The 72,089-nt window shown below is 36.8% G+C and overlaps 5 protein-coding genes across 5 annotated transcripts; 4 read left to right on the top strand and 1 right to left on the bottom strand.

The window, feature by feature from the left end:
* The first annotated feature begins 35,091 nt into the window (after window positions 1-35,091).
* LOC147487517 (membrane magnesium transporter-like protein) lies at window positions 35,092-42,072 on the top strand. The gene is made up of 3 exons (XM_086571701.1): window positions 35,092-35,311; window positions 35,404-35,557; window positions 41,614-42,072. The coding sequence occupies exons 1-3, from the start codon at window positions 35,239-35,241 to the stop codon at window positions 41,705-41,707; spliced, it is 321 nt and encodes a 106-aa protein (XP_086427827.1). The 5' UTR covers window positions 35,092-35,238; the 3' UTR covers window positions 41,708-42,072.
* A 9,321-nt stretch (window positions 42,073-51,393) lies between these two features.
* On the top strand, window positions 51,394-52,002 carry LOC147487516 (uncharacterized). Its single transcript, XM_086574056.1, has one exon. The coding sequence runs from the start codon at window positions 51,394-51,396 to the stop codon at window positions 52,000-52,002; it is 609 nt and encodes a 202-aa protein (XP_086430182.1).
* A 9,750-nt stretch (window positions 52,003-61,752) lies between these two features.
* LOC147487515 (protein SMALL AUXIN UP-REGULATED RNA 12-like) lies at window positions 61,753-62,142 on the top strand. The gene has a single exon (XM_086574054.1). It carries the CDS (start codon window positions 61,753-61,755, stop codon window positions 62,140-62,142), a length of 390 nt encoding a protein of 129 aa, XP_086430180.1.
* Window positions 62,143-63,414: 1,272 nt separating this feature from the next.
* LOC147487514 (F-box protein At3g07870-like) lies at window positions 63,415-64,656 on the bottom strand. Its single transcript, XM_086574053.1, has 4 exons — window positions 64,641-64,656; window positions 64,275-64,557; window positions 64,074-64,151; window positions 63,415-64,021 (listed from the first exon to the last, which is right to left on the bottom strand). The coding sequence occupies exons 1-4, from the start codon at window positions 64,654-64,656 to the stop codon at window positions 63,856-63,858; spliced, it is 543 nt and encodes a 180-aa protein (XP_086430179.1). The 3' UTR covers window positions 63,415-63,855.
* A 1,661-nt stretch (window positions 64,657-66,317) lies between these two features.
* LOC147487513 (uncharacterized) lies at window positions 66,318-67,430 on the top strand. Its single transcript, XM_086574052.1, has one exon. The coding sequence runs from the start codon at window positions 66,318-66,320 to the stop codon at window positions 67,428-67,430; it is 1,113 nt and encodes a 370-aa protein (XP_086430178.1).
* Window positions 67,431-72,089: the final 4,659 nt, after the last annotated feature.

The following is a 72,089-nucleotide window of genomic DNA, read 5'->3' as shown; positions in this document are numbered from 1 at the left end:
AGTACGAAAATATAATTATTTCATGATTATTAAACACATAATTAACCAAAATGCTATGTCTGTATGGGGTTTAGTATTACAGTTTTGGGTACTTATCAAGACACATGTAGATTGTAAATATTGAACCTTCGTTTATCAGCTGAAGCCCAGGCCAATCTGGTGTTTAACATCTCAAGCACCAGTTCTCCCTGATAGCACGTTGTATGCAGGCGTAGGAACTTTTTCCTGCACCAGGCGTGGTGGTGTGAATTCTCTTCCAGATATCATGTTATATATCAATCGAAAGAGAAGCAAAAACTTCAGCATCAGAGGGTACACGTCTCCATTGAGCTTTGCTCGGTGGAGAAGAATTGCCCTTAGACATATTGAAAGGTTTGTAGAAAGGAGGAGAAAAGAAGTTTTTGAAATTTTTAGCAATTGGAAATTTTGCAGAGTTTTTAGAAAAGAGGGGGAAATTTTTGATTTTTGATTTTAAAAAAAATTAAAATAAGTCTTTTAACGTCATTCTCGAGACAATAATAGAGAGGTGCATGATATAATTAAACAAATAATGGTTTCACTTTAGGTTACTGATAAGTGCTCAAAAAGTGCAATTTAACCCTCGATTATGCCTCTTGTTTAGCCATCTTAGTGGACTAATAGTGTTTGTAAGTTATGTTTTATGATTCTATAGGTGAAAGAGGGAGTTTTGTGGAATATTAGAGAAAAAGGGGTAAAACGGAGCAATTCGAAGCATTAAGGATCACATGGGAATCCCGTGGACAATCATGGAGAAGGCCAAGAAATTGAAGCTATTAAAGATGCAACTTTGACCTATTTTACAGCCTATTTGGATGCCTAAGGCCAAAGGATTTGTTACTTAGACAAAAGTCCGCAAAAGAGGATAAAATGATAGAGCAAAAGAGACAAAATAGACTTCGATCTGGGGACGATGGATGGCGTCGACGCATTCTTTCGCGTCTGAGATGCATGGATCATGCGTCCAGACACATGAAATGACACTGTAGCCAATTCCTTCTTAGTTTTGGAGACGAAGTTGGACTCTGAAAGAAGTTTATTTGTATTAGGAAACAAATGGCGGTTTGGAATGCTTCTAGAACTCATTGTAACCCTATAAATAGAGGACCTAAGTGCCTCATGTAATTTGCCAATTGACTTATATTCTTGTCTCTAGAACTTGAGGCAGAGAGAGATTAATAATAAAAGATTCGGTTTTAACTAGCCTAGTCTTAATAAATTAGTCTTTTCTAGTCTTGTGTTCTTCGACTCTTCTTCTTCTTGTTCTTCGTGTTCTTCCTTCTTTATGGAAGGCTAATCTTCTCCTTCAAGGGAGGAGATGAAGCCGATGCTTAAGGTTTAATGATTCTTCTGGTTCATGGTGTTCTTCAATCAGGTTAGTTCTTTATGCTTTTAGTTATTAGTTCCATTGCCCACACCAGGGGATGGAAGTATAGAATAGGGTTTATGTTTTGCAATATTAATACCATGCTAATGTCCTTTACTTTTCTTCTAGTAGTATAGTTCTTTAGAGATAGGGAAGTATTCTTTGTGTTGCCTTAGAAGGGGTAGCTCAGGGAGTGGCTGCCTAGGGGAAGTATTCTTTGTGTTTGCCTTAAGTGGTGATTCATTGAATGACCGCCCTATTAGGAAGTACTCTTTGATGTTGCTCTCGGTAATACATTGAATGGCTGCCCAAGCTTACATAAAAGGAAAGAAGATATTAATAGCATAAACATAGGAACAACCTTAAGTAGAGTTAATTGTTAACGATGTTTCATCCAAGAGGGCATCGACGCTTGCTCGATTGCCTAATTGTAGTCTACTTGTAAGAACAACCATGAAGCAGAAGGTCATAGATTAAAAGTATTGGTGGATTCTAATATCTTGAATTCCCTCTCTTATAAATTCTCAATATTTTAGTTTAGCATTAGAATCTAAAATCTCTACAATCATAGTTTTTAATCCCTCAAACCCCCTTTCTAGTCATGTCCTTCATATAAACATACACTTAAAAGTGGAACGATACCCTCCTCATCCTTTACTCATTGAGGGATAATTAGGTTTTAATACGCTTCTATTTTGTTCAACGACCGTCATCTATCTACATCATCCATATACCATCTACACACACAAAAAGAGGCAAGGTCAGTTACACCATTTGGTTAATTCTAGAAGTCGACTCCTCGTTAAGGGAGGGGGGGGGGGTGTTTAGGCCCTTGGAATGGTACCTCAAAATTTTTTTTTTTTTTTTTTTAAGTGAAAATTTTATTGATAATGATAACGAGTTTTACAAATGATTAGGACAAGCGTGCAACAAGCTGCACTGCAAGTCCTTTCTGAATGGCAAATCCTATCCTCCTAAATACAAACTCGTTAGAACCAGCTGTCATTACATTATTGTCCATAACTTTCTGCAACCTCTTAAGGAGCTCAACCGACTGTTATGCCAAGAAACCAAAAGTGTCGAAAATGAACAGAATGAAATAATGCTGGTTAGCCTTCCAAGCATCCTCGTGTTTCTCAATCTTTCCTGCCGCTGCTTTATTAGCTGCTCCTCCCACTTCAAAGACTCCATTCCCAAGCCCTACTAACTGAGAGGCTCCAGTTACATCAACACATGCATGTTTCCCTTCAGACCAACTGTAAATCAATACATCTGCAGGCCGAAGTGTCGATCTCCCCTCATTCGGATAAGTGAGAAACTTGACAGGAGCCTCCTTCTTCACTTGTACCCCAGCCCTCCAAAATGCATCACATAAAATGTCTCTGACATAATCATGTCGGTATTTGACACCTGGAAATGTCGACAATGTGCTGCATGGTCCCCGAAAGCATCAAATCTACACTTTTTGCAAACATAGCATAAACCACCGTCATAGTACAAAGGAATCATAAGACGGTACCGGAGAATAGAATGATACTCCACCAACGACATACACTGTCCAAGTCCCTCCATTGGAATAACAAGTAGAAAATCCTTTGCATGTTCCGATTGTAAGCATCCCATGACTGCCTTTTAACGAGCAGATAAATCAAACTCCCTCTCGAGACTACCAACAATCTTACCATTTTTTTTTTTTTTTAGATAACAAATTTTACAAATAATTAGGACAAGCCTGTAACAAGCTGCGCCATAAGTCCTTTCTGAATAGTAAATCATATCCTTCTAAAAACAAACTCGTTAGAACCAGCTGTCATAACGTTGTTATCCATAAATTTATGAAGTCTCTTGAGAAGCTCAACAGACTGTTGTTCCAAAAAACCAAAAGTGTCGAAACTAAACGGAATGAAACAATACTGGTTAGCCCTGCAAGCTTCCTCATGCTTCTCTATCTTCCCTGTCGCTGCTCTCTTAGCTGCTTCTTCCACCTCAAAGTCACCATTCCCCAACCCTACCAACGGAGAGACTCCAGTTACATCAACACATGCATGTTTTCTCTCAGACCAACTATAAATCAAGACATCCATAGGTCGAAGAGTCGATCTTCCCTCATTCGGATCAGTGAGAAAGTTAACATGAGCTTCTTTCTTCACTTGTACCCCAGCCCTCCAAAATGCATCACATAAAATGTCTCTAGCATGATCATGTCGGTATTTGAAACCTGGAAAATGTCGACAATGCGATGCATGGTCCCCGAAAGCATCCAATCTATTTTTTTTTTGTTGTTCGGTTTTTCTTAAAAGATATCTCTAACATGATAGAGGGTTTTATGCAAGAAGATAAAATCATACGTTAATCCAGTATCATTTTGGTTATTCTGGGACGTAAGATTTTAATTTTCATATCCTCAAGTTTTTGAAAACTATGTATATATATATAAAGGATTCTTACAAAAGCAGTGATGAAAACATATCATAACAGATTGTCTTAGGCAACTTTCATGTCTGTCCGAGTGAACCCAATCCAGACAAACAGAGCTTCAGTTATACGAGTTGGGGGATTTATTGTGCAAGACATGGAATGTCCTGACCTGTGTGAATAGCGCGGTGATATATGCAGCCCTTAATAAGCAAAACTGATCTCAAACTGCCCCTAGATTGCAAGTTTCTAAGGGTTGGTCCATGTAGAATCCATTGCCCGTTTTGAAACAAAAACACATGACTAGTGTTGTATCGAAAATCCTCTATTATAAAAACCGAAAAAACCATAAATTTTTATAAAAACAGCAAGGAAAGGGTTTTTCTTTTTGGGTTTTTGTTCCTAAATTACTATAATATAAAAGAAAAAGTAATACTAAGAATCATCACTATGACGAAAAGTGATCCTCCCAATAGAATGAAAAAATGTTTGAAATTAAGTGACTCTAATTGAGAACCTGCGTGGGGTTTGGCTTGCCCTAGATTGTGCACTTCCTTGTTTTGTAAGAAAGCGGATCTAGTGAAGAGGACTAGCTCTATTGCTAGATAATCTAGTCTTTCCTCTTCTAATATCTAGTTAGCCCTATTTTGTAGCTATTCCAACCAGAGAGAAAAACGAAGCTTGAAATAATTAAAAATCGCCCTCAGAAGGAAAACGTTTTCAAAAATAAAAGGCCACAGTTGCAAACCATCCCATGGTTTGGCATGCCTATGGAAAACGAGACATGCAAAACAACCATGAGGGACAACCTTAAGACAACCTACACTCAATCTCCATCACCCTCTACTTTGTTTCACATCTCTTCTTTATAGAGGAAAGACTACTCAGCGTCAAAGGTGAGATTGAAAGAAAAATGCTTATGTAAAAACAGAAAATAGGGAAATTAAAATAAAGATAGGAATTGTATATGACAGGAATAGAAAAGCTATTCTAAAAAGAAGTGTAAAATAAAGAAATAGAAAATTATATACTTGCTCCATAGAGGTACACTACTCCAAACTACGAGTAAAAGTGTTAACAATGAATATGCAAGTATACGTGGACTCAAGGCTTCAGCACTAACAACCACACACTCCAAGTGGAGTGGACCGGTTACCTTTTCTGATGTACTCTAAAGAAACATGTGTAAAAGAATGAAAGGATTGGAAATACATCACGGAACAAAGAATTTAGGTGCTTGTAGCTTCCAAGGCTGAGTTCGCTTGTTTAGAATAGATTTGGAACTGCTTATCCTGGGATACTTGCTGAGTTCACCTTTTTGGGCTTTCTCTTGAGTTAGGTGGCTTAGAGATTGTTGTATGGACACCAAGATTTGAGATTGTTGGTGTATCAAGGATAGCATCATCTCGGATGTTTTGTCTAGTGGGACATTAGTAGGTTGGGCAATTGGTACTAAGTCTATTTGGTTGTTGATTTGTGGATTTTGGTAGTTCTGGTTAAAGTTAGATGGAACCATTGCTCTATTATGATTGTTGTAGGTACCTTGTCCTTGTCTGAACTAATTGAATGTATTTTGTGGTTTGACATGATTTGTGAACACTAGAGGTGGATGGTTTTGTGGATTAGTGTTCCATTGAAAATTTGGGTGTTGCCTCCATGGTGCATTTGGTATATTGAAGGCACATACTTCTTCTGGTTGAAGTAATGTTATGTTGTTGAGCAAGGTATAGTGGGTAGATACGTGATTTAGATTGAAACAGAAAGTGCATGGTGCTATATCGATGTTCATGACTGTTTGGGTAGTATGGTCTTTTTGTTTAGAGCATCTTTATGAGAGAAACCAAAAAAATACCAAAATTTTGAACCAAACCAAACACCAACCCAAAAAAATACCAACCATCTTTAGGAGAAACATCAAATTTTTTATATCAAATGACGCGGTTTTGGATAAACCGCCTCATATAGCCCACGTGGTTTTCCCAAAACCGCGCCACTAAAGCCTATCTGATAGGCCCAATGCCATGCGATTTTGGGAAAACCGCGCGATGTGTCGCACATTAACTTTCTTATTTATTTTCTTTCCAAATCTCTCATGCGGTTTTGGCAAAACCGCGCCATAAAAGCCCACTTAGAAGCCCAAGCCTATGCGGTGTTAGAAAAACCGCGTGAGAGATTTGATATAGCACCAAAGCTGGAACCAAATTTTGGCCGATTTGGTGTTTTCATTAACATGTGACTCTCCTGAAGATGAAAAAACACCAAATTATTGGAAATTTGTTGTTTGATGCTAGGAAAGTATCTCTCCTAAAGATGCTCTTAGTTGCAAGGGCATCTATCTTTTTAGTGAGGGTTTCGATTAGGGTTTTCATCTCTAGATCGGATTTTACCTCAAATATACCATTGGCTTTGGAAGTACTGGGCTGGGATGTTCTGGAATTATTTGTGTCGCCCCAATGAGTATTCTTTTCAGCTTGGTCTTCTAGAAAGGTTAGAGCTTCTGTAGCACCTTTATCTAAAAAGTTTCCATTACTCATGATATCCAATATGACTTTGTGTTCTTAGAGAAGACCTTTGAAGAAGCATTTGACAAGAGTGGATTTTTCGAGTTTATGGTGAGGACATGAATGGATCAAATCAGAGAATCTATCCCATGTTTCAGAGAATGTCTCACTCGGACTCTATCTGAAGAACTGTATCTTGCTTACTATTTCATCTGTTTTCTTTGGTGGAAAGTACTTCGTCATGAAGGAGAACACTACTGTTTCCTATGTATCGAACAAATCGAGCTTCTGCGATAGAATCCATGCGTGGCTCTTGCCAGCTAGAGTGAAGGGAAACACTCTCATGTATCCACCGTAGATGCTCATATGGTAACTTGTGTTTGAGACCGTGAAAAACGGATAAGAGATTGAACATGTTAGGTGGAATGCAGAAATTGCTATTGAGCTGTGTGAGTCGTATACAAGATGGAGGTCCATTTTGTAACAGTGTGTAGAAACTAGAGAGAGGCTCTTCAGCTTGAACTACTTTATCTGCAATCCTAATAGTTTGGGGATGAAAAATAGGAGAATGTCGAGATCGACGTGCTCTCCTACGTGGGTAAATTTTAAACACGCTAAGCTTTGTATAGCCTGAGCGTAGTCTCATGCATGATTGTGATACTATTTTAGAATCTACTTATATGCGCACACAAATGTGTTGGATGCTCAAACAACAAAATTCGTTTGTAGCTTTGAAGTTTTTGAAAAGTTTGCATGTAATGTCTATAAATTAGATACTATGCCCTGTTTGAATGTAATAGTGGGCACGAAACTGGGTTTTGGGAACTACACGCGTCGAGGGAGAAGATCACTACTTCACCAGATGGTGTGCCACCAAGAATCTCACCCACGATATTTCTTAGGGGGGGGGAGTGAGGAAGGTGGTTAGTCCACTGGAATCTGGTAGTTTACTACTCTCTTTGTTCATGCTAGATGTTTGTCCTGATGGTCGTGACTAAATTGGCTCTGCTTGGTTGATTTTATCTTTTTAGTTTAGTCTATGTAACAAACATTTCACGCAACAGCCGTTCTAAAGTGGGTCTTAATCCTACTTTTTGTTCTTTTATGGCTCGGGTTTAGCCTTAGCGTTAAATGTAAAGACGAGACTGAAATGTAAATCACACAATCATCCAAGCATGCTTAGTAACACACAAGTATCCTCTTACACTTTGTAGCGAGGAGGTTTAGAAATTACCGCCCAAGGTGTGCGTACACGACTCTTAGGGTGAAGGCAACGCGGTGGGGTTGACGAAGTGTTTGGTGTCTTGTGTGTCAACCCACCATTCGAGCGTTGCCTTACGGTTACAAATTTAATCTAACTAAGACCCACAAGTCAGGTAGAAATGTTGGCAAAGCCAATAAATTACAATTGATTGCCTTCGTGGGCTTAAACTATAAAAGCGGTAAACACGAAAATTAACTACGTTTAACTTAATTAACTAATCACTTAATTAAACAAAATACGTAAAATTTTGGAAAGTGTTCATCAAAGATTGGAACTTCAACCCCCAAGTTGGGTTGTGATGTGCGCGCGTGGTACTGCTCTTTCGTGCCACTCACATCCAACCGGTCCAAGTTGGTTGAATCTCCAACTCTTGGTAAGTAACTTAAACCAAAAGACTAAACTTCCAAAGCTTAAACTATTTTGTATTTAACCTAATTAATTTTTTTGTGTTTTGTTTGACTTACTTATATGATATTATCTTAATCTAAACATGCATAAACAACAATTAATGAAAACTAAGCCTTATACATGCTACTAAACTAATTTAAATTTTTAATCTTGCTGATGTATTACTAATTCATTTTAATTAATAATTTTAAAAAAAATTTAAATTGCATTTTTAATTGAATATTTGGTTTTTGAAAACTCAAAAACTTGTAAATCTATCTACTTTTTATCTACTAACAGCTAAATTAAACAGACTATGGTAAATTAAAGTGGGCTTACACATGAAGATTCTAAGCCAACAGAATCTTCATCTGATGAAAACGAGGCACAGCGCGGATCAAAGGAGGCGCGATCGCGTGTCATTCGTGTCCAATGGGAAATGGTTCGAGGGTGCGTGTTACACGCAAATGCATGTCTGACATATGCGGGTGCATTTCATTCGCGGGCGTGTGTGTGACAGGTGCAGCGCAGGTTCTTTTTCTCTGTTTGCACTATGTTTTCTACAGCAAGTTCCGATGGATCGTCTCGTGCTACTGGGCTCCGTTTGTGTAGAAAAGTACTGGAAACACACAGAAATGAAACATCAGTAGCGAAAATTAGAAAAAAAGTAAAAAAATTGAAATGAAGATTGAGAAGAAGGGTTCAATGGTTGATGCTTTTCTCCATCTTCCTCTTCCTATAAGAATCCATGATGGGGGCACCATTTGAAGAAGAAGATTTGATAGTGGTGAAAAGGGTTTTGTTGTTCATTTTAGACTCTTTGTTTGGAGGATGGTTTTTGATAGATAAAACACTAACTTTTGTAACTCTTCTCTCCTATTTGGCTATTTGGAATTACTCTCAATCTTAAACTTGTATTGAAATGATTTAGAAACTTGTATTGAATTGATTAAAAACTTGGTTTACACTAAAGCTTGAAGAACATGAAAACGGAAAATAAGGAAATAACAATTTAATTTAAAAATATTTAACCTACTCCTAATGACCAAAGATTATATCTAGAGTAATGGTTTCTCTCTACAACTTTGGTTTATATAGGACGCCTTTTACAATTATACCCTTCTTTCTATAAACAAACTTATAGGCCCTTGACCTAAGGCCACATAAGAGAAGTCTTGATTTTGGCTTTAGGTCCCTGGGTCTGTAGCTTCCAGTCTTAAGTCCTTGACTTTGACAGTTGACTTGACTTTTGACTTTAGAGAGGAACAACAGAACAGCAGAATATCAGAGCGGAACAACATACCCTTAGAGAGGAGCAGCAGTCCTTCCAGCAGGAGCAGCAACATTTTCAGCACAGTGTCACTAAAACACTGCAGAGCATCAAAGACGCGCTCCTGCGTAGTGATATTCATGCCAGGCCTCGACATCAGCAAGGAGAAAGATCTTCTAGACGTCAAGATGAGTCACGCACGGATTCTAACTAGGATTCCTAGTGTCCGTATAGTTGGATCTATTTATTTTTATGTTTCTTTTTCACATGTATGACGTAGTATAAGTTTAATTTTATGCTTAATATTATCTGCTTGTTTTATTTTGTTTTCTTGTAGAATTTGGTTTGTGAGTAGAAGGTAAAACTGATACATCATGCCAAAATTTTCCATTTTTCTTTCATGCATGTTTTCAAAAATACAAAAACCCAAAAAGATTTTATAGTAGAGTAAATATCATTAGTATAATAAACCATGTATTTCTCGTTCTATATCAAACAACCCACTCCCCAAACTTATTTAGGGGTGGCCTATTTTCATCATGAAGAACGGAATACATGTGTATCGCTATTTTTGCTCATGTTTTCTATGGTAATCTCTTTCCTTATCTCTTCATACTTTGAAGACAAACATAGTTCTATCATAGAGTTGGTATAGTAACATTTTTGCAAAAACTATGTATTTTCTATATAGTATATATAATAGTATATTTCTTCCTTTCTAAAATTTTGTGAAAAAGACCAAAAATATTTTTCCGTTTAGCATTAAAAAGTCTTGTTTTCTTTTTCTATGATGAATAAAAAGTTTAGAAGTCTCATTATAGCAACAGAGTAAGGACTTGTTCTTCATACTTAGACTAATATACATACAATAGTTTCTACATCTTTTCATGAATGGCATGCATCAGCATTTGTTTGTATATAGCAGTGAGTTTCCAAAGCCAAGGTTAGAATAATTAAGTTCCATATCCTGTGAGAATCTAGCCAAAAGCCTCATCTGAATGATTATTGAGTGATGACACAAAGGATGTCCGGATAGAAAGACCACACGTCCACTTGCTTGATCACCACGCCATATCCTATGAGGGAATTTAGGCCCTTTCTGGATCGATATAGCCAAATAAATGTTAAAAACACAAAAATATAGTTTTCCTCTAGTTACCCCTCTTGAGCTTTCACCCTTTCTAAAAGCCTTTTTATTCTTCACCAAAAATTCCTAACCCATCACAATACACAATAAAAAGCTTACCTAGCTGATGAGTTGAGAACTAGATGGATATCAGAAAAACATAAGAGAAGACTTTATACAAAAATAGAACAGTTATTTGCTTCCAAAAGAAAAGGAAAATAAAGAAAAGAAAGACCCATAAAAAACCAAAACTCTAAAAATCCACAAAGGAGTAAAAAATCGAATCTCCCAAAAGTTCAAAATAAAAAAGAGGACGATATCAAAAACAAAAAGAAACAAAAGCAAAGTTAGAACTCGCAAAATTCAAAATCATATGGAGTCACAAAGCCAAAGGGCTAAAAGAATGTATCACAATTCGGAAGCAAAAGAACAAAACGAGGTTTTTATCAAGTTACAAGTATCTTAAAGACCCAGTTTCTCGACTTATCAGATTTTGTTTTTTCCTTCATTTTTTTTTTAAACCATCACCCTAGCCCCGTAACTCCTAATAAAAAACATTTAGCTCGATTAGGAATAGGATGGTGTGATAGTAAGTGGCAAGCGTAATCAATCGACCCCGATTTCTTTGGACCTCATTTAACTATGCGAGGAATATAAGTGCCTGCTGCACTTGGGAGAACAAATCTTGAGTGAATCTATCAGAGAGTTGTGATTGCAACACACCCCTGTGAGAACCCACCTTAAGGAAACTCTCCAAAAGCCTCGGAAACAACTCTGCTTTTGCATTTTATTAATCATGTTTTGTACAATTATCTTTAGATGCTTAAATTACTATACATATATTATTCTGAGTTCAAAGGAGTTTGTCCTTATTCACCGCTAATGAGATGTATGAACTTTTGAGAATAAATAAGGAAACATGACCCTTTGTACTAAATAGAAGAAGCTTGTGAGTACCTTCACTGGAAAACTCTCATGAGTGTTAAAGCTCGTCCACTAGGGAATTCCTAGTAGTTTATGGCCTTGTTGCATATGGTCAATACAATCGCACTCTGTGAAACAAGATTAGTATAACGTACAATAAATCACTCATTTGTGATCTTAGTTTTTTCTCTCATCCTTGCTTGAGGACAAGCAAGATGCTATTTGGGGGTGGTGATCAACTCCAAAATATGCATTTTATTACCCGTATATTGATGCATTACAGTCCCTTTTACGTTTAACGAAAAGACAACTCATAACTTTTATTGGCTTTTTCAGGTTAAGGAGCATTTTAGACCACTTATCATAAAAGCTGCGTATTAGCACCAAAAGGAGCCTTAATCACGCTTATTATGAAGACTAGTAGCTGCTATGGAAAAGTGCTAAAAAAGTCAAAGTCAAACAGTCAAAGTCAATGGTCAAAGTCCATAGTCAAAGTCCTCAATTCATAAGACCAAAGATGGAGGCCCTTATTTCAAATTATGAAGATTTATCCCTAAACCTATGTCAAGAAGGCACCAAAAAGCAAAAGCAAAAGTGAAAGGGGTGAAGTGTCTAGTTTATAATGGATGAGGGAAAATCTGTAAAAAGTAAAAGTAGGGGTATATAATAAAAAAGCAAAGGAAAGAGAACTCATCCATTGTCTTAGGATCCAAACCATTTGGTTTGTTTATTTTTCTTGTATTGTTTGTCAATTCATGTTTTTAATTTCTTGTTGTTTTTTTTATTTCAATCAACTTATTATTTCATTTTCTATATTTCAATCAAATTGTTACTTGTTCTTTGTTTTAATCTTCAATCTTGTTTCTTGCTTTCATTTTAATATTTTAATCAATCTTCCTTTCATGTTTTCAAGTTATTTCAATCAACAATCAAAGCTTTCAAGTTCATTAGCTTAAAAGCATTCTAAAATTCAAGAGTCTACCTTTCTTCTTCTTATCTCCCTCACTCAAACTTTAAACAATTTAGGGTGAACCTCAACTCATAATATAAACTCTTTTGAAGTATACTCACTACAATATTAAAGCTTCAGGAACCATCCCTATAGTTTATGAGGGCATTAGCAGTTGCGAGGAAAGGACGCCCTAAGATGATAGGAATGGAGTCACATGCAATTTCGGTATCCAGAATGACAAAATCAACGGGATAGTAAAAGTCTTGAACTTTTACGAGGACGTTTTCCACAATTCCCTTTGGATACTTAATGGAACGATCGGCTAACTGCAGAGTCATGGTGGTAGGTTTAAGCTCATGAAGACCTAGTTGTTTGAATAGGTAATATGGAAGTAAGTTCACACTAGCGCCTAGGTCTAGCAATGCAGTAGCAGTATATTTGTCACCCAATGTGCATGGAACGGTTGGTCTACCAGGGTCCTTGTATTTGACAAGTCTATTGGATTCAGTGATGGAAGGGAACTGTTCGGTGAGGAACACTTGTTGAGGAACATTTGTTCTCCATTTTGTGGTGCACATATCTTTCAAAAACTTTGCATGTTTTGGCAATTGTTTGAGGGCATTGAGAAAAGGTAAGTTGATTGTCAAATTCTTAAATGTTTTTCGAATTTCATCAAAAAATTTGTCGGGTTTATTTTTTGCCAAACGAGTAGGAAACGGTGCCTTAAGCTGGAATTTGGCATAGGGATCCGCTTGCTCGTTTATCAATTTTTGAGTTGGTGACGTGGTTGGAATTGGTGCTTCTAGCATAGGTTCATTATCATAAACAAATTCATTGGAAGTTTCAGTTACCTTTGGTTGATCATCTGGCATACATATTTGATTATATACAGTTTTGCCAGATCTAAGAGTAGTGATTGCATTCACCTCACCCTGGTTTGGAGTCTTTGTACTAGGTGTATTGGTGAGTTCAAAGGTAGTGTTAGCTGGCTTAGGGTTTGGAATTGCTTGTCCAGGAAATACTCCTTTCTGACTCTTTTCCTACGCTAATTGTTGAAGCGGTTGTTGGATAGATATCAATATTTGAGATTGTTGGTTCATGTAAGCCAAGAAAGTCTCACTCGTCTTATCATTAGCGAGTTGCACAAGTGGTGCAGCAGGAACTAGTTCATGATTATTGTTGAGAAATTGAGGATTATAGCTGTAACTATGATTTGCTGGAACAAGGCTGCGATTGTTTTGATAGTTAGAATTGGAATTACTTAGAAACTGGTTTTGACTTTGTTGATACTGCTGATTATTTCCTTGACGGTATGGAATATAGTTGGGGGATGGTCGAATAAGTGGATTGGCGAAACTTGGAGGAGCCATCTGTTGGGTGTTTAGGCGCCAAGCAAAATTCGGATTCTGTCTCCAAGGTGCATTAGGAATATTGAACGCACAAACCTCTTCTGATGGTTGGGAAGAGGAGGCATATAACAAGGGACAATAAGCATCAGGATGGTCAGGACTTAAACAAAGAATACATGGGGGGTGTTGACGTTCATTACCTATTTTAGGAGTTGATCGTTCACTTGAATTGTGAGGGCATCTACTTTTTTAGTCAAGGATTCTATCAGATTTTTTAATTTGGGATTGGGTTTTACATCAAAAATATATGTAGCTTTTGTAATAGTGTTCTTGGATGATCTAGAAGAATCAGTGTTACCCCAATGTGTACCTCTCGTTGCTTGCTTTCCAAGAAAATTGTACGCCTCAGTAGCTCCTTTGTCCATGAAGAAGCCACCGTTCATTATATCAAGTGTTTCTTTTTGATGATCGAAAAGTCAATTAAAGAGTGAATGAACAAGGACAGCGGTATCGAGCTGATGATGGGGACATTCTAAAAGAAGATCAGTAAATCGACTCCATGCTTCCGTAAAGGATTCATGAGGATTTTGGCTAAAGAATTGGATTTTCTGAAGCATTTCAGTAGTTTTCTTCTGAGTGTAAAATTGTAACATGAAAGCTTGCACAAGTTTATTCCATGTTTCTATGAATTGTGGTTGTTGCCTTGCTAGCCAAACTGAAGCTTTATCAGCTAAAGTGAAAGGAAACAACCTTAGCAAGACTTGTTCAGTAAAGACGGATGGATGGTGAAATATGGTGGAGACTTGTTGAGTCCAATGAAGGTGATTGTATAGTTTCTCATGGTCTAAACCATGATAAACAGGTAATAATCCAAAAATGTTAGGCGGGATTCGAAAATCATCGGAAATATCCTCGAGTTTGATGCAGGAAGAAAGTCCTTCCTGTAAGGCAATATAAAAGTCCGAAAGTGGCTTCTCAGCTAGTGGAGTTTTGTCATCCATAACTAGGGGTGTAAAAAAAACCGTTGACCCATCACCCAGTAGGTAAGCCGTTTTTGACCCGCCACCCAAACCCAGACCGACCCAAAAGTTGACCCACCCTGCCCCGCCCCCGTTTATGTGCGGTCTGGGTATGGGTGTAGGTATTGTCTTCCAACCTGACCCGTCCAACCGCCTGACCCGCACCGTTCCAAAAGTCGTTTACTCCACCCTGTTGACCCGCCCCAATGGTCAAATAGGACTGACAAACTATAAACCAAAACTGGCAAGTGCCCAAGTCTTCTACTATATAATTAATGAAGTGGTATTATTCATTCATTTTGTCCAATAACGGTGGAAATGTTTTAAGCCTTAGTTTTCGTTAATTATTTTGGGTGCGGGGATGGCAGTGAGTTTTCACCAATAGTGAGCTTCTTCATTTACACGCATTAATTTTTCTCATTTCATTTGGTTGAGTCACTTGACTAGAATCGTATTTACATTGAAGATCGGAGCCTTGGTATTATTCGAAGTAGGATTTGGTTCATCCGAGTGGATTTAAACTGACTTGGAATATATGCAACAAGTAAATGGGATCACATATTAATTTGTTTTGATTTAGAAGATGATGGTGCAGTTGTATATTAATCTGTTTTGATGTAGATGGGCGTTTTTTCTGTGTTTTTCTCTTATTTTTTAAGAAAGATGGGTGGAGAAGATATTGTTTACCCATTTTAAAAAACCGACCCATTATCCGCCCCAAGACCTGCCCCAACAGATTGGGTGACGGTATGAACCTTGACACTTTGACCCGCCCGCCCCGCCGGACCTTCAACCCCCAGACCTGCCCCGCCATGCCCCATTATTGTTTGACCCGCGGTTGACCTGACCGCCCCGTTTTACACCCCTAGCCATAACGAATGAAGTTAATGGCGACAAGGGATCTTAATGATTTTTATTAACAGATGAAGAACTTTGTTGAGGTGAAAACTTACGCAATTGCCTATCGTATTTTCTCCTATGATAAGTATGTTCAAATTCTTTATTATTACCAGACCTTAATCTCATGCAAGCATAAAATTAGATCTTATACACAAAAGGAACTTATTACTTGAATTTTATTATTTTCTTAAGCATTATAAGTGAACAATGTAGGCCTAAGATGATGCTAACGTAGCAGTGAAGCTAGGAATACGTGTGCATAAACCAACAGCCAGGTCACATGAAAGATATGAAGGAGGTTTTCCGTGCAAGCACGGTCCTAATTAAGTAACCTCAATCTTTCAAGTTTCCTAGACACCGTTGGAATATGTTTAAGATTTATGTGAATTTTTTTTAGTTATTTAAAATTTATGCATAGGATAAAGCCGCATGCAAAATATTAATATTATTATTATTATTATTAAAATTTATGCACGGTCCTAATTAATTAACCAATTATTTTTTATTTTTTTAAGTTAATTAAAATTAGTAAATAGGCATATAAAGTCTAATCATGCAAAGATAATATACTCAAATGTAGCTAGAGACCGTAGCATGTGAAGATATTCTACTTAGACGTATATAAATACTAATAGGCAAAGATGTATCATCTATAAATATTTATATATGAACATGTAAATACACATTAGTAATACGTATATGGAGGCTAATAGGCAAATATATATTACGTATACATATATCTATGCTAACAGGCAAATTGAAACTACTCATACGTATATACTGATAGGTAAAGACGTAACATATACGTAAAAACTAAACAGGCAACGTATTATATATAAACTAATATATTACTCGTATTTTTCATAATAATTTGATTTCATGAATACTCAGTGAGATTGTGAATGTCATATAGAGAGCAGCTTCACCCTGAAGGGTTTATAAACAACTTACCCAACTCAGATTTTAACCTTCGTTGGAATATTCTCCTCTTTCATGACAAAATCAACTTATTAAATAAGACAGTTTTCTAAAATGATGAATTTGGAAGGGAAAACAGTGGATTTTGACCTCGCAAACGGCTACCACAAAGCATAGCTTGGTGGTGACAGCGTGCACGCCGTCGAGATCTTTCTGAATTGAGGTCACACTCATGATTCAAACAACCGTAGCCAAAATTATGGCTAAAATACCAAAACACACCCCAATTACTATGTACAACTCAAAAGTTATATATGTTAACATGCAAATATATTCCATCCATACTGATATATATTCTACTATGGAAAGATATTCTATTAATGCGGATATATCGACTATCATGCAAAGATTCGCTACGAGATATATAAATTAAACGGTAAAGATATTCCACTGATATATATATATATATATATAGGGTAGTATAGGTTCCGTTTACAACACTTTTTATACAACGTTTTATACAATACCCTTTGAAAATTTGAATTAAGCCTTGATTTCTTGTAGATATGATCTTCACACCATGGAGATCATCTCCACAAAAAATTAGCTTATTTGAAAACTCCCAACCATGAGAAAAATTGCCCTCAACCTACGAATTTTCATCAACGGTCTAGAAATATCGATTTTGTACCCCTTTTTGGAAAAACTTAGAAATGTTCATATGACTTGATTTTTTGTGGAGGCCATATCCATGGTGAGAGTACATCTTATCCACAAAAAATTAGCGCTTAAAACATCTTGAAGGGTCCGATGGGGGGTATTGTATAAAACATTGTATAAAAAGTGTTGTAAACGGAAATATATATATGTTAACATGCTAAGATATACCACTTATGTATATAAAGATGGTATTAAGCAATGTTAAACCACTCATAAGATAATATATATGCTAAACATGGAATAATATTCTAACATGCTAATATATCTATATGTTTAAACAAAGCATATATTGCATAGATACAAACATAACATGCATATATACGATACATATCATAGCATAGCCTTAAAAAAAAAACAAACAAACAAACAAAACAAAAAACAAAAAACAAAAAACGTAGATTCTGTGAGCTACCCGCAACTCCGCCTAAGAAAGGAAATGAACGTTCATTTCACTCGACGTGAACGTTATAAAGTCCTGATGGTCCTGGAAGAAGCCAATACAGATGTCCTGAACACAACCCAATATTGGAATGACAAAGAACAGGTCGGTTGTTCTTTCACTGAAATTCGCACTTATAAAGCTTTGATTTTTTTATTATTATTATTATTTTTTTAGAGAGCTTATATAGTTTTGTAGCTACTGTTGCAGGTCCGAGTCAAAGGTAGTATGTGAAACAAAATAACAGTACGTGGTCAGTAGCAAAACGTGAAGAAAATAAAAACGAAAACAAACAAAACAAGAAAAATGAAAAAACAATGGAGGGGTAGGAGAGGGGGGATTCCCCTTGGAGCTATTCCAGCTTGTAACGTATGGTCCTTGCATCTTTAGGATGGCAATGATGCCATTTGATGTTAGCACTTTGATGGTTTTAAATGTATTAAACAATAACAACCATTTACGTACCAATTTTCAAGATTTCCTTACTCAGATTTTTTCGTTTATATGGTTAGAGTAAGGGTTTCGTTCCAACCTAAATACTAGGCTGTTGTTACAACTAAAATATTTTCAAGGGAACTAGTGAGAAGGATTTTTGTTTTGAACTTTGTTTTTCTTCCTATGATAACTTAACATGCAGGACAAGGTAAAAAAAACGGACTTTAGCTGTTTAAACAAGAAAACTAGAGAGAGTGTGAGAAAGGAAGAGAATTAATCCTACTCATACAAAGTCTAACAGCAAGTCTTTTAGAAACAGATCACTACCATCTCAAATCCCTAGCAAGATGTACTCATCTCTGAGTACATCTTACTAACATAAGGAGTTGAACTAATATTTCATCTATGAAATATCCTTTCAACTCCTGGTTTCATTCTACATCAACCAGTCAAATTTAAGGATCTGAACTGAACTTGGCCGGACTCTACCATTTTGGGGTAGGATGTCAAATGATTCCTAAGTTCCTAGGTAGTTATTCTGGACTCCAAAAATACGTAGCCTGATCCTCACATGAGCATCATTAACCCTCCCCTTGGGAGGGTTTTAGCTCATGTTCATGGGATTGAAATGATTGTTCAAATTGAAACTATAGTAAGTTAAGAAAACAATAGAAGAAGAGAAATTAAAGACCTGATTTTACTTGAAGAACAAAAGATTTTATTTAGAGGAAAAAGAGCTACTCCATTAACACTATTACAAGAAAACTTAAAGTTTTTTTTAAAAAAAATGAAAACACATGCATGAATGATAATCAATGCTCCATCTCCCAATTCAATACATATGAGAGCATTCTCTCATTCATCCCACGTGAAACCACCTCCCACATTTACTCCTATCTTATCTTCTAATCCAAACAAATTGACACCTTGCACAATTTGACACTATTAGCACCTAAATCTAGTCAGCTTAATTAATTTCATGCAAGGTGTCAATTTGTGCCAATAATTTGCACATTTTGTCTTGACTTGCTTGATGACTCATCCAATCAAGTGGGCCGTAGAGTGGGTCCACGTGATGCGTACAATGGTGGGCTGGGATTCTGACATTTTTACAACTTCCCCCCTTTGCGTAGAGTTTGTTGCACTGATCGTCTGAGCAACTCACTCGTCGAAATCGGAGTCCCGGTTCAAGAGATATGAGCTTTTGAAGTTTGATGCTTCTGTGCACCTAATCCCTTTCTGACTTGGAATCGTCCTATGGGAGTTCCTGGGTTTTAGGGGGATTTTGTTGAGCTTTGCATGAGCTAAATCGAAAAGCTTTACGTAGGCCTATTATTCCGTGCTTAAATACTGGTTTTATCCTCATTTTTACGTTGGTTGCGCAAACCTACAAAAGCACAAAAATATGATTATTTCATGATTATTAAATACATAATTAACCAAAATGTTATCTCTCTACGGAGTTTAATACAGTTTTAGGTGCTTATCACTACACCGTCAGTCTTAATCTCTCTCTTGTACACTATGCTTGAACATTACAAAAGCTCAATAAGTTTTCAAAATGTAAATTAGAATAGGATGCCTGAAAAAACTCTTGGTAGCAACCTGCTACTCCGTTGGCATTCAAAATGTACGCAGTACGCTAGCAATCCTATAAAATGGTTGTCAGATGAAGTGCTACCAACAATAGCAAGAATTGGTTCCATCTTATTAGATGGCACTTGATAAGGGTGCCCATGTATACGCCTTGCTATGCGGAAGCTTCTTAAGTATTAAGCAAGTAAAGAGATCGCACTTTTGCAATCTTATCAAGACCAAGTCTTGAACTTCTAAGCTGTTTTGTGGTGTCTGCATTGTCTTGCTTCTCAAGTGATGTGGGATTGCCAAACCCCATATCAGTAAATCACCTCAATTTCCTTCCTTGTCTCCGAACGCCATTTTTATGTCCAAGCTCTTCATGAGGCACCTTGATGGCAAAACATGAGTTGCAACCATTTCAACATTCTATCCACCTCTGTCATTAGACTTTTTAACCTCATCTTCAGACTTTATTTCAATAGCTGTAGACCCCTCACTTTCTGATAACGTAGCTCGAGAAAATTGGACACCCTTTAATTTTACTTGCTTGAGAGCCATCACCACTGGAGCGCCTTTGCTCGAGAAAACGGTTTTGGTAACAAAATTTTTGTTTTGGTAAAGAGTTCTGACTTAAGTTGATCTAAAGAAAGCCCAAAAAGAAGAATCAAAACGGCCACCATGGTCATGAAATTTCATACCGCCTTATTTATGCGAACATAGTTTCGGTTTCTGAATTTGTTTTTTGAGGTACATATTAGTTATTTTTCTTTTTTTTAGGTTCAAATGTACACATTAGCCATTGTAGTTGGTATGCTAAAACTATGTGAACTCACTCACTGGATCAAGATAATTATTAAACAAAAAAAAAAATGTATATAGATATTTGCAAGAAATGATCACTTGCTCACATATTGTCTACTGAATCAATCTTACGTTAAAAATAAAATAAAGAAGAAATAATATTTTTTTTTAAAAAAAAAAGCTAAAAGAAAACTGAAGAGCTGTAATTGATGATCATGGGCCATCAATTGCAAGTTTGCAACCCACTTAACAATGAATACCAGTTCCCACACCTAACTAAGCCAATGTTGGCTGTTGTTATAATGACCCAAAATATGATCCTCTTTTTGTCCACCAGCCAGTTTGCCAGTGCGTACAAAAACTTCATAGACATTTAAGATTTGAGGTCATGTGTACTATGGAATAACATGTTGCTATCTATAGACAAACTCAATAACTAATTTCTGTTACATTTAACTAATAATCAACTGAATAACTGATTGCTGGTCCATTTACTACTGTACTTGACTGTTATGCCCACTATCACAATGATCATCTCAATGGCACATAAGCTCTAAATTAGGACTTGGTGGCTGGTTAAGGCTTCAACAAAATTAGAACTTGGCAAAGGCTTCAACATATATTGGAAGCAATAAGGGTAGTATAGTAGTGGGCTCTGTTGGAGTTATCCCTCACATGAGGAGAGAAAGAAGTTATGTTTGCGTTAAGAGGTCTGAACGCACGCGCACTCAGATTGGGCAAAACCCAAGGCGATCCCGCGCCCTTGGTACTTGAGGGGGCGCGTGCTTGACATTTGCCGAGAGCGCACCCACGCCCATGTCTAATTTCGCAATTTCTATTTTTCTACAGTAACTGCGAGATTGCGGTTTACTATATAAAACAGAAACAAGGTTTTGGAAAATCTAAATAACACAATTGAAACCCAATTTTTTAGAGCAATCAAGATTGAGAGAAAACCTTTACAGAGATAAAAGCCTGTAAAGAGAGAGGAGTGGTCTAGTAAGGTGGAGAGACTTGAGATGAGTAATTGTAATCTTCTTTCCCACGTTATAAAAGGATTAGCTCTTATAGAAGTAGGCATCATTGGCCGAACCATGGTACATCTTTGTGTTGTGGTATGCTTTATATTTTCTTTGCATTTATTATCTATTATTAATAGTTGTTTAGAAAGTTGGGCATGCTAGGTTGATTGTAGAGCATATTTAGAATTTGTCTGGAGTAGTTATTGGTCCTAGTACAAGTTATCTGTGTAGTGGGGATCGATTGGTATCGTTATTAACCCCAACAAGTGGTATCGGAGTCAGGTTAGATTAACCTAGGTTGTTATCCGAATTTTACTCGGAAGGTGTTTGACAAAATTCCTGAGAAAAGATTTGAGTTTAAATAACTTGTAGAGATGGACCATTCTATAAATACTCGCATGACTAGTTTGAATAGAGCTAACTACACCATTTGGAAAACCAAGATGGAAGACTTGCTCTATTACAAGGACTTGGCACAGCCCATTGAGAATGGGGGAGAGAAACCGGAAGCGATTCCTTTGGCTGAGTGGAGCAAGCTTGACAGAAAAGCAATAGGGTACATTCGATAGTGGTCTAACGACAGTGTCTTCCACCATGTATTCCAAGAGATTACTGCTTTTGGCTTGTGGAAGAAACTCGAAGACCTTTATGAGAGGAAGTCGGCCGAAAATAAAGTGCTGCTCATTAAGAAGTTTGCCAACACGAAGTACAAAGAAGGTTCTTCAATGTCTGAGCATCTTAATGAAGTACAGAATACCATCAATCAGTTGCACTTGATGAAGATTGATATGGGTGACGAAGTTGAGGTTTTGTTACTATTAAACTCTCTACCCGACAGTTGGGAGACTTTAGCAGTTTCTCTTAACAGAGTCGCTAAGGATGGAGTTATTTCCATGGAGCTAGCTACCGGGGCATTGTTGAATGAGGAGACAAGAAGGGGTTCACGAAGCAGCTCCTCTCACTCAGAGATACTTGTCATAGAGAAGCGGGGGATATATAAAAGCAGAAAACCATCTCATTCTAGAGGTGATGACAGAAGCAAATCTATGGGTGAAGCTAGAACTCTTAAGGCAGAGAGACAATGTTACTATTGTGCCACCAAGGGTCACTTCAGGTATGAGTGTAGAACACTGAAGAGGGATGAGAAGAATAATTGTGTACATGAAGACATGGTGAAGAGGAACGGAAACACAGGCAGAGATACTACCGCACTAGTCGACGATGATCTAGTGGGAATTTTGTCAGAATGTGGTGTGTGCTATCTTAGTACCTCATGCCAGGATACAAAGTGGGTGATAGATACAGTAGCATCATATCACGTCACTCCGCATAGGGGATTCTTCACTAGTTACCTACAGCTATGGTGAATTTGGTGAGATAAAGATGGGTAACAGTGGAGTCTCAAAGATTGTAGGCATTGGTAATGTTCATGTAGAAACCAATGTCGGCTACACCTTGACACTCAAGGATGTAAGACATGTCCTTGACATTCGGTTAAGCCTAGAAGTTAGATGATGATGGCTATCTAAACTCGTTTGGTAACGAGGTACAAAAACTGAGCAGAGATTCCATTGTAGCAACCAAAAGGAAGAAAACTTGCTCTCTTTACAAGACACAGGCTAGGTTGTGTAAAGCCGAAGTAAATGTGGCAGAATAAGAAGCTTCCTTCGAACTATGGCAAAAGAGACTGTCATATGGGAGAAAAAGGCATGGAAGTTCTTGCCAAGCAAAAGGCCTTGCCAGACATCAAAGGTACGCATTTAAATAGATGTACTCACTGCTTGGTAGGAAAGCAACACAAGGTGTCTTTCCAAAGATTCTCGTCTCACAGAAAGGACAATGTCTTTGAGCTAGTTCACACTGACTTATGTGGTCATATGAAAGTAAAGTCCCATGGGGGAGCTTTGTACTTCTTAACTTTCATTGATGATGCGTCAAGAAAGATATGGGCATATAGTCTGAAGACCAAGTATGAAGTACTTGGTGTGTTCAAGATTTTCCATAGCATGGTGGAAAGAGAGACACAGAAGCCTTTGATGTGTATTCGCTCAGATAATGGGGGTGAGTACATTGGGCCATTTGAAGAGTATTGCCAGAGTCGTGGGATTCGTCATGAGCAGACCATTCCCAAAACTCCGCAGCAAAATGGTATAGCCAAGAGGATGAATCATACCATTGTAGAGAAGATGAGATGCATGCTGTCTCACTTTAAGTTACCTAGAAGCTACTGGGTAGAAGCAATGCGTACAACCATACATGTGATCAACCTATCGCCGTCAAAGCCTCTGAATTGTGATTATCCAGAGAGAGTATGGTCAGGCATAGATGTTGATTATGGATACTTTAGGATATTTGGGTGCAGGGCATTTGTTCATATTCCCAAGGATGAGAGATCCAAGCTTGATGACAAAGCCAAGCAGTGCATTTTTCTGGGTTATGGAGATGAGAAGTTTGGTTACAAACTCTATGATCCGATTAGCAAGAAGGTAATTCGAAGTCGAGATGTTATGTTTTTGGAAGACCAAACCATAGCAGACTTTGAGGATGGTGAGAAGCTAGAAGCTTTCACTAATGATCTTGTTGATTTAAAACCAGAAGTTCCTACTGTGGAACGTGCAGAAGGCATTGAGAATGCAGAGAACCATGGGTTTGAAGCTCATGATGATGATCCTATTGCTCATGATGGGATAGAACCTATTGATATGGAAGATGCAGATGGAGTGCATGAACCACCACCTGAGCAAGCATAAATGTACCCTCCTAAGCCACAAGAAGATGGGGTAAGGAGGTCTGACAGAGATAGACAAGCTTCAACCAGGTATCCACCTCATATGTATGTTTTACTATCTGATGGTGGAGAACCTATATACTATCAAGAGGCCCTTGAAGGTACAGACAAAGAAAAGTGGTTGAAGGCCATGCATGATGAGATAGATTCTTTGCATAAGAATCACACTTATGAGTTAGTTGAGAAACCGAAAGAAAGAAAAATTATCAAGAATAAGTAGATCTACAAAGTCAAGCATGAGGAGAATAATCCACACCCAAGGCATAAAGCTCACCTTGTTGTGAAAGGATTCGGTCAAAGGAAAGGTATTGACTTTGATAAAATTTTCTCTCCTGTAGTTAAGATGACTTCTATCAAGGTGGTATTGGGTCTGACCGCAAGTATGAACCTAGAGGTTCAGCAGCTAGATGTTAAGACAGTTTTTCTTCATAAAGACCTTGAAGAAGATGTCTACATGGACCAGCCAAAGGGGTTTGAGGTCAAAGGCAAGGAGCACCTAGTATGCAAGCTGATAAAAAGCTTATATGAGTTGAAGCAGGCACCGAGACAGTGGTACATAAAGTTTGATTCCTTTATGGCGAAGCAAGGATACAAGAAGTCTGCTTCCGATCATTGTGTGTTTGTTCAGAAATTTCCAGATGGGGATTTCATAGTGCTCTTGTTGTATGTGGATGATACGTTGATAGTTGGCCCGAACATTAACAAGATATCCAAGCTGAAGAAAGACTTGAATAAGTCCTTTGAGATGAAGGATTTGGGTCAAGCAAAGCATATACTTGGGATGCGGATCACTCGTGACAGAAAGAGTGGGAAGTTGTGGCTTTCTCAAGAAAGCTACATTGAGAAGGTGTTGAAGATATTCAACAAGGATCAAGCGAAGCCAATCAGTTGTCCGCTTATTGGTGGCCAGTTTCGCATGACCAAAAAGATGTGTCCAAAGGGTGAGCATGAGCAGAGTCAGATGGAAAAGATTCCTTATGCATCTGCAGTGGGTAGCTTGATGTATGCAATGGTGTGTACAAGACTGGATATTGCTTTCGTCGTTGGTGTTGTAAGCCAATTTCTGTCAAATCCGGGCAAGGAGCATTGTGAAGGTGTTAAGTGGATATTGAGATATCTCAAGGGTACTTCCAAATCGTGTTTGTAATTTGGTGGAAGTAATCCCTTACTTAAAGGCTACACTAATGCAGACATGGCGGGTGATGTTGACTCTATGAAGTCCACCTCCGGTTATTTGTTTACTTTTGCAGGGGGAGCAGTTTCTTGGCAATCTAAGTTGCAAAAGTGTGTTGCCCTCTCCACTACAGAAGCCGAGTATATTGCAGCCATTGAGTGTTGCAAAGAGATGATATGGATGAATAGGTTCTTAGATGAACTAGGGCTAAAACAGAAACAGTTTGTAGTTCTATATGACAGTCAAAGCGCCATCCATTTGAGCAAGAATCCGAGTTTTCATTCTAGATCCAAGCACATACATATGCATTATCATTGGATTAGAGAAGTACTCGAAGACAAGCATTTGTGCATTGAGAAGATCCATACTGACAAGAACGGGTCGGATATGATGACAAAGTCTTACCGAAAGGTAAGTTTGATGTTTGTTGTGCTACCATCGGAATGGTAGCAGACTTCTCCTGTTGATTTGGAAATTACATGGAGGTATCCCCCCTCACTGTTCGGGAGGGGGAGATTGTTGGAGTTATCCATCACATGAGGAGAGAAAGAAGTTTTGTTTTCGTGAAGAGGTCTGAGCACGCGCGAGCTCAGATTGGGCTAAACCCAAGGCGCGCCTGCGCCCTTGGTACTGGAAAACGAAATAGGCACTTGAGGGCGCGCGCGCTTGACATTGGCCTTATCGAGAGCGCACCCGCACCCATGTCTAATTTCACAGTTTCTATTTTGCTACAGCAACCGCAAGATTGCGGTTTACTATATAAAACAGAAACAAGGTTTTGGAAAATCTAAGCAACACAATTGAAACCTAATTTTTGAGAGCAATCAAGATTGAGAGAAAACCTTTGCAGAGAGAGAAGCCTGTAAAGAGAGAGGAGTGATCTAGTAAGGTGGAGAGACTTGAGAGGAGTGATTGTAATCTTCATTCCCATGTTATAAAAGGATTAGCTCTTGTGGAAGTAGGCATTATTGGCTGAACCACGGTACATCTTTGTGTTGTGGTATGCTTTATATTTTCTTTGCATTATTATCTGTTGTTAATAGTTGTTTAGATAGTTGGGCATGCTAGGTTGATTGTAAAGCATATTTAGAATTTGTCTGGAGTAGTTACTAGTCCTAGTACAAATTATCTATGTAGTGGGAATCGATTGGTATCATTATTAACCCCAACAGGCTCTCCTCACTCATACCATTGCAACCAACAGTGTACAACGCATACAATAGAATTTATGTTAGTTATAATTACCTTCTCTTTCTTGTCGTTGGTGAAAAATTTGTAGCCTCCAACGATAAGTAATCTGCATCCAGTTAAAAAAAAGATCACAAACTGCAACAATACATTTTCCATTACGCAGTTTTAAACACAAGAACTTCCCAACAAACGTAAACACGTCAAACATAATATTGATGTACTGATTTCAGGAAAACCTAATTCGTGTATTTAATATTGATGTAGGAACACAGCACAATATCAATTCCTTTGGTTACGCATGTGAATGGACGTGTATAGGCAGAAATTCAAATTTCTTCTTAACAAAAATTCACTTTAGGGAACAACATATAAATTAACTTTTTTCTTGGAAAAAATCCATATAAATTTCTGTCTATAACCAAAATTAGTGCAATTGACTTGTGAAATTACACGCCAAATGATTACACTTCATTAAACCTCATTCGTCGGATTAAACTCTACACAACACAAGAAAATTGCAAAGGCAACTGTAGTTCTATATATATTGTATACCAAAGAGACACAATCAACGTATGAAGTAAGCAAGATTAAAATAACATACAAATGTCTAAGCTAATAATTAGGCAACGAAGAAGAAAACATACCAATGGCTACTGTGCATTCCAAGTACTTAAGTATGCTCAAGTTATTTAGCACCATTATAGCACAGAGTCACAGACTGCAAAACTCGGATTCTATTCCAAGAAACTAAAACTCGTAAGAAAACGTTGTTCCTACCAACAGTGTCTAAGCTACCTATAGCACCAGGCCAAATCTCAGAGAAGTATGTTCCTTGATATATGTAACAAATTAGTAGGTTAGACAATAATGAATTGCACATTGCATTATTGATGTCCATTATTGGATATTTGTTCACTTACACCCATAATTCATGAAATCAGTTGGGTAGCCGATAATTAGGTAGAAAAATCGTTACAACAACTGCCAAAGTATGTGAGGAACAACATTACCTGGAAACCCAAGACGATATTCAGCACAACAATTTTTTTGAATGGTTGCATCAATGCCACCTAAAGTCCGAAACTAAAATAGTCTACACATAATATAATTTTTTGGACCCATCACACAAAAAATTAATCAAAACGTTCCATTATTTGTACACTCATTATATTCCAAAAAAAAAATCTACAAACTTAATTCACAAATAGAATGGGAAGAAGAAGATGGATATAGAGGAACGCTTTAGATGAATTGAAAAGTTAAAATTTTCAAAGGACCTACCTAGGGCAATGCACATTGGGGAGTAGGTCTTCCTGAAAAAGCAATACGTAAAAAAGTAGATATTAAAACCCAGCTAAAACTATCTGGTATGTAATAAAAGAAAAAATAAAACAAATTAAGACAGTCACAAGTACAATATAGCTCAGAAAAAATTGGATAACTTGAATATGTATTAACAATATATACAAAGTAGGTTCCTAAACCAACACTATAAGCATTGCCATACCGACAAATTTTCCAACTCTTGAACTAATTATTATACCCCCAACTATCTAGAAACTAAGCTCTGAGTATATTATTAAAACCAACAAATAGTAGATGGGCTTAGAAAGTAAATCAACTATATATATGAAATCATATATATCCATCGTTAACTTAACTTTCACAAACAGCAATCCCAAACCACTAAAACAATAACAACAATATGGTTTGCAACAAAAAGATCTCATCAATATTGTATGAATAATCTGCAATCACTATAACAGTGCTCAAAGCAACTAAATGATTAGCCTAAACGAAATGCCAAATACGCATTTGTGTATGTTCTTAAAGCATTATATAAATGTAGTGTTCTGCCATCCCTATACCAAGGAATACCATTTTAGTATGTATGGCATATTAATGTGAAACTCATCTTAACATAGTCCATTCCAATCACTGCACTAAAATCTTGTTCCAATCCTAAGAATAGGAAAATAGTAAATTGTATGGCTCAAAGTGAAATAAATAAATCAAGAAAAAAAAAACGGGTAAGGGGGAGGAAAGCAAATGTAGACTTCATTTACATTCTGATGTAAGAGAGATTCACAATGTGGGGTTAGTGCTAGTTAACCCTATAATTCCAGTACCTTTCAAGGATAAGCAAATCACCGGCAACAGGTCAACAACAAACTCACACCTTGTAAGTGTAGATATATAAACGTTATAGTGAATAGACGACACTGTGAGTCTGTGAGTTCTTGGTAAGAACAAAAGTTATGTATAAAGATTCTAAATGGAAACATTTCCATCTTAACCAAGTAAGGTTTATGTGGAGGGTATTCCCCTCTCCAAGGAAATTCAACCAGAATCGTCATGGAAGTTGATAAGTAAAGAAGGTTCATACAAATGGTAAAATCAGTTACTATCCGAAATAATAATTGAAGTCTTACTGGGGTTATCTCCAATGCAAAAGAACCACCATATAGAGCAGCAATGCCACTCTCAAAGCTCTGAATAGCATAATCTTGTAGGACTCACATACATAAATGCAATTTGAAAAAATAAAAATCCATATCAACCAAACAGAAGAACTACACAAAAATGAATAACTTAAATCAAATAACTCATCTAATAAACATCCTATTGAAAGCAAGGTACCAACATGGAATATCACTAAAAGTCTACACACAAAGCAAACACAATTAACTATGAGATATATGGCACTCTACCTCGCTCTAATCAAGTCAGTTAAATTTTTATAGTTGATGATCATATCCAGTAAGCTTGCCGAACTACCCTCTTCGAACATCACTAATTGCAAAATTTTAAAATAAATGGAATAAAATGAAAACAATATACAACAGATGGGTATTCTAAATTCTAGATGTTCTCCCTTAAAAACAATTTCTTTCAGCAAAATGTGCTTAAACTAATTAAACTTAGGGTTCACTCAAAACACCCATTTGAAGCTCTTTTCAAGGAAAACCAACATGGCAACACGGGGGTGTTTGTTGTCCACTTTCTCTTCAATAAAAACTTGTTATGTTCAACAAAATTAATATAAACAACAACTGGAAAAAGAAGGGATATTACTGATAGTGAAACCATTTGGCACTTAGTGGTTTGTATTTGCCGTACTTGTGTTTCAAGTATTTGAACGTGCTTTGATTCGCATATATTACATACTCAAGATGGATTACGAATAAATATTATTTTTCAGATTCTCGAGCGACACAAACAAAAAAAAACATAGTGTAATATTGCAGCAAGTATGTGTACGTTAAGGGTAGCAATTGATCATTACCATTCCGATTAACACTAACATTTATCCATTGCAAAAAAATTAAATAAATGAAAAAAAAATATGGAATTTCATAATCAATATACAGAACTGAGGATATGATATATACGAAGAAAAACGAAACTACACTGACACGACCTCAAATGGAACTTCTAGAATCAGCCGAAAGTAGGAGAAATAAAAAAATTTGCTTTGGAAAAGAAAAACCAAAGTTGGTTATATTAAAGCTTCTAGCTCAGATTGAGAAGCAATGAAATAAACCAATTGGAGAGAAATTTTCAATAATGGGAGAAAAAAAATATATCGTTGTGGCTAAATCATGACAGTATACACACAAATACTCAATTTGCAAACCCCATGAAATCCCCAAATACTAATAACCATATTTAGAAACCTCTACTAACCTTATCGTTGTTGATCATCATGTATCTAATTTCTTCATTGCCATTGTTGATGGTGAGAGCTTTGCGCTCTAATCTTCATGTTAGCCGTGAGTATTTATGCAATGAAAGATCAATCATCCTAATCACCTGTTGTATGCAGACTTTGTACCTGTTCTTTTCATCCTAATTGTTTTACATAATTTGACCTTATATGTGGATATAGATACATTTAATTAAAGTCTTGTACAACATAATTTGCAGGGGACCATTTCTCTTGTTTAAGAAAGGAACTGTAAATCACGTGCTCAACCAATGGTTTAAACCCTAATGATGAAATTAGCATAGAGACGCAGTTCATGAAAGCATTATAAGCAAAAAAAAAAAAAAAAAAAAAAAAAAAAAAAAAAGGTTAAGTATTCAGAGCTTTGGGGAAGAAGAAAATCACTTCATAAGCATGTCAAATTACTCGGGATCTAGAGAAGATATTGGATAGTTATTTTCTTTCTTTGGACCCTTCAATGAACATTAGAACATACTAAATATAAACAAACAATCTTACTACAAATAACTTTCTAAGAATTTACATGACAGATAATCCCACAAAGAATTGGATTTCAAATTCGCTAAACAACTGAAAGAGATGAAGACAAATATATGAATATAAATATATCAAATAACTCGTCTGATGAACATCCTATTGAAAGCAAGGTACCAACATGGAATATCGCTAAAAGTCTACACACAAAGCAAACACAATTAACTAAGAGATATATGGCACTCTACCTTGCTCTAATCAAGTCAGTTAAATTTTTATAGTTGATGATCATATCCAATAAGCTTGTCGAACTACCCTCTTCGAACATCACTAATTGCAAACTTTTTAAATAAATGGAATAAAATCAAAACAATATACAACAGATGGGTATTCTAAATTCTATATGTTCTCCCTTAAAAACAATTTCTTTTAGCAAAATGTGCTGAAACTAATTAAACTTGGGGTTCACTCAAAACACCCATTTGAAGCTCTTTTCAAGGAAAACCAACATGGCAACACGAGGGTGGTTGCTATCCACTTTCTCTTCAATAAAAACTTGTTCTGTTCAACAAAATTAATATAAACAACAACTGGAAAAAGAAGGGAAATTACTGATAGTGAAACCATTTAGCACTTAGTGGTTTGTATTTGTCGTACTTGTGTTTCAAGTCTTTGAACGTGCTTTGATTCGCATATATTGCATACTCAAGATGGATTACGAATAAATATTATTTTTCAGATTCTCGAGCGACACGAACAAAAAAAAACATAATGTAATAATGCAGCAAGTATGTGTACGTTAAGGGTAGCAATTGATCATTACCATTCCGATTAACACTGACATTTATCCATTGCAAAAAAATTAAATAAATGAAAAAAAAATTTGGAATTTCATAATCAATATACAAAACTGAGGATATGATATATACGAAGAAAAACAAAACTACAATGACAAGACCTCAAATAGAACTTCCAGAATCAGCCGAAAGTAGGAGAAAAAAAAAAAAAAAAATTGCTTTGGAAAAGAAAAACCAAAGTTGGTTATATATTAAAGCTTCTGGCTCAGATTGAGAAGCAATAAAATAAACCAATTGAAGAGAAATTTTCAATAATGGAAAAAAAAATATATATCGTTGTGGCTAAATCATGACAGTATACACACAAATACTCAATTTGCAAACCCCATGAAATCCCCAAATACTAATAACCATATTTAGAAACCTCTGCTAACCTTATCGATGTTGATCATCATGTATCTAATTTCTTCATTGCCATTGTTGATGGTGAGAGCTTTGTGCTCTAATCTTCATGTTAGCCATGAGTATTTATGCAATGAAAGATCAATCATCCTAATCACCTGTTGTATGCAGACTTTGTACCTGTTCTTTTCATCCTAATTGTTTTACATAATTTGACCTTATATGTGGATATAGATACATTTAATTAAAGTCTTGTACAACATAATTTGCAGGGGACCATTTCTCTTGTTTAAGAAAGGAATTGTAAATCACGTGCTCAACCAATGGTTTAAACCCTAATGACGAAATCAGCATAGAGACGCAGTTCATGAAAGCATTATAAGAAAAAAAAAAAAAGGTTAAGTATTCAGAGCTTTGGGGAAAAAGAAAATCACTTCATAAGCATGTCAAATTACTCGGGATCCAGAAAAGATATTGGATATATAGTTATTTTCTTTCTTTGGACTCTTCAATGAACATTAGAACATACTAAATGTAAACAAACAATCTTACTACAAATAACTTTCTAAGAATTTACTTGACAGATAATCCCACAAAGAATTGGATTTCAAATTCGCTAAACAACTGAAAGAGATGAAGACAAATATATGAATACAAATATAACAGTATCTCACCTCCTCCATGGCGTGTGACGGGGTAATGGATACGAAGAGATCTTGCAAAGTGAAGAACTTTTATGAACAAAGAATAGTTGGGTTTCAATGGAGAGATTAAGGAGTCAGAAGAGTGGGGACATTTTGCGTTTATCCAGGGTGAGAAGAAAAGAACATTTGAGTTTCCATCCCTTCGTAATCTCTCCACTTTTCATTTTCTTTAACGTCTAATTAAATTACCCAATTATTGCTAATTAAATGTCATTTATGGTGTGGTGTACAATTCAAAATGGGCGTGGAATTGGTTAATTAATTCACCCCATATGAAAAGACCGATTACTCCTATTCAAAGGTGGTAAGCAACATTTTAATTTAAGGACAATATCGGTAGTAAGAATTTACAATGGCGTAAAAAGACCAAGTACTCCTCATTAATAAATATCTAAGTATGTGATTTAATTATTCATCCAGGGGTATTATGTGTAAGAAAAATACCCGGATGAATTTAAGAGTCCATGTTAGTTATAGGAGATACTACTAGTAGAGATTAATAATAATGCCAACGACTACGCGCACGTATATTATGAATTAATTAATACACTGTATATATTAACTAATAAACATGTACATGATAACATTTAAATAAGTGCACGTGTTTGATATATCACACGATATATATATAGGCCCGATCTTAGAAGTACATACTTATTTTAAAATTAAAATAAGTACGTAAGTAAAACATCATCTAGAAAATGAATTTATCTCTAATTTTTTGTGGGTATTACCTACATACCATAAAAATTATCTCCACAAAATTTGAGCTCATTTGGAAACCTCTAACCTAACTAAAAATTATTATCATCTTTAAAAATAAATCTAACGGTCCATAAAATAGTATTTTTGCAATCACCTTTTGCCTAAGTTAGAGATTTCCAAATGAGTTGAAATTTTGTAGAGATGATGTTTATAGGGAGTAGATGATATCTACAAAAAATTAGGTTTGAATTCATTTTTTATGTGAAGTTTTACTTACGTACTTATTTTAACTTAAAATAAGTACATAGACTTATTTTAACTTAAAATAAGTATGTACTTCTAAGATCCGGCATATATATATGATAATGAATGTATGCAATGCTAACAATTATTGTAGTACATAGACTTATTCTACATGTTAAAATTTAGTATGTGATATATATTTATATATAACATATGTATGTACATATAGTATAATATACTTGTGTTGGATTTGAAATGCAAGTTAATACACACATACGTACAATTTATAAGATGCATTTAAAGTTTTTAGAAAATTTTCAAAGATTATTGAATTTAGGACCATTACAAATGTTATATATCGGTTACGTAATTAAAAACGTAATTTTAGTAATAATAATGTATAATCCGAGAATGAATCAAAACCCAAACTGGAACCAACTTAATTAATGGGTATAGTTCCGGGTTTTCTAAATATAAGAAAAAAAAACAAAAGAACGGAAGCTGATAGGAACCGTTAAAAATAGAACAAAATCTGAAACCAGTAAGAATTGAACCAAAACCAACCCATGAACACCCCTACGTGGGCACTGAGCACCACACGTTAATATATCGGGATTTAGCATCTAGGTTAAGTAATAAGGCAGAGCGTGGATGCCTTGACATTGGTTAATATTGGATGCAAAGAAATAGATTGACCGTGATAGAAAGTTGTAAGAAGCAGAGTAAACTTCCGTGAATTAAGTTGGAGTCCGATTTTGTGGACAGACTTTTCCACAAATAGTACTTTATTATTGGTCAAAACTATTTTCGGGCAGCTTAACAGTTTTTTTGGGCAGTGAAACAGTATTTTCGGGCAGCCACTCCACCAATCACCAGCTGAGGTCTTGTGGACAGCACAAACAGTTGTCTGTCCACAAACATATTCTCATTAAGTTGTGCAGAATAACTTTGTGGACATGCTACTATTTCCTGTCCACAAGATAGCAAATGCTGATTGGTGGAGTTGGTGTCCGAGAAAAATGTTTATGTGTCAGAAAATGGTTTGGACTAATAATGAGAAGTTGATGTTTGTGGACAAGCATGACCACACATTCGCTCTCTAAGGCCGAGTCCAATGGTATTCACTCTGCATCTCTAAAAACATACTGTAACAGTACTTTAAGGATAGAAAGTACGTTTTTGACACCCAATGGTTTGGACATCCTACGCCACTTCAACTGGCATAGTTTGAAATCATCATACTTATTACCCCCACTTCAATAGTTTGGTGGGGACACATGCAATTCCACTCAGTTCAACTTGCGCTAAATGGCATAAATTTTTTTATGTGCCACTTCAAGTGGCGCCATTTGATTTTTTTTCAATTCCACTCCATTTCAATTGGCGCAGAACGAACTCTCCATTCCTCAATATTATTGTCTATATATAGAGAGTAAAATGAAGATAGAAAGTAACAACCACCACTTTTGAAGGAATAGAGCCTAATAAGTTGTGTATATACAGAACTCTTAATTACAAACCCGGGTAGGTCCACGTTTCGATATATCGTAATATCTCGTGGGAAGATTTCGTATTCCAGCTGCCTACTAATAAGTTTGTAAAGTACAAATTCCAGCAAAACAGAAAAAGATGAATTCAGGATTCGGCATCGGGATAGTTGGAGTCCTTATACTCTTTCACGCCGCTTATTCTACCATTCAATGTACACTCTCTCTCTTTCCATTCAAAAGATTTCTATGTCTATTAATAAATTTTAACTATTCTTATTATTATATTATTATTTTTGTTTTGTAGATAGAACTCTTTTGAAAATACTGGAGGAAGAGTTTTCTTCACCACCTTTTCAGGTGGTGCTTGAATTGATACTTGGATTGGTTTTCTGTTTGTGGGCTGCGTTGACTGTGCCTGGGAAGTTTCTTTCCATACAACCTGATTCTGATGAAAACAGGTTTTTATATTACCATGTCTTTCATCATTTGTTATTTTTATATATTATGTGGAAATCAAGTGTTTAATATTGAAAGTACAAGTCCCTTAGCCCGATCATCACATTATGGACTCCCATCTAAACACAAATGCCTCAAAAGGTATATATGTACTTTCGACCAGAAACATAAAAGAGTTTTGATGGCCAACACAACTTTCTCCATAGGCGTTGTTGCTCCCTCAAAGTGTTTTTGATTCCTCTCCAACCAGATGCCCCACATAATTGCAAAAGCCAACATGCTCCAAAGTCATCTTCCCTTCTTAGAGTGGACTCCTAAATCCCATGAGGCTAATAACATTGTCAACGAAACCGGACAAACCCAAGAATCCCCCGACTCTAGAATAAAATGACATCAAACCCGCCATGGAAAAGGACAAAACAATAGATTCCCCATCCCTTAAACACAACGGACTAAAGTTGACAAAGACTTCTTTGACACGTCTTTTTATGAGATTATCAATAGTCAAGATTTTACTAAGAGATGCACACCAAACAAAAAAGGCAATTTTTGACGGAACTTTAGAACCCCATATAACATGACTAGGAAATTTAGGAAGGGCAATAAGATCATGGCGGGGAATTAGTGAACGAAGCTTAAAGTAAAAAGAAGAAATAGAAGAAAATCTCCTTTTTTGGTCAATAGACCAAAGTCTCTTATCTTTGTCCAGTCCCACAAAAGAAATGGAGTCTAACATCATCGTGAGAGCAACCACACTCACTATATCTCTATCAGAGAGAGTAATTTGAATACCCAGGTCCTAAGCAATAAAACCATTGTGTACCCTCATGAACAATCGAATTCGTAGGTTCCTTAAGTCAAAAACGGCATATAATCCAGGGAAAATGTGTGACAGAGGCCTCTCGTCTAGCCATATATCCTCCCAAAAGCGGATGCTATCACTTTTGCCCAAATCAAATCTAATATGTTTGTAGAACGCCTCTCCCACTCTCTAAACACCTTTCCAAATACCACAGCCGTAAGGTATGGCCACTTGACCACTCTTCCACCCAAACCATATTCTCCAAACCTAGACACAATCACCTTCCTCGAAAGGCTCTCCCTTTCCTCTCCGAACCTCCAAAGCCTTATCCTAGCCAAACAAAATTAAACTTCCGTAAACTTCTAATACCTAAACCACCTTCCTGTCTAAAAAGACACACCTTCTCCCAACTAACCAAATGAAACCTATGCCTCTCCTCACTGTCATCTCAAAGAAATAAGAATCATTCTACTCAGTATGTGTGAATTTGTGGAAGTGGTCAATTATGCTCTTATGTACAGTGTACTAATATGGTGCTTTTTTCGAGCCGTGCCATGAACAATTTTAAGGTTGGGTAAGGAACTTTTTACTTCTTCCTTCACATGGTCGAAATTAGTGAAACTTTAAATGGATGGCGAATGGCTTCCATTGACCCATCATTATGATCAAGCTCCTAATTCTTCTAAGGGCTAAGCGTTGAAGGAGCTTAGTATGGATCAAGATATGAAAGATGTGTTGCCAATCTATGGCATTTAGTGATTCACCCAAACATTAAGATGTGTTGCCGATCTATGGCATTTTGTAGTTCACCCAAACAAATGTTTGAGGATATATATGAGTACGGTTGACACTTTCCCTCCTTGCAGTCAAACCTTTTGCCAACTGTTACGCAAAAATATCACCGGCAAGTGTTTCTTTTAGGTTGATCATACACTTTTGGGTGTGTTCATATCATAGTCCTTTCTGCAATGTGATCTTTCTTCAACACTTTTAAGTGATGAATGATGAGATATATGATCTTGCTTTCGACTTTTGGATTGTCCATGCTGACTTGGCTTGTGTTTTGTTCCTTTTGTTTTGTTTTTAATTTATTCTAGTGAGATGCATCAACCTATTTTTCTTGGACGTATATGGTTCTTAGTACAATAATTGCTTCAACAACAATGAAGAACAAAAGAGGAAAATGGGTGGTGTGTTGAAACCAAATAAAAAACTATACTTACTGAACTGAGAAAAACCTATGCCTGTTTTTTTCTGTGCACACCAGTATCCTAAATTTTTAAAAAAAAACTTAGGCTTCACATTATGACCACAACCTTTTCCACCCCAATACTTCATCATATTAAATCAGTTAGTAAAATTATATTCCGTTGTCAGTTTCTGAAACAGCCAAAAAAAATCTGAAACATTTATTATTTTATTGCTATGATTGGTGATCCCAAAAGAGAAGTAAAATAGCAAAGAGTAAAGAGGCTCAGTTACTGCATCTTCATTGTTAAGCTTCAGTATCTTTCTCATCTTGACTATGCTGTTCATCCTTGCTACCATTACTGTTATGCTGCAGCCATCTTCAATTGGGCATTTTATTGTCACACATTGTGTTAGCAGATCATCAGTGCACTTTCACTTGCAGCCCTGTAACTATTAGTGGATTTTCCTATGCATGTTTCACTACCCATCACACTCGTGCAGCATTATCTTTAGATCAACTAAAAGTTAGCTGATAAAAATTCAGTGATAAAAATTAATGTATCTGAAAAAGGGAAAGTTGGTGTATCCAATGAAAGCTTTAGGTGTTCTAACTTCTAAGTTTTTTATAGAGTTTTGAGAAAGACCTTTGATTACCTTTTGGTTAGCTGGTATGGACTCTTTTTTCCTGCACACTGGGAAATGGATTCTGGGTAGGGCAGGGAATCGGTCGGGTTAACCCGATATCCGATCCGACCGAAACCCGCATATTGTGGGTTTGGTATATATTAGTAGTCCGATTAATTTTTGGGGTTCGGGTGAGTGATTGCTAATACTGTAGGGTTTGCATTCGGATTCGGTTTTACCAAAAAATTGAATAACCAGATTATATCCGAAATGGAAAAACTTTATTATAGAATATGGATTACAAAAAGTGTACTAAGGGCTATTATTGGAAAATACTCCCATAGATTCAGCCGATTTAATGAACTTACCAGCCTAAAAGGTCTTCTTTATGATAAGTTTAAAGGTTTCCTTATCTCTTCACCTTCATCACCCATGCCAATGGCGGCTAGATCTGTTGAAGATTTCTATGTTCTTACAATTTCGTCTCCCCATTCTAATAGAAAGATAAAAATGTATTTCTATGTGTTTGGATATGTATTTCATGTTGTTTTTTGGTTTTTGGGTTCTATTTTGAGATGCCAATGAAAGATCTTGATGGAGGAAGCAATTATCTGAATCAACCCGATAACCTGGTATTGATTTCGGTTTCAGAATCGGTAGGGAAGTTGTGACCCGAGTCGCGTTTGGGTACACCCCAATCCGGTCTGAATTTGACTTGTTCCCTGCCCTAATTCTGGGCTGTAAGGTTTTGCTCAGTCATACTTGTTTTGGAAGAAGAGGCTCTGCTAGATTCTGACAATCCAAGTTGTAAGAACCCTGATTAAAGCTTAGGTACGTAAAATATCCTAGAAAATGAAGTGGTCTTGAAGGTATGAATCCCACAGTAAGATTTTTGCAAATCTTTTGTTGGATAAAGGAAGTGAGCTATGGGATTTTCCAGAAAATTAAGGGAAGCATTGGGAGGTAGGACTAGTAGACTTATAGTATTGAGATGACTCAGGAGTAAAAGTGGAATTTGAAGGAATTGGGCACGTTTAAAGTAAGTTGATGTATTTCAATGAATTGTGGGAAGTTTCAGTGTGATAGATTCGTCTTGAAAATTTTAAGTGTGTTTTAATGGGTTTCCTAGGAAATTCAGGCGGAATTGGAATCCCATGCAAGAAACCAGGGTTTTTCTGCCCTAAATGTTAATGGAGAGAAGTGGGTGATGCCACGTTGATAAAATGGTATCTTTTGGGTGGAAATCAGTGATAGAGTAAATGTTTATTGCAATGATAAAGTATGGTTTCCTCTCTCTCATTTCAACCCAAATCATTGGGGGAGGGAGGGCGGGGGATGCAGAATTTTTCTAAGTCCAGCCTAGGTAGGATTAGGTGTCAGAAATCCAACTAAGATTAGGCAACCAAATGGTAGATGGAAATGGATGTGGGAATCAGCCCATCTTCTTGGATTTCCTAAGAAATGGGTAGCATCCAAACATACAATAAGAATTTAGATGGAAATATTGATTGGTTCTGTAGAGTATTTAAAATGAAGGAATGACTTTTAAAGTAAATGAGAGGTTCAAGGAAGTGAAATTTTGAATTCATGGCCTGTATTGTGATATTTGTTTCGTTCTACAGTGTTAATGAAGCTCCATTCAGGGCGATGAATTAGGGAATCTTCAATTAGAAGTCTCATTTATGGAGATGGGTGATGGCCATGAAGCTCATATGTATCAATTAGTCACCTGGCACATGTTTCTTCACACAAAACTGAAAGCACCACACTTTATAGGGCCATGCTTGGCAAGTGGCGGGTTTACGAAGGAGAATGATAGCTTTTGGAGTGAGGACGGGATATTAATGTTTGGTAGTAGGGCACTTAGATAGTAGCTTTTTTTCGCCTCCACCCTTAGGTATGTGTTGGAGTCATTAGTTGAGGTAGTTTAACAAATGAGAAGGTGAAAACTACTAATATTTCAATTTCTCTCCCGTAAAAACATGCTCCTTATTGAGCTGTGCTACACTCATAAATTTATGCCTTGAAACCTAAGTTGCATTGACCCAAATAGGTGTGTCCGTGTTTGACACGGATACAAAGTGTCTGACACGGCAAAATATCAAATATTGAGCTAAATCACATACAAAATGTGTCTGATATCTGTCAAAATATCAAATATTGAGGTAAATCACATACAAAATGTGTCTGATATCTGTCCGACACGGATACGAAGTGTCTGACACTGCAAAATATCCAAAATTGAGGTAAATCACATACAAAATGTGTCTGATATGTGTCCGACATGGACATGTGGATACGCATCCGACACGGATTTTTTTCATAATATTGCTTGCCCATATGTGTTATAATTTGAAACATTATTACATGGATGCACATCGCATCATTGATTTCATTTGAAAATCTTGATGAAAGCCTCTTCAATTCATAGATGGAAAAAAATATGGCATTTGAAACTAAGAAAGTCAAGAGATGCTCACTTTCCATATGCTCAATTTTTCCTTGCCATGCGCATATTTCTTTTTTCCATCTGTCATCAACACTTTTTCTTCACATCTAATGCCCATCCTACTCCCACTTATAATGCCAATCCCACTCTACTGACAACGATAGTGACTGTATCCTAATGAGGAAAAAACCATTTGAAATCTCGCTTTGTGAAAGTGGTTTGGTTCTAGACTTCTAGTTCCTTTCATCTTTTAGGTGCCATGCCCACCTTTGTGGAAAGTGTTACCATGTCTTTAGCTGTTGGTCATGTCCTAACCTCTCTCCTATCCAGCGATTGTTTTGAAAGTCTTGTTTCATGTCATCTGTTGGTGTGTATGGTTCGAAAGGTCCAATGTATATCGTTCAGAGATATTGGTATCACTACCACAAATGGATCTAGTTACTTTTAGTAACGGTAAATGTGACACAGGCTATTGTGAGCTTAAATGTTGTATTTATATTACCATTTCATGAGACACCACTCATATATAACTATATTGGCTTTGGTAGGGCCAACAATCTGAACAAAGGTACAATTGGCCCGGTTCAGATCAGCCTGTGTGCGAGTTCATCAAAACTCCTCAATGGTTGAATGGATGCTGTCTTTCGTTGTGGGTGAGCAACTGAGCAATACTAATAGGGTGCTTATATTTTTTGTTCTGTGGGTGCGAATTACTGTGCCCAAATGAATCTTAAGATGCTATTATCAAGAAATATTCCCACCCCCCATTATTATTATTATTACTATTATCTGGAGTTTTCTGAGGAAATCTGTTTTACAGGTTAGTGTCTTAAGTTGTTCCTGTGGACATGAGGTTTTGCTTATATATTTTTTCTTGCTTTTCTCATTCTCTAGTATTGTGCCATTGATGCTTGAAGATATTTGAATAAAGGACCACCTTTTCTTGAGTTGATTGGATCTCTGACAGCAGGATATTATATTTGCAAATGCAGGATAGTTTCTTTACCAGAAAATCTGGACTTCATGATCTTTAATCATCGTGGTAGAGCATTTCCTACAGTTATGGATGCTAAGCTGAAATGTTAAGAACCTGCGTCAATCATTGGAAAAGGAAAGCTTTTGCATCGAGGTTGAAAGTTGTACCTTTAGGAATTTGGAGTATCTGCGCTCTTGCAGATTTTTGGTGTATTTCTCAAGGTTTAATGCACCTTAGTCCCTCCGCCTGCTCTATATAGTACATTTTGTTTCTCTTAAGAAGTTCCTTTACAGCTTGTCTCTGTAGACTATTTCTGTTTAAATTTGTGATATTTTCCTTTTTCTCAGAATGGAATGGTAACTTAGACAGAATTTTGTTTTCCAATGGATACCCTTTCAATTTTGGTAAATCTGTTGTATTGAGTATGTTGGCAATCTTGGTGCAGCGAATTTTTAATGGATATGTCGTTCTTATGTCAGTTGTTTTACACTCGTCAGGTCACAATCCTGGAGCATTTCTCATTCATGATCAGAGTAATTAATCTTTTGCATGCATATTCACGTTTGTGAAAGGATGTTCTCAAGCAATATAAGAGCTCTTCACAGTAGTTTTGGCTTGCCGGGCAGTACCATAGGAAACTTGCCACCATTCTGAATGTCTTTGGGTTATATTGATTTGAGCATCTGACCCCCATTGAAGACCCTGCTACCCCCTATGGGAAAGGTTGTTCTTGGTAATCCAAAACAAGAAATATTTTAGGGAGCCATTTTGAACAGGAAGCTCTTTGAAATTTCTCACCCAAATAACCTTGGAGGGTTTGCTGACCGTGCATATATTTCAAATAACTCGACCAACAGAAAGCCTAGAACATGATAAATATCGCGGGTAATTCCTATGCAATTTTCTACTTTGAAAATTGCAGCCTCACGTGTGTTTTGGGTAAAGGGTATCCTTTCCTAGTCGTAACTTTACTCAAGTGATTTAGTAGAGAATTCTGCTTATAACCAGTTTTTCACTGAGGCGGACAATTCAGTAGTATTTGACCAAGAATTAGGGTGCCCACGCAAATGAGCACCTTGTGAAGAGATGCTTAGAGAGTGCACTTTGTTCATGAAAGCATGGAGTAAATTCTCATTCCTAGCCTGCAGCGAACAAGTCAAGCTTTATGACTGCCATTACGGGGCAAAGATGGGTTTCCCTTTTCTTTTATTTTTTTTAGGAAATAAGCCCATGGTTTTCGTTTTATATAATTAATTGTTTTCTGTAGTCTCTTAATAGCAACATGTTGTGCTCAATTTGCTACAAGAATTTTACACATTTAGACCCAAGAGCTGGATTGTCCCTTAAGATGTGTTCGAAGGCACTAGCCATTAGGTTACTGTTCTAAGGAGCTGGGATATTCCTAGAAATTTCTTGGACGCATTCTAGAAGGTTAGCTAGCTACTAGCTAGGATGGTTAGATACAAGATATATATTAGTACAGTACTAGTATATGAAGGGGTAAGAACTTCGTTTGTAATCATCGAGCTTAATAAGTGATGCAAGTTCTCCTGTGTGTCAAATTAGTTGGACATCTTAGCAGACTCGGTGAGGTTGAGGACTTGAGGCTCTTGGGTGACGACTGAGTGTTCACTTGAGTGCAGCACAGCCTATTCCAGAAAAAATTTGTCAAGTCCGCAGAAACATGTCTCTCTGTATGAAATGTGTGGGTGACTTTTTTGTAGCACTTTTTGGACTCTGTGACGTAAATCAACGGGTTATGATGGTCCAAATTGTTTTATTGGCTACAATATCTAAATTGGAGTATCATAACCCATGATCGAGCTAATTGAGAAGACTGTACATGAAATCTTTTCATTAAAACCCATTTTAATTTAGATATATATAGCCTTAGAAGTTAGAATCCTTAAAACAAGCTTGTGTGTGTTTCTTTTTAGCTGGTAATACAAAAATATGTTGATTTTTGTGTAAAGGTGCATGCCATTAGATATGTGATCCTTCCAGTCGTCACAGCACAATGAGAGCAGATACGATACAATTTTCTCAAGTTTCAGTGAGGTTGAGGACTTGAGGCTTTTGGGTGACGACTGAGTGTTCACTTAGGCGATCGGTGATGGTTCTAGAGAGATGTGCAATATCATAGGAAACTAAACAGTCATCAGTCGTCACAGGATCTTGTGGGCAGATATAATTTTCAAGTTTCAGTGACTTTAAGAACTCATTTGGTAGCTATGATGAAGCAATTGTCTAAGGCAAAATATATAAGGTAAAAATCTTGTTGGATACATTAAGGAGATATCAGATGATATTCTTGGATTAGCCTATGGTTGTTGTGAATGTGGGTGTTTTCTCTATGATTTTGAGAAAGCAGAGAAACACCTAAGGAAAGACCATCCCATTTTAAGGGATAAACTTCTCTTTGGCGGCAAATGACAGAAGTTTAGGCGGTGTCATTATCTTTGATACATGTAGTCAAGGGGTTTAATCCATTTCGTATTTGTAAGGTTCTTAGCCTAGTATGTTTGTTGTACCATTAATGATCATACTCTGAGGGAGGTATACAACTCTTTGATGTTTAATGCACAGTTAGGGGTGGCCTTAACCTGCACCTTATTCAAAAAAAAAAAAAAAAAAAAAATTGCCCTCTTCTGTTTTACATTAAGTAGGGCCTGAGTTATTTTGAAACAACCATTGTAGTTTTGTACTTTTGTAGTTGATATGACCGACCAGTTGGGAGGCTGTATTACCAGTCAGTAGTAGCATGTGATTTCAGTCAGATTGAGTTCGTGTCCCTCTGGCCTTAGATACATGAACGTCCTCAGGAAATCCTGCTGCATGTTCAATTAGCTCGCAGTGTAAAATATTTGTTGGGAAAGTCATCCAGCTACGAAGCCTACGCTATTAGATATTTAGATGCCAATATGTCATTGCTTTGAAAGAATTTACTGGAGGTCGACAAGTCATGAAGAAAAGAAAACTTTGAATGGTAATCAAATTTTCATCCTAATGCACGAAACGTACGTTCCGTCCTTCTGGCTATAGTTAAGACAAGGTGCATGCATGTTTTCATCTCATCTTACTTCAATGACAAGACTTGACAAATGTTTCTATCTAGACATCTCAACACTAAAGAACCTCTCTTAATTTTTCTCTCTAGCTCCAGGTACCATAAAAGCATAAACTACATCTCAATCTTACCAACAGACGAACGCGTACATCTCTTTGCTCACACAGACTTAATTACGAGCCTGTTTTTATGAATGAAGGGACAGAGTCTGCTTCCAACTTAATTGGTTTAACATGGCTTCAAGTGGGACTGTTTACAAGTTTCTGATTTGATAGGACTTCATCAATTCTTTTCTCCACTTGTACTTCTTGTAGGTCCTCAAGTATGGACGTTGATCGGAGACAAGGCAGTCCATGTTCAAGTCACTGGTCCTCTGGTCCACATGTTTTGCATTCGTCTTGCTTAAAGCGAGGTTACGTCTTGACTTCAACGATATCAAGGAGCATGTACACTACTGTTTTATGAATTGCACAGGCAGAGCATGAGTTTAAACACATTACAGATAACATATGAGTTTTTAAGATTTCAAAAGAATTGATAACATTTCAACTGCAGATTTAAAAAGAGTTGAGAGTAGAAGTGTTATAATTAAGTTTTATGATGAAGCTGGAGCAGTTGAGAAGTTTCCATCCCAAGTTCAAAAGTTCTGGACTCAGAAAATAAAATAAAAAATAATAATAATAAGAAAATAAAAAATGAAGAAAAAAAATATCAAGGAAAACAATGTGTTATAGCAAGCCAAATGCATTTGTCAGGGATAGGATGATTGTCGATAGATTAGTACGTACTACTTATAGTTACATAAATATGTTTAGCCACATATTTATTATGAAAGGAGCTGGCCGGTTTTGTGAAATCTGTTGCCAATTCATTTATTACTTTGAAGTCTTTAGGGGAAGATTTATAATGAAGACAACAAAAGGACCCCCACTTCGAATAGGCTCTTTCGTTTCGTTTTTTTAGATGTGATTTATTACCTTGTTTGATTGTACTATCAAAGGACATGTAATGATAGAGGAGGACGCAACTGGGAACACATTTTGTACGATTTTCTTGAGCAATACAGGTCCGTCTGCCCTAGCTTAATGGCTTAATTCTAAAAAAAAACAAAAACTATCAAAGGACATTGTAGTCCCTGTACATTGGTGGTACATACTGTCTTCTTTTCTAGTAGTGTCGCTTAAATGCAGTTTTTAGAGGAAAGCCTTCGATCCATATCACATTAATCACACTAGAAATGTACAAAATATGTACGACTAACTAACAGATATCCGAGTAACGCTGTATAAGCTAAAATAATTCAAATAGATACACAAGCAAACAAAAGGCATATGCACTAAAGAAGTTTAGTTAATTGTTTCATCATTGTTCAGATGTACTGAAACAGTTGAAGAATTATGAAGTACATTTCTATGCTTCTATACAGGGCGAGTGCTGATCTAGTTCACTTAGAAAACAAGCTAATAAGCACCTTATTCCACCTTTAGATAGTAGAGCTTCTGCTCTTGTAGAGATGGATAGGTTGGGGACTTTGTATTTACGAGGGTAATCAATAAAGGTTGAGGTTTGCCTAAACCTCTAGCTTCGTAAAAACAAAAATTATTTGTGGACCATCCCCTCATGGTCAAAATATCTTTTTTGAAAACCTCTAGCTTTTTGCCAGATGAAACGTGTTCCTAGATGCTTTTTTCATTCATTTATCAATCAGTAGGCCTTCCTATATATCAGGCCGTTTGCTGGACTAGCTAGTTACCTACCTGCACAACATGTGGCACTAATTTAGAATGTGGATCATCAATGTTCAAGGTCGAAAGTATCTTGTGTCGATCAATTAGTTGTGGTCCTAGATGCTCTTTCCTGATGCACTTTTCCCTATCTAATTACCACTTCTAGTTATCTCGATCATCTGGCTAATGTTAGTTAGTCATGTGTCCATTGCACTTTTATAACTAGTCAGGTATACAAGAAACCAAGGGACCCTACTTTGAATGGCTTCGATCATGGTTGCTTCTTGTTAGAAATTAAAGCTTTAATCTCATCAGCTGAGTTCTGATTCTTTGGAAGTTATTGATGTAGTCTGTATATGTCTTAGTATCGCTATTAGTATGTGATATCTTTGATTCGAGATGTCCATCATGAGTCTGCTTCCAGTTATATGAGAACGTCTCCATGGACTACAATGGAAGAGTTAATTAAGATTGGTTTTTAGCATTGTGACGAGAAGTAATGAATAGTAATTTCATATGGAATGAAGATCTAAAGATGTATACTGTGTTGTCTCTCTAGAGCTGTAGTTTGAAGCACCCGAAATAGATTCTAACTAGAACTTGATTGTTTACCTTGAAAGCGAGAGTTGACGTCCCTCAACAATTTCTACTTCTAGGCTCTAGCTTTAATTTGTTAGCAATAATGAGGATATATATTGTCTACACACATGTTTGAAAGAACACGTACAGTACTACGACTGCTGGCCTGAGGTAAAGAAACCATAAGGGGAAGGTCAAAATCCATGTTTATTCAGCCGGAGACAGATATATGGTCGATCGAACAATAATGCTGCAAGTCTGCAATGTCAGGGCTGGAATGAACATCTTTTTTTCCTTAATAAATTAGAAAATTCTTCCTCAAACGTGGTTGCTTTTGGCCAGTTTGAACAGTTAATTATTGTAGTTAAGACTTTGGTTTATACTAACTGTAAATATTACTCATAGATATGTTTTCTTTCAGTATTTTAAAATTTGAGATATTGGAGATAGTTTGGCAGTTAAATTGTAGTTAAGACTTTGGTTTATCTCGATAAATATTACTCATAGATATGTTTTCTTTCAGTATTTTAAAATTTGATAATGCCAATATTTAGATGTCGAGGAGTATTTGAAATGTTTTGCAGGCATAAGGCCAGAAAGGGAATAGAAAGAGGGAAGACACCTTGCGAAAGGAAGTTGGGTCAAAGGCATTTGGAAAGACTATAAAAAGGCTGGATGATGAAGAGAGGATTCATTCAATTCAGATCACAAAAAACAGTATAAACATGAGAGAGAAAGAGTGAACCAGAGAGAAATTATAACAAACTTTATCATCAATTAATAAACACATCGCTTTTCCTCAATTCTTGAAAATCTTTCATTCATATCTACATCATGAGTTGTGCGAGTTGAAAACATTAGTTAGGATTATGTGTTCTTGGCAATCACATTGGCACCGTCTGTGTATCTAGAACAATAAAATTTCTGATTTTCTTCTTCTAAGATCCAGAATCCATAACTTTTTACAGATTTGAGTGAAGGAAGTGTGATAGAAGAGAGTGAATTCGGTTACAATGGCTCCTAAGAAGAAAGCAAACAGCAAAAGGATGGAGAACAATAATCAATCAGATACAAGAAACACAAGAGCTTCAGTAAGTCGAAGGGAGATTGAAGCAAATATGAATGTGGAGGTGTCGCTTCGGGAAGTATTGGAAAGATTGAAAGAAGTAGAGAGGCAGAATGCTATTTTACTAAAGGAGAATCAAGAAATGAAGAAAGGAGAATCAAGGTTGAATAAAAGAGGTACAAGTAACGTGGTTAGAGATTTTCAGGAGGAAGAAGAAGAGGAATGTAGTTCGAAATTGGGTAGTCATGATATGGGAAGGGCATCAATAAGAAATGAGAAAGGGGCTGAAGTATCGCCAGTAGCTGAAATGCCGATACCATAGCCCATCACTAAAGAAATGATATAAGAAATGATGTTAAAACAATTGGAAAATCAAGTGCTCGAGAAGACTTCATCGTCAATAAGGAAACTGGCGGATGATATTAGTAGGAATCCGATACATCAAAGTATCGAAATGATGCCTGTTCCGCCAAAGTTTAAACTGCCTAAGTTCACTCAATATGATGGGTCATCGGATCTGATGGACCATCTCTTCGCATACCGGCATCAGTTTTCGATATATAAGGGAACTGCATATCTAGATTCATTGTTATGCAAATCCTTTTCTTCAACTCTGAAGGGGAAGGCATTGAAGTGGTTATGTTCTTTACAAGAGGGATCAATATCATGTTATAGGGAGATTGAATAAAATTTTCTAACTAATTATGGGCATCAACGAGTGAAACCAAAGCAGGTGTCGGCTTTGTTCCAACTGAAGCAAGGAAAGAAGGAAACTCTGAAAGGGTTCTTGTCGCGATTTAAGGCAGAAGCACAATTAGTAGAACATTTGGATGAGTCAGAGATAACAGCAGTAATGGCCTTTCAGACAAGGCTCATTCCTGCATCATATATGCACAAGTATATACTTTGAAAGGATATTAAGACTCTGAGAGAACTCTATGATAAAGCCGAGAAAGACGTGCAAGTTGAAGAGGGTGTTCTATCATGAGCTTTAGTTCAACCTATATTACAAGTGTCTGAGGCAAGCAATTCGGCCAAAGAAGAGACCAATCATAAATCTGATAAGAGAAAGTTGAATGATTCTTACTCGAAATCTGAGGGTCAACCTTCACAGAAAAAGAAATTTGAAAAGTCATTAAGAGAGGAGTTGAATCCATCCAACTATATCGCTATTAATAATACATTGGAAGACATCTTGAGAAAGGTTGGGAAAGAGCCTTATTTCCAGCATCCGACTCACAAGCCTCGGGAGATAGCAGATAAACATTTCTATAATTTTCACATGGTAAAGAATCACGAGACGAACAAGTGTCTTCAATTGCTCAGGGAAGTAGATTGATTAATGAGAGATGGAAAACTCAGGGAGTTTAGAGCTGATGCTAGACCAGAGGTGGTAGTAGTGGTGATGAATGATAAGCCTTTAGGGGTGATCAATATGATATATAAGAGGGTTATCCCACAGAAGAAAATCATAAGGATAAAATTTGAAAGATATCGACAGTCAAGGAAGTGCTGGAAGTAAATGTGGAGCCGATACCAGTAGACCTTCCTCTCATATCAGCAAGTATACCTGGAGCTATTATATTTGTACCTGACGATCTGTCAAAGGTAATGTTACCTCATGATAATGCTCTGTTGATTACATTAAGAATATTAGGTTATGATGTGCAAAAGATATTGGTGGATTGTGATAGTTCCGTCAATATTCTGTCTTGGAAAGCATATACAGGCATCGGGTTTGATGAGTCCCATTTAAAAGAACCACAGTTTAATTTGTATGGTTTTAATGGAACCTCAACAAGACCAGCGAGAGAAATCAAGTTGTCAGTAAGGGCAGGCCCATAGACTATTATGACAAAGTTTATAGTCATAAAGCATCATTCATATCATAATGCTATTTTGGGAAGAAAATGGATACATGCTATGAGAGCAGTTCCGAATACTTTTTATCAAGTTATCAGATTTCCGACAGCGAATGGGCCACATGAGATAAGAGGCGACCAGTCAGAATCTGAGAAGTGCAATTTTGTTACCGTGAAGGGTATGATGAAATAGAAGAAAGTGGACACTGGGGGCGTCTCGGAAGTTGCCATATAGCAATTAATGGAAAATTCATCTCCAAAACCCGATAGCAAAAACCATCAAGAGGACTTTAGATTCATATCGGAGATGAAAATAGAGCCCAAGATAATCCCAAGTACGACAATGGAAGAAGTGCAAAAGATCAATATCGGGCAAGACAATGAAAGTTGCTTCACTTTCATTGGAACAGAGATGAGTCCATAAATCAAGAGTGATTTGATCGATTTTTTAAAGAAAAATAAAGATATATTTGCCTGGTCGATGGCTGATCTTCCTGGTATCGACCCTCAGATATGTTCCCATAAGTTGAATATGCGAGAAGGAGCAACTCCCGTTCATCAGCGGCATAGAAGAGTCAGGCCGATATATGTGCAAGCAGTACAAAATGAAATTCATAAAATAATAGAATGTGGAATCAACAAAGAGATTGATAATTTATAATGGGTTGCAAACATTGTTGTTGTCCCGAAAAAGAATGACAAGGTTCGGATATGTGTCGATTTCACAGATGTTAACAAACAATGCCCAAAGGACTATTATCTGATGCCTAGAATTGATGAACTGGTGGATAGAAAAGCTGGGTTCGAATTGTTAAGTTTTTGCGATGGTCATTCTAGTTATTTCCAGATCATTATGTCAGTATTAGATCAATTGAAGACATCATTTGTTGTTGAAGGGGGTTTTTACTGTTTCATTAGAATGCCATTCGGGTTTAAGAATGCAGGGGCAACGTATCAGCGATTGGTGGAAAAGATGTTCAAACATCTGATTAAACATATTGTGGAAGTATACATAGATGATATGGTCATTAAATCAAAAAAGGCGAGTAATCATGTTCAAGATTTAGATATGGGGTTTTGAATATTTCGACAGTTCAATATGAAGCTTAACCCTGAAAAGTGTACTTTCGAGGTAAGCTCAGGAAAATTTCTTGGATATATTGTCACAAAACGAGGAATTGATGTTAATCCAGATCATATTCGAGCTATCCAACATATGCCTTCGACCAATACAAGGAAGCAAATTCAAAAACTGACAGGTAGAATTGCAGCTTTGAATAGGTTTATATCTCGAACTTCCGATAGATGTAAACCTTTATTCAAATTGTTGACGAAGAATACAAAGTTTGTATGGGGTGAGGAATGTGAACTCGCGTTCACCGAGTTAAAATAGTATCTGCAAGAAGTACCAACTCTGATAAAACCAGAATAAGGCGATATATTATTCTTATACCTCGCTGTTTCGAATTTCGCTATCAGTTTAGTACTCGTCAAAATGGAAGATGGAGCTGAGCGACCTGTGTATTTTCAATCTAAAACAATGCTCGAAGCTGAAACTCGATACTCAATGTTAGAAAAATATGTGTTAGCTCTCCTATATTCTACTCAATGGCTAAAGCCTTATTTTCAATCCCATTCTGTAGTAGTAATGACAAATCTTCCTCTGAAGCAAACCTTAGCTAAGACAGCTAAGTCGGGGAGAATAGCGAAGTGGTCAGTTCTTATTGATGAATTTGGGATTGAATGTAGGAATAAAGTATCGGAGAAAAGCCAAGTTCTAGCTAATTTCTTAGCAGATTTTTCTGCAGAAGATGAAGATTGGAAGGCTAAAGAAGATAATCTTCTACTGTTACAAGAGCCTGATAATGCAATGGATGAGGACGATCCTTGGGTGGGCACAAATGGATGGAGGATCTTTGTAGATGGATCATCAAGCCAAAAAGGATGTGGTATCGGCGCTGTGCTGATAACTCCAGATTATCAAAGACTCAAGTCAGCAGTAACTTTAGGTTTTCACGCTTCGAACAATGAAGCTGAATATGAGGCTCTAATAACAGGTTTGGAGATGGCTAAATCATTAAACATCAAAGACTTCAGTTGGTGATAAGCCAGATCGATGGAGGATATTCTGCAAAATGCGATAACATGATAGATTATCTGAATTTGGTAAGAGTAAAACTCAAAGATTTTAGGAAGATTATTTTTCAGCATCTCGATAGGGGAGAGAACCGACATGCTGATGCATTGGCATATGTAGCTGCTATGCTCGAAAATGAGGAAGGTCGTCTGTTGCATATCGGTGTTCAGGAAGCTCCAAGTATTAGTATAAAACATACATAGGTGATGGAAATAGATACGCTGGGGGTGTCATGGTTGAGCGATTATATGATGTTTTTGTCAGAAGGAAAACTGCCAGCAGATAAGAATAAGGCTAGAAGGGTAAAAGGATGAGCTAAAAGATATCTATTAATTGACAATCAACTCTATCGAAAAAATATAGGAGGACCACATTTAAAATGTATATCGGTAGAAGATTCTCAGAAAATTATTATAGAAATACATGAAGGGGAATGTGGAAATCATTCAGCAGGAAGATCGCTGGCAAGTAAGATTGCAAGTCAGGGATATTTTTGGCCACAAATGCGGAGAGACTGTCTGCGATATGCAAAAAAGTGTATCCAATGTCAGAAGCATGGACATGCCATTCATGTACCAGCGGAGGAGTTACACTGTGTCTCGAACCCATGGCCATTCGCTTTATGGGGGATGGACATTGTGGGTCCTCTAGTACCTGGAAAAGGAAAGAAAAGATTCATGTTAGCAATAACTGACTACTTCACTAAGTAGGTAGAAGCGATAGCCTTGCAACATGTCAAAGAGCAGGACATCATCGGTTTTCCTTTTGAAAGAGTGGTTTGCCGATATGGATTGACGTATGCTATTATATCAGATAATGGTCCTCAATTCATTGGCGGTAAAGTGAAAGATTTTTTAGAATCAAACAGGATTAAGCACTTTACATCGGCACCTTATTACGCTCAAGGGAATGGGCAAGCTGAAGCAACAAATATGACCATTATGGACAATATCAAAAAGAAGCTGGAGGATAAGAAAAGTTGATGGGTTGATGAGTTAAACAGTGTGTTGTGGGCATACAGAACAACGCCAAGAGTAGCAACAGGGGAATCGCCATTTACTCTAGCTTATGGTATGGAAGCAGTGACTCCAGTTGAGATGGTAATATCGACATCAAGGACAATGCTTGTAGAAAAAAGGTTGAATGACCAGGGGATGCAAGCAGAAGTCTTGAATTTGGCAGAGAGAAAGGAGCAAGCAAGAATGAAGCTTGATTCTTATCACATGCAGCTTAGAAAAGCATTCAATAAGAAAGTTAAAAAAAGAAATTTCCAAGAAGGTGACCTAGTGTTGAAAGAGGTTACACAGACGACAAAAGAAAAAGGAGCTGGAAAGTTATCGGCAAATTGGGAAGGCCCATACATTGTCCACAAGGTGGGGATAAATGGAGTGTACTATCTAAAAAAAGCTGATGGTGAATTGCTAGCAAAACCTCATAATGTCAATAATCTGAAGGTATTCTATCAATAATGTATTTTTCAAATTTTATGGGAAATTAAGTTGTGTAGCATGAATTTTCAGTTCAATACAAATGGATTCAAGTTTTAAATCTCAATTTTCGTGTAAAAAGATATGGTGTTATCATATGATAAAATGTCCTGGTATCAATAGAAATATTGATATCAGGCATATCGGCAAAAAGTCCTGATATCAGAAACAGTGGCAGATATCAGACATAAAAAGTCCTAGTATCGATAGAAATATTGATATCAAATATATTGTTAAAAAGACCTGATATCATAAACAGAGGCAGATATCAGGCATAAAAAATCTTGGTATCAATAGAAATATTGACATCAGGCATATCGTCAAAAAGTCCTTATATCATAAACAATGGAAGATATCAGGCATAAAAAGTCCTAGTATCAATAGAAATATTGACATCAGGCATATCGTCAAAAAGTCCTGATATCAGAAACAATGGCAGATATCAGGCGTAAGAAGCCCTGGTGTCGGCAGAAATGGTGACATCAGGCATAAGAAGTCCTGGTATCAACAGATGTGTTGGTATTAGGCATATTGTCAAAAGTCTTAATATTGACAGAAATGTTAAGATTAGGCGTAAGAAATCCTGATATTGACAGACGTGTTGATATCGGGCATATTGTTAAAAAGTCCTGATATCAAAAATAGTGGCAGATATCAGGCATAAAAAGTCCTGAAGTTGACAGAGATGTTGATGTCAGGCATATTGTCAAAAAGTCCTGATATCAGAAACAGAGGCAGATATCAGGCATAAAAAGTCCTGAAATTGACAGAAATGTTGATCTCAGGCGTATTGTCAAAAAGTCCCGATATCAAAAACAGAGGCAGATATCAGGCATGAAAAGTTCATAGAAATACATAAATGATAATATCAGGCAAGATATCAGCAAAGGATGAGGCATTAAAGATCATTCGATATTAAAGGTATGTTGCAATGCTTTATGTTTGTTAATAATAACAAAAGTAAAATTATATTTACAGATTGATACAAGCCTAAGCATCGCCGATACTCTCTTTTTGGTTGAGGGTATCGAAAATTATATTTTATTTTATATACAAGTCTAAGTATCGTTGATACTCTCTTTTTGGTTGAGGGTATCGAAAATTATATTTTCTTTTTGATACAAGTCTAAGTATTGCCGATACTCTCTTTTTGGTTGAGGGTATCGAAAATTATATTTTCTTTTTGATACAAGTCTAAGTATCGTCGATACTCTCTTTTTGGTTGAGGATATCGAAAATTATATTTTCTTTTTGATACAAGTCTAAGTATCGCCAATACTCTCTTTTTGGTTGAGAGTATCGAAAATTATATTTTCTTTTTGATACAAGTCTAAGTATCGCCGATACTCTCTTTTTTGTTGAGGGTATCGAAAATATGATTTTCTGTTGATATTATATTGCTGATACTCTCTCCTTGTTGATGGTATTGAAAAATTTGATTTTCGATGGTTGTAAGTACAAATAAGGGATAAATACAAATAATGGCAAACAGTCATGGCAAAAAACCAATGGAAGTTAGAAATTATAGCAATAAAAAAGTATTACTTATTCGGAGAATACAACATTTGAGTGAAAAAGATGATAGTTTGAAAGGGAGGATTGTTGAGAAGGGCATCGACATCAGACAGAGTAGCATCAGTGTTTTGAGCAGTATCAGGAGTAAGCTGCGAGGTGGTGGTATCACCCACAGTAGGATTAGAGGGAGCTATATCTCCTTCTTCATCATCAGAAATCATATCATTTTCCACAAGAATGTTACGTGGAACAAAAGGTTTACAAATATCCAACTTATCGCCTAGAGAATTTATAGTGGCCATGACAGTATTGTACTCAGCATCAGCAGCTTCAGAGGCTTCTTCATATTTCTTTCTTTCGGCAGCAAAGTCTTCAAGCATCTTCTTCACAATTTCGGCATGTTCAGCCTATTTATCAGATAAAATCTTCTCAGCTTTTTCAGATTGCTGCTTCATATCAGTCTTCAATTGATCGACTTCTTTCTTAAAGCCATTATTCTCTCGGGTTAATCTATCAAATTCGGATTGCTGAGAGGTCATTGTTTTTTTAAGGCCCAATCTCGCACTCTTGTTTATGAAGCAGATCAAACTGAGCCAGGGCAAGCACTTTGGCCTATAAAGATATAAAAAATAGATAAGCACAAAGTGAAAGGTGAAATCAGGATGAAATGAGAAAAGACAAGACATGAGTACCTTCTCCATGTAATCGCAATACTAGGTAAGGCGCTCAGTGGGATTAATGTTGATGGCAACAAGCTTGTCTTTGGGAAGAACACAGCTGCTAGACAAGGCAACACCCAACTCGTCCTTATTAGTATCTTCAAAAAGCGAGGTTATTAAAAGGACATCGCTACCATCAGTAAGGCGAAACACAGGTCTGAAGAGTTGGCTGGCATCGGTTGACGAAATAGAATTAAGATTTTGACCATCAGCAAGACCACTCTCACCCCATGAATGGGTTTTTCTTCTCTTAGAAGGGATAATAGTAGCTCAAAGGGGGATGGAGGTGTTTTGCTGAGAAGAAGTAGGAAGCTTGTCCTTAATAGCAGTAGAAGTATGCTTAGTAGGAATAGAATAAGGAGCAGCTTGTTTATCAGCAGTAGTTGGTGCTGATGAGGGCTCAGATGCTTTCTTTTTCCCTTTTTCAGATAAGTAGCGACCAGCGTTGGGATTCATTGGCATTCGAGGAGCCATGTCTGTATACAATAAAAGATGCTCATTAAATATATTTTGTAAAATCGGATATTCATAAAAATCAGGATTCTCTTCTTTAATCTCAGGGAAAAGATTGGGAGTCATGGTACAATTGTTATCTAAATATTCATAGAAACTTTTGGGAAGTTTAGGAGGCAAGCCATACAACGCAAAGGAGTATACGAGGAAGGAAAAATCATCTGAGGTTTCTTTTAAAGGAGATTGAGTGGGAATTGGCGACTGGCCCATTTTTTGAAGAGCTTGGTGTTTGAGTACATAGAGAGGAGCACGATAGTTTGAGATATCAGGAACGGGAACATTGATTTTGGGATTTTTTTTCTTTATCAGCCCCAGTCTTAATATTGATAGTTTCTTGATCAGTCCCTTCTAGAAGTCTGAGCACTCTCTCAGAGTTACCACGAGCTTTTGCAAAATAAGGGAGAAGTACTGAAAAGACGCAAAGAAGAGTGATATCAGATATGGGATTTCCGAGATCTAAAGAGCGAGAACAAATCAAAGGGAGGACATACCTACGGAGTTGAAGACTTGATGTTTCAAAGGGGGATTTGCTGGGCTATCGGTGTTTTCCCATTTACCCATAACAACAATCGGATATTTGGTCCACTCCTTGTCGCTTTTACGATTTTTACGAAGGATACCCCTAATGTTTCTTTGGGTATGTTTTTTGGGATAAAAATATCCGATAATCTTTTCACAAAATCGATAGTGTATAAGAATATCGGATAGCCTGATTCGGTCAGCTTCATATCTATCAGGGGAAAGGTGGCTATTGTAATAGTTACAGACAAACATCAATCTCCAGAAGTTATCCATACCCTGACCAGGGAAAATATTCAGATGGTTAAGCACTTCACGGTCGAGATTGGATAAAGGAAATCTCAATCCAGCGGCGAGTTGGCCAACAGTAACAATGATTCCATCTTTGGTACCACTCTGACACTGAGTAAAAGCCCGAGTACCAACATAATGTTGTAAATAAAGGGAGGAAGGAATTTGATAGGTGGCTTCAACTAAAGCTAGGTTTGGTCGCTTTATGAAAAAACCGCAAAGTCCTTCGCGCCATTGACTGGTATCTTCAATAGTATCGCGTTCAGATTCAAAGTCACTGGTTGTAAAGGGATGGCAGGGAATACCTTCTACAACATAAAATAGTTCCCAAGAAATCTGAGGCCGAGATCGAGTGGTCGAAGTGGAAGCAAAGTTTTGGCTATGAGGTCTATCATCAGGAAGTATATCATCAGAAAGGATATCATCCGATATGGTATCCTCAGAATGAAGGCTAGCATCAGAGGTGGTATCTTCACTGGTCATTGAAACGACTATACACAAAGAAGGGATGGCAAAGGTATTTTTAATATCGTCAATTCAAGATTTACAATACATTATTAGCATCATGATATTAGAGTATCAGAAATGTCGATATAAAAGTTAAATCATCGGAAATACCGATATGTAGATATCTATCGGAATAACATAGTGTTTGAATATTGGAAATATCGTGATATATGCCGATAGTTAAGCCAGAATAAACAAAAAGATGCAAATAAGGTTATGAATAAAAAGATTCGAACTTTTGCATGTTTTGAAGTTTAAGGTAGTAATGTATGTCATTGCATAAGCATTAGCACACAAACAATGCATATTTAAGGGATTCAAATGTTAGAAACTAAAGTTAAGACAAACTATTGTATCTAGTATTACTAAAATAAGTATTGCAATATATGGTATAGAAAGCTTAATAAAGTGCAGGAAAAAAGAAGCATACCTGCTGGGTTGCAAGAGTCGTGGCTTTTCAAGAAAGGGAGTGTAACTTGCTGGTAAAAGGAAGACGATGAGACCAAAATTTGGTTGGAGAAGAAGCGTATCCAGGAAGCTAAAGAGTAAGAGACGGTTCGTTTTTTGAGGTTTGTAGTGTTAAATATTGGACCGGGTGGTTATTTGGGTCAGACAGTTTTCAAATCCGTACTCTGATATAACCGCTTTTCGAAAAATTGAAATTTCAAATGAAAATTTCAAAATTTCGAGAGGGGGCGATATAGTGGGCAAATATCGTACTCATAGATATGTTTTCTTTTAGTATTTTAAAACTTAAGATATTGGCATAATGACCAATATCTCGATAGATGTCAGGAGTATTTGAGGAAAGGGAATAGAAAAAGGGAAGACACGTGGCGAAAGGAGGTTGGGTCAAAGTCATTTGGGAAGACTACAAAAAGGCTGGATGAGGAAGAGAGGATTCATTTAATTCAGATCACAAAAAACTGTATAAACAAGAGAGAGAAAGAGTGAACCAGAGAGAAACCGTAACAAATTTTATCATCAATTAATAAACACATCGCTTTTCCTCAATTTTTAAAAATCTTTCATTCATATCTACATCATGAGTTGTGTGAGTTGAGAACATTAGTTAGGATTATGTGTTCTTGGCAATCACACTAACAAACTACACTCTTGGTTCAATTTAACAAGCCTATGAGAGTTTCATGTCTTAGTAGATACTGGTGTTGCCATATTCCCCCTAATATGCTCCTTGCAGCTTTCTTATGTATCACTTTCAAATTGTATTATAGATAGATACTCTCGGTGGTCGGGGTCTGCGTAACCTGTACGTGTTTTCACTTTTTAGATTCTAATAAAATTGGAATGGCAAGCACAAAGGAGATTAGCATTGTCCCACAAGAATGACATACAGAGAAATCGAATAAGCTGGAGCAACTCGTAGATGCATCTAGATCTTACATTGTAGTAGTGGATAGGCCTCCATATACCAGAGATTTCGTGATAGTCGTGGAAGCCTGCCAGTACTTAATTCGTAGTTTTTCTTCCCTCTAAAGTTTACAGAAAATTTGCTGTTTCAATGAAAAGAAGGCCCCTGATTATACTAATCCAACCTAAAAGGTTGCTTAACTTTTATAACAATTTAATCTGTGTTATTAATCAACATATTCATCAGTGAATAACATCTAACTAACTACAGAAACTAGGGGGCATGCCATTTGTAGTCGTAGTAGACTGTGCTTGATAAAGTAAATAAACTAATTAGTTGTGTCATTTGAGGTAGTAGCCAGTAGTGATGATTTAACGCGCAACTTCACTGGGATTACTTAAACTACAGTAATAGACATACCACATTTATCAGATGATCGTCTTCACTCAAACTGTCCCTAAACTCAAGGCTTTGGCATTTGTGAGTACCTAACATTCATGTCCAATGAATATCAGACACTTGTCCATCACCAAAGACAATTAGCTCGTACTAAACAAACTAGAGTGACCATCTCCAGCATGCTAGAACGAGCGACCAGAGCCATAGCTGATAAGATTGCTACGTTACACCCAGTTCGTGGTCAACCAGACAATCCAAGAGACAAGTCACCTTCAGTTACACATGAGCACTAAATATCATCAATGAATAGAACACCAAAAGTGGATCTCATTCAATTGATATTAATGGAGTACTAAAGAAAGTTATAAAGCACAAGAAGGTGACCAAAACAAGGGGAGGAGAATTCTATGATTCTTCTCCACTCTCCATCTTCTCCATTCGCCATCGATCATTCGATCGCTAAATTCTAATAGGAACTACAAACTGACTTGATTCCAGTTCTCCAGAAAACTGGATATGTAGGTAGTTCAATCATTCGAACTCAGTCACAACATCATTCTTCCTAAATTTCCGACATATGTAAGGTATGCCCAATCATTTTCACGTCCTATCAAAACATCTTGACTGTTATCACCATGGTCAATTATAGTAAAAATACCACAATACCTCCATAACAGTAATTAGCAATAGCCCTATGGTTGAGGGTCGAGAGTATTGTGGTATTTTCACTACAGTTGACCATGGAGATAACGGTCAAAATGTGACGGTCAAAATATGTTGAATTGGATGGGGCGTGAAAATGGGGGGAGGAGGTGTCTAACTAACCCTATATTGAAGTTCAAATGTTAAAGAGCGCATGTTCAATAACTGAAACTGTCTGACAATAATTGTGAATTTGTGACAAAGGTTCTTTACAGTTTAAATTAGCTACATGAACTTTTGCTAAAATGAATTTCCAACCTCAATCCATGTCTGTACTTCTGAGGTTGACATGACTGAACAACGTAAACATTGACATATCATGGGATATGGATCACGTAAAAGCGTTGTGGCTTCTCTCACGTGAATTGGTCTGTTTTTGTACGCATCCATCCTGCCTCGTGTTTTCTTACTCTAATTGTGTTTGGACCAATTCATAAGTAGCTTCTATGATTTACGCATATATATCTTCTATGGAACAAAAGTTGATTAAGGGATTGAGGAAAATAATGAAATTGGCTGATATTAAGTACCTAGCTACGACGCGCGCGGTTGGAGTACAACAGAACTAGTAAATCACAAGAGGTCTCAAATTCAAGTGTTTTGGGTGCTTAGACTTTGGGCAGTTGTGAGCTAAGCAGTTGCGTTTCCTATAATCATATTACAAAAGATTGGTTTAGGAGGGCAATTAAGCTTCTTTTTAGAATGGGAAAACAAAATGCTTGTCCATAAACTGTATGGGAAAACTAGTGATTACTGGTCTACAAAGTCCCTATCAAAATTGCTCATGCAAATAATGAGACGAATAGTGACATATTTGGTCCGCCTTCAACGCGAGTCTAAAAAACTTCTAGACTCGACGCCCACATTTTGGCTTCTCTAGGGAACTTGAGCCAGACGTAGGTTTTTCTTTTATCTTACCATCGATTTTGATGTGTTAATAATTGTTCATTGTAGTAGTTTATCCAGTGTTGCTTTTATATTATTGCTTAATAGCTAGTATGACTTTTAGGCTGAGTCCAATGGCTCCCTATCCCTTTAAAAGTAGTGTTAAAGTATAAAATAAAATGGAAATTTCAACAAAAGTCAACAAAAAAGTCAACAAAATAAAAGCCTAAAATCAACATATTTTACTCTCTATCATTATTTTTCTATGTATATATACAAAGGATTTTACTCTTTATCTCTATTTTACTCTCTATATATACAAAAGATTTTACTCCTTTGTATATATAAAGAAGAAATTAATGATAGAGAGTAAAATCTGTTGACTTTAGTTCTACTTTTAAAGGGATAGGGAGCTATTGGACTCAGCCTTAGAAAGTTTACTTGAGAAAGAGGAAGATGACTTAGGATACTTGCTATGCTATACACTTGTGCACTGAAGTAAAAGAGGATATTACTTTGGAAACTGACTCATGAAATCCATTTAACACAAATATATTTTGCTTTTTTACAAAGCCATGAAATTCCTTGTGTAGTCACAAACACTTACCTTCAGCCTCACTCTTATCTCCTCCCCGGCCTTCTACTTCAGCCACGCACTTTCTCAAATCTCTCAACTGTAATATATGTACACTTATACTTTCTGTTCCCCCACATAGATAGTCCTTTAAAGTCCCCTACTCCCCTTCATATGCTATATATATTTAGCAATCTAAGTTGCTTATTTGACAACTAATTGGCAATAATAAACATGGCTGCCAAGTCTATAAACAGAATGAGAAAGAAGATTAGCATAATCAATCTCAAGATAGTGGTAGAGAAGCTACAAAGGAGTCTTTCCCCTGCTAGGAGATCCCATTCCAACTACAATGGCTCTGATCAAGAATTTGAAGGAATTGGTGATTCCTTGTCAGTGCCCGAGGATGTTAAAGAAGGACATTTTGCCGTGATTGGTATAGATCATGATGGCCAGCGCAAGAGATATGTTGTTGCATTGGATTTTTTGAGACATCCTTCATTCCGAAGGCTATTAGAACAGGCGGCAGACGAATATGGTTTTAATCACGAGGGTGCCCTTACTATTCCATGCCGATCAAGTGAGCTTGAAAGTATACTAGCGCAGGATGGAAAGATGGAGTAGATTTCAGTGCTAATGTTAGCTGGGCTTCCTGCCAGACCATGGTGAAGAGTTGCTAATATTAAGACAATATGCATATCTTTCAATAGCTCATTCTGTAGATTGCGCGCTTTTTCTGTTTCCCTTCTTTTCCATCTCTTTAACTCATTCTCCCCTCTGACTCCAAATGGAGTACGTATCTATCTATATGTTTGATAATTGCGCAACTTCATGTTCTTGCCATAGTTTCTCCTGTTTGTGACTCAAAGCTAAATCATTTCTTTCAACAATCTCAGTAGAAGGGTGTTATATCTTTTTGATATATTGGTAATTAATATCTCATCATCCAGAAAATCTAAAAATATCAGATTACATGCATATAGCACTTCAGACTAATGCAAATATCGGAGTACATGCTTGGCCCAGTGACCCTCCTACTATAGAAACAGCAATCAAATATAAACCAAGTTCATTCACAGTCGTAAATACCAGGCAGCTGGCAGGCTGGTATTTTGATCTTTTCTTCAGAAGTTTGAAAGCTTTAACTTGTTCAACAAGATGCACTGTATTGTTAGGAGATAGAAGTCTGTCTAAGTGGAAATTAAAATATCTCTCCACTAAGTCTAGATATATATGAACCACTGTTGCAGTGATGCTAGTAACTAGTGATCAAGGGCATCTTCTTCGAATCTAGAGGGTGCTGTGACACTGCCCAAGGAACGAAATTTCAGTTTCGGTCATTATTGTTTCATTGCCAGCACTTTCTTTTGGAAAAGTTTGGGAAAACTGCAGGGATATATATATCATGCGCAACTTTGCCAATTAGTGTCTAGCTCACGTCACTAAATTACCAGATAAAAAAGACTGATCATGATTATCTATCTCTCTATGTTCAAGCACGCAACTGATATTATAATCGATGAATTTCAGATGATGAATGACTGAAAAAGTTATATCAATATGCAATAATTACATAAGAAGATTGAGGCTGTGTTTGGTTCACTGAAATCTGATTCTAAAAGAAAACATATTCTTTGATTTGGTTTTCATGTAATGATTTTCTAAGAATTTGAATTTTGTGTGTTTGGTTGGAAATGAAAAAATTTGTTATAGTTGAGTGTAGTTTGGGAGTATATAGACTTGTAAAATTTGATTAGCACCGAATCAAAACCTTTTGAAACTTGCGGATCTCTAAAAGCTCTCTCTCTGTTGGGGCCTCCACTGTCAAAAATAGAAAACAACTTTCTTTGAACACATTTGAATAATCTGTTTTCTAGTTTTTCATTTTCCATTATGAACCAAACGTTCCAAAGTTTTCAATTTCTTAGAAAACACTTTATTTTTCTCAATTTTCTTTGAACCAAACAGAGCTTGAGTGTTATAATCAATTACAAAATGAAATGACGATCCATTATTCTTGTACTGATTTCTTGCTTCCTTTCATCTTTTCCACTGCAATCTTCTTTGGATCTTCGCGCATAGCCCTTTAGTGATACAAAACTCTTCATGTGAGTAACTGCTTCAAAGCTTCTTAATTTTTCATGACATCTGATGTCCTTTATTTAAACTTTCAGTTTTGGGGTCATAAAAAACAAGAACCATTTCATTGCGGCATAGTAAAAGTCCACCACCTTTGGTAAGAGCAAAAACTTTGTACCTGTATTGGGCTTCAATCACACCATATGTTGTATTCCTTAGTCCATGATGTAGTCCTTCATCATCCAAATTTCAGGACATTCACCAGAATGTAGTCACACAAAGGAGCCCTCCCGACAGCGCTAAATTAGCGTTATTTCTGCCAGGTTTGAAACAAGGTGGCGATGGAACCACTCGAAATTCTTCACTCGTCAAGTCGAACGCAATAATTTTCTGACGGTAACAACCACGAACAATAGAAAAGTTTCTCGTTCATCCAATGAAGAGATCCGTTCACAGGAACTCCTGTAGTGTAATACCTCATCAAGAAGTCTGGAGGAGCATTCCCTTTATTCCTCCACTCAGTGTCCTTTATTCCTACACTAGAACCAGCTGCCCTGGCAACAGCCAGATATCCCGTTCGTGAATCATAATTGCAACAACCTTGTATTCATTACTAGCATGAATATAACCAAATCCTGTAACCGTATTCACTCTACGATTTGTGTGCTCAATTTTACCAAAATTTGGAAGTCATTGGATTGCAGACATAGATAGGATCATTGGACATGTGGTCAGATATACATATCAAACCGTTGCAACTTGCATGAACCCACGACCGGAACGAAGATGGTGCAGTGTAGTTAATCGGGCGGTGGTTGATCTTTGTTACTCTGTAATACTTCTCATTATCATATTCAGCATAATAAAGCTCATAATCACTCTTACCCGCATATATCTTCGTCAGAAGAATAAATCCCACATTGTCGTTTTGAGTTTGAATTGAATCAGTTGAAGATGTTTCTTAGGCTGAGTCCAATGGTATTCACTCTGCATCTCTAAAAGATTATACAGTACTTTAAAGATAGAGAGTACGTTTTTTGCACCTAATGGTTTGGACATCCTACGCCACTTCAACTGGTGTAATTTGAAACCATCACACTTATTACCCCACTTCAATGGTTTGGTGGGGGCACATGCAATTCCACTCTAGTTCAACTGACGCTAAATGACATCTAAGTTTTTCTATGCGCCACTTCAAGTGGCGCCATTTGATTTTTTTTAATTTATTCCATTTCAACTGGCACATAATGCACAGTGACATATCCCTATCTTTTCTGCAAACGCTAGGGATGAACACTGTCTTTTTCTCCAATCCTCATTCTGATCCGAAAAGAGTTCCCAATCTCTAGCCCTGGCTTATATGGAAAGCTACAAGTCCGACTCTGACACTTCTACATTATTCAAATCAACACATTACTGTAAAAGTGGACGACTCTCTTGATAAAAGTCGTTTTACATATTCTAACTATCTATGCGTAAACACAAATAATCAAATTACGTAAATACGTGTTTATATCAATATTCCTACTCTCAATAATGAAGTAATATCAGAGAGTCAGGATTCGTTCCACTCTCAATCTATCAAGACTAAATAGAATTCAACTTATCAAACCCAAAAAGAACAATGGTGAGAGTAATGATTTGATGTGAATTTTCTATTCTACCATTCCCAACAATTGAATCTAAACAAGACATAATATAAAGATTTGAACTTTATTTGTTTAAACTCAATTTGAAACTACTTATGCAATAATTGAATTAAACTAATAATGACAAATAAGTAAATCTAAGGATTTAAGCTAATAAATAAATGAAAATGAAACTAGATTATGGAGAACTAATTAACTTTATTTATCTAATAGAACAATAAGAACAAGATATGATTGAATGAATAACAACTATTTTATTTATCTAATGAATGATATTCAATGATTTAAATAACTAAGCTAAAACAAAGAATGAAACTAATTAATGGAATGAAAACTAAGTAATTAACTAATCTAGATCTAACTTTTTCTAACCCTAAACTCCATTAACATTAGCTTCCTAACCTAACTACTTTTGCTACCTAACCTAATTGCCATTAACAAAGAGTCAAGCTTTTGTTTTTTATACTTCCAGATTCAAAAATCGTGCATGGGCTTGGAGCCATGTTTTGGGCGGGAAAATCGGGCCCAAAACCCAATTTCTTTAGTCCAAAATGGGCTCTTCACTCTGATTGGCTTCGACAGATGTTTCGTCCACTTCTGCTCCTCTGATTGGGCCAAGGTTTGGACCATTGGAAAGCTCTTTTCGAGCCGGTCGTTTTGACATAAGCTACTCCCAATTCCGAGATCTGAGTCCAAAGATATGGCCTTCGGAAGTTCTGCTGACTTTGTATGCTGTTTCTGCCCGCGTTGACCTTGACTTTTCAGCTTTTGACCGGGCTTTACAAAGGCTTTGTCTCCTTGAATCTTGGCCTTTATCACAGAACTTCTTAGCAACCAACCCTTGCTCCTTTATCTCATCAAAGTGGCACATTTACGCATTATAATTGACTTTGAAGCACGAAATGCATAAAAACACGTAATCAATATTAACTCTTACTTATTACTCACATAATTGGTCTAAAAGTATGATTGTTAAGGAGTTAAAACTACAGTTTTGGGCTCTTATCATCTCTTATCACCATTGTACATGCTCATTGTCTATATATCCAAAGGAGGCAGCTATGGACAGAAATGTCTATCATCAATCCTCTAAATCTTCCATGGCTAATTCTCGGGCATTTTAATGCTTATCTGAGCATCACGGAAAAGAAAGGTGGACATCATCCTTCTACTTCATCCATGAATGATTTCCGAGATTTCGTAAGCCAAAACCTTTTGATGGAAGTTCATAGCAGTGGGTTTCAGCTCACTTGGTGGAACAAACAAGTGGGAGAGTTCAAGATTCTGGGGAAGTTAGATAGAATGTTCTGTAATGTGAACTGGGGCACCAAATATCCTGGTTGGAAATACAAAGTCTTGGGAAGAATCTGTTTAGACCATTCCCCTTTAATGGGAGGAAGCATCATCATTCCTCGGCCAAGAAATGTTCCCTTCAAATTCTTTAATATGTGGTGCTCTCATCCCACCTTTAAAGAACTGGTTCTTGATAGTTGGAAGGATCCTATTCTGGGACACTCTATATTTATTCTGACACAGAAACTCAAAAGTCTGAAGGGTGTACTTAAGAGGTGGAATAAGGAAACATTTGGAAATATCAAATATAAAGTGGAGGAAGAAACCAAGAAGCTGGATAAGATGCATGCAATCTTTGAAAAGGGTACTGTGATAGAGGAGTTTACTATGCAAATGGTCGACCAAGAAAATCATGTGGAACATTTGTTACAGCAAGAACTGAATTTTTGGCGGCAAAAATCCAAAACAAAATGGGATACAGATAATGATCGGAGTACAAAAAATTTCCATGCTATGGCCAACCGAAACAAAACCAAATCTTTGATAGCAAAGATGAAGACAGAGGAGGGTATCACTCTTGATACACAGGAAGACATCAGCAATTATATCGTCCAACATTTCTCCGAAAAATCTAGGAAGGTGGATCATATAATGGATAGGGAACTCATTCAGAATACGCCCCAAGACGTTGTTGCAGAGGATAATGATCTTCTATCCATTATTCCATCTTCAGAAGAAGTGAAATCAGTCGTCTTTCACCTAAATCTAGATAGCTCTCCTGGTCCTAATGGCTTTTCCAGGTTTTTCTTTCATCATTGTTGGGATATTGTGGGATCGGATGTAATACGAGCTATTCAGTATTTCTTTATTAAAGCTCGTCTGCCATTCTGATTTAATTCCAATTTCATAGTTCTTGTTCCAAAAGAGAAAAATGTGAATCAAATTGGAAAATATAGACCAATCTGTCTATCTAACTTTGTGTTCAAGGTTATTACCAAGATTCTTGCCCTCAAGTTGAGTCCTATTGTGGAAAGAATAGTAATCAAGGAACAATAAATGAAGAATAATTTCATAGTTCTTGTTCCAAAGTAACTCTATGTCTATTATGCTCAATGGAGGTCCACAGGGACACTTTTCTGCAGGAAGAGGCCTCAAACAGGGAGATCCCCTATCTCCCATTCTTTTTGCGATTGCGGAAGACTGTCTCAGTAGGATCATCAGTAGATTGGTTAGAGAAAACAAAATGCAACATATAGTGGTTAATTCTAAATATAGCAGCCCTTCACATCTTATGTTTGTGGATGATATTTTCCTTTTTTGTAATGCTAACAAGAAATGCATCAAGCATCTAGTCCACCTTTTCACCAGATACCAGGCCACTTCTAGGCAGCTCAAAAACAAGGAGAAATGTCGAATCTTCCTCAGTCCGATGACACAAAGAAGGAAACAAGTGATTCAGGAGGTCATAGGCATCAGAGAAGGCAATTTACCAGAAAAATATTTGGGAGTTCTGCTAATCATAGGTAAAGTGACTAAAGCAGCTCTATCTCCATTAGTGGATAAGATTCGGAAGAGAGCTTCTGGGTGGGCAAGGAAAATGTTATCCTTTCAAGGTCGAGTGGTTCTGTCCAGACATGTGCTTAATAGCATTCTTGTTCACAATATGGCTATATACAAGTGGCCATCCTCGGTGATCAAAAATTGTGAGAATATTATTCGGAATTTTATTTGGAGCGAGAATCCTGCGGAAAGGAAGTCTTTTACAATATCTTGGGAGAAATCATGCAAACCCTTGGTTGAAGGGGGTCTGGGATTAAGAAGACTTAAAGATATTAATTTATCTTTGCTCATGAAACAATTGTGGTGCCTTCTCACTGAAGAGGGTGACTGGTCCTTTTTTATCCATGGCAAATATATCAATAGGGTTGAGACTTGGTCTGAGTACAAGAACCCGACGGTTTGAAAGGGGATTAGATGGGCTCTTAAAGAAATGGCAGAGCATCATGGCTGGACAGTGGGCAATGGCAGGTCTATCAATATTTGGAGAGAAAATTGGCTCCTTCAAAAACCAACTTGTGACTTCTTCACGGAAGAACACAAAGGGATCACAAAATTTCAAGGTCGGCTTGCTGACTACATCCAAGGTAACAATGAGACTTCTCAACTGCCATTTCCCAAGTGTTGCATCACATCGGCATTGATATCTCCACTCTACATCAGCCTGACAGCACTAAGGAAGACGAGAGGATATGGATTTCCTCTAGTAATGGGCAGTTTTCAGTTGCGGCAGCACATGAAGATATCCGCAAGAAGGCACTGCAACTAGCTTCATGCAAGTTTATATGGAGTTCGCATGTACTTTCCAAAACTCAAGGTATTGACTGGAAATTGATACGAGGGATCTCTAGGACGGAGGATCAGCTCCAAAAGAGAAAAAATCAGCTGGCCTATAGATGTTGCATCTGCCAACAAGAAGGGGAAACATTGGAACACATTCTATACCAATGCTCACTTGCTAAGAAAGTGTGGAAGCATGCCCAAGAGATTTTAAGCATTCAATCCAACATTGAATCATTCAATGACATAATGCAGCAGGGCAAACGTCACAACTCTCTTATTCTTGACATGTGGAAGGCTTGTTCCCTGACAAGCTTGGTGAGCCTATGGAAGAACCGCAACAAAGTTCTTTATGACCAGAAACCTTCGAGATTTCTAACATTTGTTACCTCGTAAGAAGAGCCATCATACGAGCTTATCATATTTCATCAGGTACCATGAACAATTCATTGGCAGATATGAAGGTGCTACATGCTTTTAACTTGCAACACAGGCTTCGAAAAGCACCGCAAATCCTGGAATGTTATTGGCTTCTTCCTCCCTCGGGTATAGTGAAAGTTAATGTTGACGGGAGCTCACGAGGCAATCCTGGTAGGTCAGGCTGGGGAGTGGTCCTTAGAGACTGTAACGGAGTTCTTTTGTGGGCTGCTGCAGGTGGTTTAGGAAATACAACCAACTACATGGCAGAATCTTTTGCGATAATAGAAGGAGTCTCAAAAGCAATAGATTTGGGATGGAGGAGCATATGGGTGGAATCGGACTCGACTTCGGTGGTCAAAGCTTTCTAAGATGATAAAATGTATTGGAGGGTCAAATCAAAGTGGATATAGCTTAAGGCCAAATCTTCATGGATAAATATTACGTCCACCTGGAGGGAGACAAACTTAGGTGCGGACAGTTGTGCAAGACATGGTGAGGCTTTATCAAAGGGAGAAAGTAAATGGTGGACATTTAGACCTCCATTTATGAGGAACTTGGAAAACCACTATACTACTTACTTTAGATTCATTGCATAAGACAACACCTTTTTGTAAGTCAATGGTGGATACACAATTGATGACGTCCACTATAGACCATCTCAACCTTCTTCTTATTATTCTTTTTTCTTGTAACCTCCTTTTAAATTAATTTAATCAATTACCTTTTAGCAAAAAAAAAACATAATGCACTTTCCATTCCTCAATATTACTCTCTATATGAGTAAACTAAGGATAAAGAGTAAAAACCACCACTTTGCTCTCCACTTTTGAAGGAATAGAGAGCCCACTCAACCTTAACAAAGTAAGGGTCATAACTTACCTGCTTTCTGAGAGTGAGTCAACAGGTAGTCTTAAAAGTATATTTGATAATGTTTATGAAGTTAGCTGCTCCATTTCAAGTCTGTGTTATTTTTTTCTTTAGGTGGTTGTGGAATTGTGCTTAGGCAATTGAGTCATTGTTGTTACCTGATTACAAGTGTGAAATCATCTACTTGTTTTATTATATGGAAGTCAACATAAATACATTTCACCATGGACGAAGTTTCAAAGTGAATTATAATTGAGGTCAGTTTTGTTATTTAGTGTCTGGCTAGTAGGTATGGAGACAGGACATTTTATTGACCCTATTCACTATTGCAGAAACATAGATAGCATAACGTTATGAATTTTGCTTGATAACGTTTACAAAACGCTATTAATCACCATGCTATGCTTTTATTGATAGTGATTCCCCAAAGCACACAATGAATTTGATAACATTTTGTTGTAAACGCTATCACTTTAATTGAGTTTGTTTTTGGCGTATTGAATATATCTATAGCATTTTCTGGTAAATGCTATAAATATGATTGTGTTTTATTTTAGCACTACGAAAATGTCTATATATGAAAGCTTGACTTTTTTTTTTCCTTTTTGTGAAAGAAACGGCTGGCAGAGAGTGTTTTTGTGGGTTTCTTAATTGTAAGCACGAAATTAATTTGGGATACTCGAAATTTTTCACTAAAGCGTGAAAATTTTGATGAATTTTGATGTGTCGGTCTAATGAAGTATAGAAAACACTACACTCAAAGTATTAATCCAAGCGACACAACAACTTGCGTTGTACTGTCGGTTTTAGTAGAACTAACACAATTGAAAAACTTGTAGTGTCTCTTTTCGATATGAAGTGACTCAACAAAACAAACATGATCCTAATACAAACAAACCTCTTTTTCCACATACCCGACACACCAAAAATTGACACAATAACCCCTTTTTTTAGTAGTGGCGATATCCCTATTTCAATAATTAGTTAGGTTTTTTTTTTTTTGTAAATATAAATTTTAGAGACCTATGTAACCAGCCCAGAGCGCATGCGCGTGCGTGCCTTCTACTAGAAACTGCGAGATAAAGAGAGATTGTGATAACTACGAGAGAAAACGAACTTTGAATATTGAAGAGGGCGTGCACGCCCTATATCACTTACTTCGAAACAGAGAGATTACAGAGACAGAGAGATTGCGGAACTTGAATACTGACTTCGAACCATGAAGAATAATGAGACGAGAGATTGCAGAACTTTGAATACTGACTTCGAACCATGGAGAATAATGAAACAGAGAGATTGCGAAACCTTGAATACTTCTTCTTATGAGAAAGATTGAAACTTGAATTGAATACTAAAAATTGAAAAAAAAAAATTGATTTTGATTGTTGTTAAGGGATTTCTCTCCTAGTATACCACTAAACTTTGATTTGAACCTGACGCTCCGATACCATGTTAAATTCCATGTTAGTGGTGATGTTAGGAGAATTGTGACATTGATATATTGAGAGAAACTAAGAAGAAGAAAAATGGAGAAGAATAGAGATTGATTGATTGATTAGGGTTAGAGTTCAGAGTGTTGAGTTATTGTTCTATACTCAAAATTATATATTTATACTAACCTACATTAGGTGTGAAATAACCTAAAACATGATAATAGAAATTATTAGATATGGATGTCCACACTTATAGAAACGTAGAACTTTACATATATGACATATTCTAATAAATTTTCTCCGCAGTAGCGTTGCAGATCATATGTCATGCCACACACTAAGCAATAATTAGCCCCGACTCTAGGGAATCCAAGATCAACACTAGTGTTAAACATATTTTCGTCCAACTTATATATATTAAGTAGTCCATCACCAAGGTACTTACTAAACTATATTCTTGACCCAAAATCATGCAAATTTCAATGCATAATAC

The sequence above is a fragment of the Coptis chinensis genome, chromosome 7 (assembly GCF_015680905.1).
Source record: "Coptis chinensis isolate HL-2020 chromosome 7, ASM1568090v1, whole genome shotgun sequence".
NCBI lineage: Eukaryota > Viridiplantae > Streptophyta > Magnoliopsida > Ranunculales > Ranunculaceae > Coptis > Coptis chinensis.
This window is presented reverse-complemented; position numbering and strand designations above follow the sequence as displayed.

Bases quoted from the DNA above. Each gene is read 5' to 3' on its own strand.
- LOC147487517 (XM_086571701.1), top strand. From the start codon at position 35,239: ATGAATTCAGGATTCGGCATCGGGATAGTTGGAGTCCTTATACTCTTT. The intron at 35,312-35,403 runs GTACACTCTCTC...TTTGTTTTGTAG, and splicing joins CGCTTATTCTACCATTCAAT to ATAGAACTCTTTTGAAAATA. The intron at 35,558-41,613 runs GTTTTTATATTA...TTGCAAATGCAG, and splicing joins CCTGATTCTGATGAAAACAG to GATAGTTTCTTTACCAGAAA.
- LOC147487516 (XM_086574056.1), top strand. From the start codon at position 51,394: ATGGAAGATGGAGCTGAGCGACCTGTGTATTTTCAATCTAAAACAATG.
- LOC147487515 (XM_086574054.1), top strand. From the start codon at position 61,753: ATGGCTGCCAAGTCTATAAACAGAATGAGAAAGAAGATTAGCATAATC.
- LOC147487514 (XM_086574053.1), bottom strand. The intron at 64,152-64,274 runs GTAAAATTGAGC...GGCTGTTGCCAG, and splicing joins CCAATGACTTCCAAATTTTG to GGCAGCTGGTTCTAGTGTAG. The intron at 64,022-64,073 runs GTATTACACTAC...TGGATGAACGAG, and splicing joins CCTCCAGACTTCTTGATGAG to AAACTTTTCTATTGTTCGTG.
- LOC147487513 (XM_086574052.1), top strand. From the start codon at position 66,318: ATGTCTATCATCAATCCTCTAAATCTTCCATGGCTAATTCTCGGGCAT.